General features: G+C 29.5%; 5 protein-coding genes and 1 long non-coding RNA gene across 11 annotated transcripts; 3 read left to right on the forward strand and 3 right to left on the reverse strand.

Moving 5' to 3' along the window:
- Nucleotides 1-19,266: 19,266 nt before the first annotated feature.
- LOC122505405 lies at nt 19,267-24,180 on the reverse strand. Its single transcript, XM_043617000.1, has 2 exons — nt 22,541-24,180; nt 19,267-22,445 (listed from the first exon to the last, which is right to left on the reverse strand). The coding sequence occupies exon 1, from the start codon at nt 24,178-24,180 to the stop codon at nt 22,783-22,785; it is 1,398 nt and encodes a 465-aa protein (XP_043472935.1). The 3' UTR covers nt 19,267-22,445; nt 22,541-22,782.
- An 874-nt stretch (nt 24,181-25,054) lies between these two features.
- Nucleotides 25,055-30,647, forward strand: LOC122505404. Of its 4 annotated transcripts, XM_043616996.1 has the most exons (4): nt 25,073-25,282; nt 25,319-27,354; nt 27,450-30,389; nt 30,485-30,647. In XM_043616996.1, the coding sequence occupies exon 2, from the start codon at nt 25,714-25,716 to the stop codon at nt 27,109-27,111; it is 1,398 nt and encodes a 465-aa protein (XP_043472931.1). In that variant the 5' UTR covers nt 25,073-25,282; nt 25,319-25,713; the 3' UTR covers nt 27,112-27,354; nt 27,450-30,389; nt 30,485-30,647. The 4 variants fall into 4 exon arrangements, with proteins under 4 accessions (XP_043472933.1, XP_043472932.1, XP_043472931.1 ...); XM_043616998.1 differs by having other exon boundaries at nt 25,055-27,354; XM_043616997.1 differs by having other exon boundaries at nt 25,072-27,354.
- Nucleotides 30,648-32,771: 2,124 nt separating this feature from the next.
- Nucleotides 32,772-37,374, forward strand: LOC122505409. The gene is made up of 3 exons (XR_006301918.1): nt 32,772-33,776; nt 36,751-36,888; nt 37,269-37,374. It is a non-coding gene; the product is annotated as an uncharacterized LOC122505409 (long non-coding RNA).
- Nucleotides 37,375-38,526: 1,152 nt separating this feature from the next.
- On the reverse strand, nt 38,527-44,527 carry LOC122505406 (zinc finger CCHC domain-containing protein 7-like). The gene is made up of 4 exons (XM_043617001.1): nt 44,014-44,527; nt 43,618-43,901; nt 42,399-42,888; nt 38,527-38,746 (listed from the first exon to the last, which is right to left on the reverse strand). Exons 1-3 carry the CDS (start codon nt 44,285-44,287, stop codon nt 42,427-42,429), a joined length of 1,020 nt encoding a protein of 339 aa, XP_043472936.1. The 5' UTR covers nt 44,288-44,527; the 3' UTR covers nt 38,527-38,746; nt 42,399-42,426.
- On the reverse strand, nt 38,862-39,482 carry LOC122505402 (secreted RxLR effector protein 161-like). Its single transcript, XM_043616993.1, has one exon. The coding sequence runs from the start codon at nt 39,480-39,482 to the stop codon at nt 38,862-38,864; it is 621 nt and encodes a 206-aa protein (XP_043472928.1).
- Nucleotides 44,528-50,375: 5,848 nt separating the features above from the next.
- LOC122505408 lies at nt 50,376-52,351 on the forward strand. Of its 3 annotated transcripts, none has more exons than XM_043617004.1 (3): nt 50,376-50,656; nt 51,334-51,580; nt 51,657-52,351. In XM_043617004.1, exons 2-3 carry the CDS (start codon nt 51,394-51,396, stop codon nt 51,833-51,835), a joined length of 366 nt encoding a protein of 121 aa, XP_043472939.1. In that variant the 5' UTR covers nt 50,376-50,656; nt 51,334-51,393; the 3' UTR covers nt 51,836-52,351. The 3 variants fall into 3 exon arrangements, with proteins under 3 accessions (XP_043472939.1, XP_043472938.1, XP_043472937.1); XM_043617003.1 differs by having other exon boundaries at nt 50,377-50,656; nt 51,337-51,580; XM_043617002.1 differs by having other exon boundaries at nt 50,377-50,656; nt 51,343-51,580.
- Nucleotides 52,352-72,089: the final 19,738 nt, after the last annotated feature.

A 72,089-nucleotide genomic window follows, 5' to 3' on the forward strand; every position in this document is an offset into this window, starting at 1 on the left:
AAGCTTGACGGCAGTTCCGCCAGGGGAGATATGTCTCAAAAGGGAGTGGTTTTTAGTGGGTCGGCCAGAACAAGAGCGGTCATCCCCACATAACCTAGGAGTACGGGCTCCAGGTATCTGACTTGGAAGTAGGCCTCCAAGGTTATAGCAGATTTTCCACTTCCCACGCAAAAAAAAAAAAAAAAAAAAATTATTATTATTATTATTATTATTATTATTATTGTTATTATAAACTAGCTGTCGTACCCGTCTTCGACGGGTTTTAGTTTCTTCTAATACATTAAATAGCGTGTGTCTACCAGTCTCGAAAAATGGGAAATAGCGGAGAATTTAAATTGACCGGAAAAAATAATAATTAGCTACCATTAACTATTTCATTAGATAAATATTACTATTTTAAATCAGTGATTGACTTTTTATCATCAAATAATTTATTTTTAATTAATTAAAATGCAGAGAACAATGTTTGTCAATTATTTGTAGAAATTTAATTATTGTATTATAAGTTAATCCAAAATTTCCACCAGTTTTTGGAGTTACAATGAAGTCAAATTCGAACTAATTGTATCAGCTGGGAGTATAATAAATTATGGATTTATAATAAACAAAATTTACAACATAACTACTTCTTAAATATCCAAACAAAATTTCCATCCACAATTAATTGTATCATAATTGCTAAAATCTAAAATAAGACCTATATTGCAGGCTGAATTCACAGTTTTTCCCAATTAAATTAAATTCCTGCATATTTCCCGTTTTTTCCAGTTGGTAGAACCCCTGTTAAAAGTATCAGTAAAAACAAAAACCCGTCGAAGAGTATTTTCATAAAATGAGTGAATTTTTGTAGCCATTTGTAGATTTATTTAATGTTAATTCTTCTCAAGAAAATTTATATTTGATGAGAAAAGATACACCTGTAAAAATTTGGACAAAGCTGGGAAAAACCGGATAGTTTGTTAAACAAAAATAATAATAGACACCTTGTTTAACTTTTGCCTTTACATAATGCTCAAAACATCCCTAAAAGTTAAATCAAGAATTAAAATAACAAAACTTTTTACTATTTAAGTTTTTTCCCAGTAGCATAATGCAAGTATCTTATCACAGAGGTATTCTTGAATTTCTGCAATATCAATTTTATCATAAAAAATCTCCATTTTTAATATTTTCGAAATTTTTGCAATTGAAAATTGTTGATTAATTGGATAAACAAATAATTCTAAATTCCATTATTTTGAAGTCAAAAGTTTATCAGAGACCCCAAAAATACTCCTGAATTAAGCTTGATAGTAATTGGTCTCTCAATTATAATTTTTCAATTTTTTTATATTAAAAACATTTTTATACTTATACTTTCATCTTATAGTTACAGGACAGTATTTTTTTCAAAATTATGTTAAAATATGACAAAATAACATGTAATATTTAATTACTGAAAGTTTAAAAGATATACAATAAAAAATATAAAATTTGGAAATTTTCAATTTTTTTAATTTTTTGAAAAAATTGAATACCTCCCGTTCTAATTAATATGTTTAAAATCTGTAAATTTATTGTTTATATATATCTTATAAAAGTTAAACTGATTAATTTACAGCAATATGTCAAAATTAAAAAAAAAATTCGAATTTTTTGGAAAATTTATAATTTTTTTTCATATTAATATTATTTTTTAATTTAATTTATTGTTATATATCTTTATAATCATTGGAATTATTAATAAATTAAAAAATGTATGCCAATCTGCAAAAATTAAAAAAAAAATGTTTTTTTGAATTTTTTGAAAAATTCATAACTTTTGTTTAGCTCAATATTTTTTCATCAAATATAGCTAATATTTTAAGTTAGACCAATATCTAAAAGATTGCCAAATTTTACTTCAATCGGTCAAGACGTTTTCAAGTTATACGCGTACAAAATTTTGCGGACATACATACATACATACATACAGACATGAAATTTTCTATTACCATTTTTGGATTCTTCGTTGTTCAAATAAATAAATTATGCTATTAAAAATTAATTTCGTGCAATGTACAGACAAAAGTCTGATTTTATTAATATAGATTCGAAATAAAATCACATTTTATATTAAACAAAATTATATTTTTATTTATAATTGTAGAACTACATACATTTTATTTTATAATCGTGAATAAATCTTTGAAACATTAAAAGTTGTTATACTTTTTTTATAAAATTTACATTACTATAAAAGTTTAGTGTGAGTGACTGAAGAAAACGGTGATTTTTAGGAATTTTTTTCAGGGAAATTATTGCATCTAATTTTTTATACAGTTTTGTACATGTATACATATTTGTATAAATAGTCAACATTTTGTAATTTTTTCAAAGAAAAATATTCTTTTTTAATTAAGAGTTATTCGCTATATAAAAAAAAATCCAGTTTTCCCACTGCGCTGCAGTGATTGCGGCCTTCTGAGGGACTGAAATAAAAAAAACAAAAAGTTTATTTAAGTCGAAGATATTTGCCGTACAATGACTCTCGGATGTCAAAAAATATTGAATTGCAACAAAATGGTGGAGTTTTGAAAAAGCTTTTCATTTTCGCCAAAAAAAATCCGATGGTTCGGATTTTATTTTACTTTTATTTTAAAATTTTATTTTTCATGCATTAAAAAAACTGAAACCTCATTGTACGGCAAATATCTTCGACTTAAATAAACTTTTTGTTTTTTTTATTTCAGTCCCTCAGAAGGCCGCAATCACTACAGCGCAGTGGGAAAACTGGATTTTTTTTTATATAGCGAATAACTCTTAATTAAAAAAGAATATTTTTCTTTGAAAAAATTACAAAATGTTGACTATTTATACAAATATGTATACATGTACAAAACTGTATAAAAAATTAGATGCAATAATTTCCCTGAAAAAAATTCCTAAAAATCACCGTTTTTTTCAGTCACTCACACTAAACTTTTATAGTAATGTAAATTTTATAAAAAAAGTATAACAACTTTTAATGTTTCAAAGATTTATTCACGATTATAAAATAAAATGTATGTAGTTCTACAATTATAAATAAAAATATAATTTTGTTTAATATAAAATGTGATTTTATTTCGAATTTATAATAACAATAATAATAATAATAATAATAATAATAATAATAATAATAATAATAATAATAATAATAATAATAATAATAAAAAACAAAACAAAACTCCGCTTTGAACCGGTCCCAAGCCCGGATCTCCATCTCTCACACTGGTTCTTCAGACCGTGAATCTGAAGACAAAATGGAGACAGAGACTGCAGAAACATCTGCAGCGAAGCATCAGTTTCCTTCCACAAGCGAGGAAGAGAAATGCACTGCTGCAATTGGATCGAAACAGGGTGGTCTCTCGGTTCCTCCATGGGCCGAAGTATGGAAAATCATGCTTGGTATCATGGCGGAGCAGAGACTTCAAAATGAAGCTCTGGAAAAAACTCTTCTCGCTATGGAGAATTCATTTAGGAAGAATACTCCAACTGAAGTGAGAGAGTTCATGGCCGAAGCAAAGGAAATCTTTGGCGGAGTTAGGAGTGCGGGTCTCGCTCTCCGCTCATCAGCAGATCGGCTCCAAAAATCAATGGAGCCATCTATTAGGTACCGAGGAGTTGGTCAAGTGGCACGTCCTAAAACGCCATTGACCACTCCGAAACAAAAGAAAGGGGATAAAGCCCCCTCTTCTACCAAAAGCACGAAGAGAGGCGCCTCAACATCCCCAGAGGACCGGCAGACAAAAAAACCGGCCTCTATGTTAACACAGAAGGAGGAAAAAACTAAATCCACTACGCCGTCAGAGAAAGAAGAAAAAAATCCTGACGGCTGGAACGAAGTTGTTTCCAGGAAAGACAAGAAAAATACGGAGAAGAAGAAGAAAGAGAAAAAACAATCGTCCAGTGGACAAGGTCAGAAAAAGAAACGAAATACCGACGCCATCAGAGTATCAATGAAGGACGGAAAAGTTCCTCCAAAGATACTTATTGAAGAGCTTTTCGCCAAGGTCAACCCTGCTGAAACAAAAACAGAGGTTCTGTCCATTAGAAGAACGAAAAGGCAAGATCTGCTTTTCGTTCTTAAAAGGGGGCAGGAGTTCTCAACGTTCAGCAGCAAATTGACCGAGGCCCTCAAAGGCAAAGCAATGGTCTCACCTCTGGTGACAAAGAGATCACTAGAGATTAGAGATTTGGATGAGACAACCAGTATTGAAGATGTCACTAAGGCCTTAAAAGAAGCTTTGGGCAGGACCGATTTAGAGGTGTCCTGCAGACTCTTCACCCTGCATGGAGGAGTAAAGATGTCAGTTATCCAACTACCAGAAGCAGACGCGGATGCTCTGCTTACCGCTGGTAAAGTTAAGGTAGGTTGGATAAACTGCAGGATCCGCAGCAGGGTGGAAGTGGAAAGATGCCATAAATGCCTTAGTTATGGGCATATCGCAAGGGTCTGCAAAGGACCCGATAGGAGCAAAGCTTGCTGGAAGTGTGGCTCCTTAGACCATTCCCACAAGAACTGTGCAGGGGAATCCCATTGCACAACTTGTGAGGACAAAGGGATGAAGGAGACAAAGCACGCTCCAGGAAGCGGGTCCTGCCCCGTCTATAGGGAAGAACTAAAGAAGCTTAAGCAGAAGAGGTAAGATTTCTCCAGGTCAACCTCAGAAAGGGTAGTGTTGCCCAAAATCTCCTGATGCAGTCTGCCAGAGAGAGAGGAGTGGATATACTGCTCATTAGTGAGCAGTATAAGAAGCAAGGATTCTCAAACTGGTTTCAAGACTCATCAGGTAGATCAGCAATACATATATGTAATCCGGATATCACCGCCGGTTCATTCCTAGGTACGGACAAGGGGTATGTTTGGGTGGAGATGGCGGGTATTCGCATATACAGCTGCTACTTCTCGCCCAACGACCCACTTGGAAAATTCGACACCGAGATTCACTCGCTTGAAGAGAGCCTGAGAGCTTTCGACGGGGATGTCCTCATTGCGGGAGATTTCAATAGTAAGTCGCCGGAATGGGGGGAGACTCGTCTGGACAGGAGAGGAATCTTGGTTTCCGATATGCTGGCGACGAATGGGCTGGTGGTGTTAAACCGGGGCCACGAGTTCACGTTCAGGAGGGGAGAATCAGGATCTATCCTTGATTTAACAATCGCATCTCCTCGCCTAGCCCGCAGAATAAGAGAATGGAGGGTACTGGATGAGGAAACATTGAGTGACCACCAGTACATAGAGTTTTTAGTCTCTAAGGGAAAACTTCGAGGACGAACCGCACCAAAAAATGGTAGCAAGGGAGCCTCTTGGAACCTCAGGAGACTAAACAGGGAGAAGCTGGCGGAGTCCCTAGAAGAGTCGCGACTTATTCGCAAGTCAAACTGGGTGAGGAAACCAGCTTCTTTAAAGGGTGTAGTGCGAGAGGCGAGGCGGGTGATTGTTCGAGCTTGCAATCACTCTATGCCTCGCCGGCAGAAAATAAAAACGGGAAAGGGATCTATGTACTGGTGGAATGAAGAACTGGCCTGCCTTAAGAGAGAGTGCCACGCAGCAAGGAGGCATTTTACTCACTCGAAGAGAAACCTCCAGCTGCGGGAAACATGGCATAAAGCCAGACGTACTTTTAAGCAGGCCGTGAAAAGTAGCCAACGCCGTTGCTGGAGGGACCTAATCGGAGATTCCGAGAAGGATCCGTGGGGTTTGGCTTTTAAGATTGTCGTTAAGAAATTAGTGACAAGGCATAAAACCCCTGGTTTGGATGATCCGATTTGGGTCCTGAAAATCATAAAGGCACTGTTTCCCTATGCGGAACCTAGCCCTCTCTCTGGAGAGGACTACACTCACTGCGTAGTACGAGACGAGGAGTTCTTCACGATTGAGGAATTGAAAAAGGTGGCAAAGACGTTAAGAAACGGTAAAGCGCCGGGCAATGATGGGATACCGAGCGAAATCTTAAAAGAGATTGTCGCAGTGGATCCTGAGTTGCTTCTTGACGTCTTTAATACGTGCTTAACAGCCGGAGAGTTCTTCGGTGACTGGAAAACGCAGAAGTTGGTCCTTCTCAGGAAAGGCGATAAACCTCTGAATAAGGTCACATCGTTCAGACCAATTTGTTTATTGGATACGATGGGCAAATTTCTAGAGGGAATGGTTCTGCAGAGACTTCAGGAAATTCTGATAGGCGAAAATAGCCTATCGGAGAATCAATTTGGCTTTCGTAAAGGCCGGTCAACAGTCGACGCAATACTCACTGTTGTAAACCATGCGAAGAAAGTCAAAGAGGACAAGAAGAAGGGATTCTGCGCGCTTATTTCCATCGACATACGTAATGCATTTAACTCCGCAAAGTGGGACAATTGCATCAAGGCGATGCGTCGTAAAGGGGTACCAACCTATCTGTTGCGAATGATAGACAACTATCTCAGCGACAGATGGGTTGAATACAAGAGCGATGCATGTCATCTCAAACATGAAATGACATGCGGAGCTCCCCAAGGATCAAAGGTGGGTCCATTTATATGGAACGTCATGTACGATGACTTCCTTAGAATTGACTTACCTGAAGATACGATAATGGTTGGCTTTGCGGATGACGTCATTATAGTGTGTGGCGCGCGGACTTCTCGGATTCTAGAAATAAGGGTCAACGAAAGCTTGAGACGAGCAAAGCTCTGGTTAGATCTCAACGGCCTACAAATGGCTACAGAGAAGACAGAAGCTTTGCTTGTCACAAGTAAAAGATCCTTTGAGGTCCCGAAGATTCGAATAGGACAGACTGAAGTCTCCTGGGGAAACAGTTTAAAGTACCTGGAAGTGACGTTGGATCGAAAATTAAAGTTCGACCAACATTCTAAGATCACGTCACTGAATGCCGCCGACTGTATGGGAAACCTATCTAGGATGATGCCCAATGTCGGTGGCCCCAGGGAAAAGAAACGCCGATTAGTGGCGACCGTGGTTCAAGCAAAGCAGCTCTACGCTGCCCCTGCATGGGCTGAGTCCCTAAAGAACCGCGGCATCTCTGACGAGCTACTCTCCGCACAGGGTGGTTGTGCGCGGAGAGTGGTTTCAGCCTACAGAACAGTTTCAACGAGCGCTGCTCTAGTTCTTGCGAGTCTCCCGCCAGTGGACTTACTGGCGAGGGAAAGACAGGAAGTCTTTCAGCGTAACAAAGATCTAGTTACCTCGCAAGAGCAGAGTAGAAATCTCGCCAAAGCGGCTATCCGCAAAGAGGCGAGATGTAGACTCCTTGAACAATGGCAAGAGAGATGGGATGGGGATCTTAAAGGAAGGTGGACATATCGCCTGATCCCCAACCTCGCCACTTGGCTAGGAAGAAAGCACGGTGAAGTTGGCTACTACCTGACACAAGTGTTGTCAGGTCACGGATGTTTCCGACAGTACCTTCACAGGTTTAAGATTAAGAGAGTAGCAAAATGCGCCTACTGTGACGCTGCAGTAGATGACGCGGAGCATACTCTCTTTTATTGCGGGCACTGGAGCCATGATAGAATGGCCATGTTTACGGCAGTTGGCTTTGAAATCAACGCCGATAACATGGTGTCTACCATGGTTCAGAACGTGGACTCGTGGAGGCATATTGAATCCTTCATTATTAAAGTAATGAAAGAAAAACATAGAGACGGAAGACGAGGTTGACCGAAGGAATCCAGTGCTCAGCTGTGTGTGAGCATGGGGGGGAGGAAATCACTTAGTTTTCCTCCCACCCACGCTTCCGCATTGTATGGGCGGATTAAGGCCCAGTTAAGGAGTAGGACAAGGGGACCACCATTTGCGAAGTTGAAGGCCTGACGGTAGTTCCGCAGGTGGATCAAGTGTCCCAAATTAAGACGGGAGTGGTTTTTAGTGGGTAGACCGGAACAAGAGCGGTCACCCCCACATAACCTGGAATTCATTACCCAGGTATCTGAATTCGCAGATTTTCCACTTCCGACTACAAAAAAAAAAAAAAAAATAATAATAATAATAATAATAATAATAATAATAATAATAATAATAATAATAAGTCAAGACTATTTAATAAGTAAACTGTTTTCGAAGAGCCCAAAAATAATGAAGCTAAATCCCATAAAAAAAGAGGAAAAAATGTTGAATTTTAAGCAATTCGGATATTTGAATTTTTGATAATATTAGATAATTTTAAATTTTTTATCAAAGAGTCGAGGCTATTCAATAAGTAAACTATTTTCGAAGAGCCCAAAAGTAATGAAATTATATTTAAAATTGCACTGGAATGTCGTAAAAGTTTGACCTATAAATCATGGAAAAGGTATGGAATTTTAATTTCGGATTTCTGTAGGAATCTTGTTATTTATTTACAATAAAAATTTAAGTATTACTTACATATAGAATCTATTTCTTATTTAAAGTAGAGAGTAATGCAATTTAATATTCACTATATAAAGAAATAACAAAATAATAACAATACACAATATTTTATTTAATTTGAAAATAATTTTAATTTATGCACAATAATTAAGTAATTCATTCATTCATTCATTCAATCATTCATTATAAATAGATAAAAGAAACTTGAACTCTTCATTTAGAAGCGAAATATTTAGACAAATAAGAAATATTCACTACTTTTTTTTAACGATCATCTTACTGACTTCTAAATAAATCAATATTACATTAAATATACATAATAAATTCACAATTACACAATAATAAGAATAACAATATTAATAATTATACTAAAAATAGATTAATATTTATAAAAATTTGTAAAACACATATTCATATTACTAGAGCCATCTATGATTGTAATAGATAACCACAATTTAATTTAATTACCTTATAATAAAAACTATCATATAAATTAAAATAATCATAATAATAGTGATACTTATATAACAAAATAATAAACATTTACTGACAAGTAATTAGTAAACAAACAAAAAAGATTTACTCAATAAAAAAAATTGTCACTTACCATAACGATTTCAAATCTCGCGCACTTTCAAAATTCCCTAGGAAGAACATATTACATAGATAGTAAACTCAGATGTTAAATTCTCTTCGATAAAATGAACATTCGAAGTTTTAAAAATTCGATCAAATTAACATTCGAAGTTTTAAAAATTCTATCAAATTAACATTCGAAGTTTTGAAAATTCGATCTAATGAGCATTCGAAGTTTTGAAAATTCGAACAAATGAACATTCGAAGATTTTAAAATTCGATGAAATGAGCATTCGAAGTTTTGAAAATTCGATCTAATGAGCATTCGACGTTTTGAAAATTGGATCAAATGAACATTCGAAGATTTGAAAATTCGATCAAATGAACATTCGAAGATTTGAAAATTCGATGAAATGAGCTTTCGACGTTTTAAAAATTCGATCAAATTAACATTCGAAGTTTTAAAAATTCGATCAAATTAACATTCGACGTTTTGAATATTCGACGAAATACGCATTCGATGTTTTGAAAATTCGATCTAATGAGCATTCGAAGTTTTGAAAATTCGATGACATGAACATTCGACTTTTTAAAAATTCGATCTAATTAACATTCGATGTTTTAAAAATTCGATGAAATAAGCATTCGAAGTTTTGGAAATTCGATGAAATGAGCATTCGAAGTTCTGGAAATTCGATGAAATGAGCATTCGACGTTTTGAAAATTCTATGAAATAAGCATTCGGAGTTTTGAAAATTGATGTTATAAGCATTCGAAGTTTTGAAAATTCTATCAAATTAACATTCGAAGTTTTGAAAATTCGATCTAATGAGCATTCGACGTTTTGAAAATTCGATGAAATGAGCATTCGAAGTTTTGAAAATTCGATGAACTGAGCATTCGACGTTTTGAAAATTCGATCAAATTAACATTCGACGTTTTAAAAATTCGATCAAATTAACATTCGATGATTTAAAAATTCGATGTAATGAGCATTCGAAGTTTTGAAAATTCGATGAAATGAGCATTCGAAGTTTTGAAAATTCGATGTATTGAGCATTCGTTGTTTTGAAATTCGATGTAATGGATATTCGATCGATTTGATTTTTGGGAGATTTCATACGACCGGTTATTTATAACCGGCCGGTTGCATAGATATTGCCCGCGTCCGTCTCAAATATCGGTGGCCCACGAGCACGATCAAAACTAATTATCGAATTATCGGTTGCATAGATATTGCCCGGACTAATTCGGTAAAAAGTAGATACGCAGTGAGTTTTACACAGTTGTGTGAGACGGCCGGTTGCATAGATATTGCTCGCGTCCACTTACCACAAGTGCAATCTCGCAAACAAAAGAAAATTGCGCGAATCTAACGTCGCGATCTTCCGAAAAACAAAAGCAAAGGTTAATTTTCGCCCGACCGAGTTTTCTGTGAATCGAAAGAGGATCAGCTCTGCCGGTAGTTGTAATTAACATATATCGTTTCAATCATAAGTAAATTTCTTAAAATCACACTACACTTTTCTACACCTTTTGTACAAGTATTAATTTGGGAAATAAACTAATGAGCATTCGACGTTTTGAAAATTCGATCAAATGAACATTCGAAGATTTGAAAATTCGATCAAATGAACATTCGAAGATTTGAAAATTCGATGAAATGAGCTTTCGACGTTTTAAAAATTCGATCAAATTAACATTCGAAGTTTTAAAAATTCGATCAAATTAACATTCGACGTTTTGAATATTCGACGAAATACGCATTCGATGTTTTGAAAATTCGATCTAATGAGCATTCGAAGTTTTGAAAATTCGATGACATGAACATTCGACTTTTTAAAAATTCGATCTAATTAACATTGGATGTTTTAAAAATTCGATGAAATAAGCATTCGAAGTTTTGGAAATTCGATGAAATGAGCATTCGAAGTTCTGGAAATTCGATGAAATGAGCATTCGACGTTTTGAAAATTCTATGAAATAAGCATTCGGAGTTTTGAAAATTCGATGTAATAAGCATTCGAAGTTTTGAAAATTCTATCAAATTAACATTCGAAGTTTTGAAAATTCGATCTAATGAGCATTCGAAGTTTTGGAAATTCGATGAAATGAGCATTCGAAGTTTTGAAAATTCGATGAAATGAGCATTCGATGTTTTAAAAATTCGATGTAATGAGCATTCGACGTTTTGAAATTTCGATCAAATTATAATTTGATGTTTTAAAAATTCGATGTATTGAGCATTCGAAGTTTTTAAAATTCGATGTAATAAGCATTCGATGTTTTAAAAATTCGATGAAATGAGCATTCGAAGTTTTGGAAATTCGATGAAATGAGCATTCGAAGTTTTGGAAATTCGACGAAATGAGCATTCGACGTTTTGAAAATTCGATAAAATAAGCATTCGAAGTTTTGAAAATTCGATCTAATGAGCATTCGATGTTTTAAAAATTCGATGAACTGAGCATTCGACGTTTTGAAAATTCGATCAAATTAACATTCGACGTTTTAAAAATTCGATCAAATTAACATTCGATGATTAAAAAATTCGATGTAATGAGCATTCGAAGTTTTGAAAATTCGATGAAATGAGCATTCGAAGTTTTGAAAATTCGATGTATTGAGCATTCGTTGTTTTGAAATTCGATGTAATGGATATTCGATCGATTTGATTTTTGGGAGATTTCATACGACCGGTTATTTATAACCGGCCGGTTGCATAGATATTGCCCGCGTCCGTCTCAAATATCGGTGGCCCACGAGCACGATCAAAACTAATTATCGAATTATCGGTTGCATAGATATTGCCCGGACTAATTCGGTAAAAAGTAGATACGCAGTGAGTTTTACACAGTTGTGTGAGACGGCCGGTTGCATAGATATTGCTCGCGTCCACTTACCACAAGTGCAATCTCGCAAACAAAAGAAAATTGCGCGAATCTAACGTCGCGATCTTCCGAAAAACAAAAGCAAAGGTTAATTTTCGCCCGACCGAGTTTTCTGTGAATCGAAAGAGGAACAGCTCTGCCGGTAGTTGTAATTAACATATATCGTTTCAATCATAAGTAAATTTCTTAAAATCACACTACACTTTTCTACACCTTTTGTACAAGTATTAATTTGGGAAATAAACTAAAACAAGTTGAAGTGAATTGCATCCTAATTTTCTTACATACCTGTCTAAATTATATTTCTTTCATCTTGATTAAAAATAAACGTAGCAGAAAAGTAACTTTTAAAAGTAGGATAACGGTCCCGCAAATTAAACAAGGTCCTTCAGACCTTGGCAGCTTTGAGCCTCCCCAAATAAGAATTTAAAGCCATCTCAAAAGCTCAATATTTAAAACAATAAATTCTCGTTTGTAACAGCAGCAATCGACAAAATTGACAAAAAAATGAAAAAAATAAATTTTTTTTAAAAATTATTTCAACCCTTGCATATTCTTTAACAATTGTAGAAAAAATTTGAAACTTACATAGGTGTGATCATTTAATCATCATTTTTTCCTTTTTTTTTATCATTTTTTCCTCATCTTTAATTTAAGACCAAAAGAGTTAAAAAATTTTATTCGGTTCGTGAGATATTTTTCTAAACGTCCGAGCATGTTTTTTGACAAATGCATTGGATTAGTCGATTTTTAACGGTTTTTAGCTGAAAATGCTTGGAAGATTATAATGATATCTCACTAATTAAATAAGATTTTTTAACTCTTTTACTCTTAAATTAAAGATGAGACTTGAATGATTACACACGGAGAGACCCACATCTGTAAAAATTACTAAAAATGGTTGCAATGACCGGAAATAAAGGGACTTTTATCAAAATGTACTACAGAAATAGATAAATTTACAAAAGAAATAGATAAATTTGCTACATTGAAATAGCAAGTTTTAATATTTTGTGTAAGAGTTGTAAACTAACTTTGTCAATCTCCGTAAATGAGCCGATGCCATCCGATCATTGACAGTGACTATGTTTCGCGTATGTAAAATAAATGTGGATATTATCTACAATAATTAAATATAAAGTGAAACGTAGGTCGTTCGTTATCTCAGAAATTGACCATTATAAATTAATAAATTTTGCATTTATTCCTGTCCCAAGAACTATGTCTTATAATAAGTTGTTAAAAGTAAACTGCTTTCTCGTAAGTGCTGTAAATTTTCATCATTTAATATATAAGGAAACAAAGATGTATACTTTCAGTGAAATTCGTTGTCGTGCGTGCAGTTGTGTATTAGTGTATTAATAAACCGCGTCTATACATATAAGTGAAATAAACATGTGTGTGTCTTCAAATATTTATCCAACAAATATATAAGTGTGTGTCTGTGTATGTGTATGTAAAAATGCTTCCAGTTTGTCTCCATTAGTCAAGAATTGACGGGAAACCGGAAATAAAAGTGCGTATTTTTTCTTTCACTCTTTCTTTCTGCATTTACAAACGACTATAGTAATTTTACGTACACAATATTTCTGATTTTACTACAGTTGTTTGGAACTATTGGACGAAATAGTAAGAAACTTTACTAATTTGGTAAACATTTGTCGGATTAGTGACTTAGTGTAGAAAATAGTAAAGAATACAAAAAGTCCCCTTATTTCCGGTGGTTGCAATGTGAAAATAGTAATTAAAAAAAAATATTATTAAATATTATTAAAATAGTAATTGACATTCTAGTGTGATTTTATACAAAAAATACACATCCCGGTCTCTCCGTGCACCTGTGTAAGTTTTAAATTTTTCCTACAATTTTTAAAAAATATGCAAAAGTTAAAATAATTTCAAAAAAAAATTTATTTAAAAATTTTTTTTGTCAACTTTATCGATTGCTACAAGTCGATTGCCCAACAAGTGACTCGGAGCGAAAAGAGGATTAAGCGAAAGGATGCTCCACCGCTTAATTCTGAGTCGCTAGTTGGAGCAAAAGAGGCGTCCTCAAGTAGTCCTAGCCAGACGTATGCTGAGACCGTCTTAAAAGACGGAGCGGACAATGAGGACGGCTTTAAGGTTGTTGGAAAAAGAAGGGAACGGGCTCCAAGAAAGAAGCCCCCAGGCGAGAAAAAAGAGCTCTTAAAACGCCCTTTGAAGCTTAGAACCACGGAAGCGGTAAAGATCACGGCAAGAGACCCAAAATCTTATGAGGGTATCTTGCCGCTGATAAAATGAAAGGTTAAACCAGAAGACACTGGTACTGTGATTCATAAAATCAGGAGAACCTTTAAACAGGAGGTTCTTGTGATAGTGAAAAAGGGTGGAGATACCTTGAAGTTTGCGGAAGCACTGTCCTCGGCTCTGCATGGCGCCTTGCCATGCGAGGTCACTGCTCTCGTAAATAAAAGGTCTCCTGAGATCAAGGAGCTGGATGAAACCACGACGGAGGATGAGGTGATTTTAGTTCTAAGAGAAAAGCTGGGCAAACCTGATCTGAAGATAGAGTGCCACCTTTTGACGCGCTTCAGAAGTACTAAGGTGGCTCTAATCCGCTTTGCAGAAGCAGAAAGTGACATTCTGCTTAAACTTGGCCGAATCAAAATCGGCTGGATAAATGCTCAAATTCGCGAGCATGTTGAAGTAGCTAGGTGCCAAAAGTGCCTAGGTTAAGTACACAGAACCCTATCTTGCAAAGGCCCCGACAGAAGTAAAAACTGTCGAAGATGCGGCGGAGAGAGAAACCTCGCGAAGAGCTGTAACGTTAAGCCGAAGTGCCTTACTTGCTTGGACCTGGGAAAGCCGGAAACGGATCATGAGTCCGGAAAGAGAGCCTGTCCGGTTTACAGGAAAGAACTGCAAAAGATTAAAACGGCAAATCCTTAAAATTTTTGCAGGTCAACCTGCATACAAGTAAGGATGCACAGTTGCTCCTAATGCAAACAGCAAGGGAAAATGAGGTCGATATCCTGTTCTGCAGTGAGCAGTATCAAGGAAGCGACCTCGTCCCTTGGTATCAGGATAAGGCGAAGAGAGCCGCCATTAAGCTGTGTAACCCAGAATTGCGGGTTAACTAGTTTCTGGAGACGGTCAGTGGGTTCGTGTGGGTAGAGGTAGCTAATATACGTATGTATAGCTGCTACTTCTCACCCAACGACCCACTGACAAACTTCGAAGCCAATATCGAAGACCTAGAAGCGAGCCTCACAGAATCCAGGCTGGATGTCATCATCACTGGCGATTTTAACGCAAAGTCGACAGAGCGGGGTGAGACGAGACTCAACAAGAGAGGAATTCGTATTGGAGAAATGATCTCCAGAAACGACTTATTGGCTGTAAACCGAGGCAATACATGGACTTTTAGACGAGGTGCGATCGGATCAATTATAGATCTAACGATCGCATCGTCTAAACTATTTAGCCGCATAAGCGACTGGCGGGTCTCTGAGGAATATACCGCAAGTGACCACCAGTACATTGAGTTCTCAGTCTCGATGGGAGACACACGAGGAGGAAAAAGACAGGATGCTCCTAGTCGCAAAACCTCCTCGTGGAATATGAAGAGACACGACAAGGAAAAGTTCGGCCAGTCCCTAAGAGAAGCCCTTTTAATTGAGGACTTGGGCTGGGTGAAGAGGCCGAGCAGCCTGGATAGAGAGGTGCGAGCGGTGAGAAACATGATAGTCACCGCTTGCAATGCGTCAATGCCACGCAAAGGCGCTATTCCCGTAAGAAAATCCTTGCATTGGTGGTCAGAGAAGCTAGCCTCCTTGAGGAAGGAATGCCTCAAAGCAAGAAGGACATATACCCGATCTAAGGGAGATCCCTTGCTGAAAGAGGTTTTCAAGGAGGCAAAAAAGAACCTCAAGAAAGAGATCCGCAAGTCGCGACGCCGTAGCTGGAAGGACCTAATCGAGGAAGTCGATAAGGACCCATGGGGTCTGGCTTTTAAAATCGTTACTAAGAAATTAGCGACGAGGCAAAAGACCCCCGGCCTGGACAATCCCGATTGGGTCAGAAAGATAATAAATTCTTTGTTTCCTCCTGCAGAGCCATACCTTAGAAGGGACTGGAGTTTTTGCAAAGTCGAAGAAAAAGAACTCTTCACACTTAGTGAACTACAAAAAGCAGGCAAAAGATTGAAAACAGGCAAGGCGCCTGGAATCGATGGGATAAGTAACGAGATCCTAAAGTTGGTAATCGACACTTCACCCCAGATTCTGCTTCGATGCTTCAATCTTTGCCTTGAGAGAGGAGAGTTCTTCCGCGACTGGAAGCGACAGAGGTTAGTCCTCCTAAGGAAAGGTGAAAAACCTTTAGATAAGGTTTCATCGTACAGGCCTATATGCCTGTTGGATACGATGGGTAAACTTCTAGAGGATATGGTTCTGCAGAGAATGCAAAGCCACTTGACCGGAGAGAATAGTCTATCGGATCACCAATTTGGCTTCCGTAAAGGCAAGTCCACAGTTGATGCCATCCAGGCAGTTGTGGACATAGCCAAAGCAGGAAAAAACAAGTTGGGACCCGGAAAAAAGAAGAGCTTTTGCGCGTTGGTAGCAATTGACATACGCAACGCGTTTAATTCCGCAAGATGAAAAGATCTCATCGAGTCGATGGAAAAGAAAAACATGCCACCCTAATTGTTGCGAATAATGGATAATTATATTAGCGACAGGTGGGTTATATATGAGGGAGACACCTGCACTCTCAAGGAAGAGATGCAGCGTGGGGCTCCTCAAGGCTCGAGGGTGGGTCCATTTGTATGGAATGTATCTTATGATGATTTTCTGCGAATGGATCTGCTCGAAGGTGCGGTGATTATCGGCTTTGCGGACGACGCGTTGTTCGTGTGCACTGCCGAAAGTGAGGAGGCTCTTGGGACATTGGTGAACGAATGTCTGCGACTAGCAAAAAGCTGGCTGGATACCAGAGGTCTTGAAATGGCCCTGGAAAAGACCGAGGCACTGCTGGTCACAGACAGACGTGGTTATAAGCTCCCACGAATCGTGATAGACGGATTCGAGGTCAAGTGGAGTAAGCAAATTAAATATCTTGGTGTGGAGTTGGATGGAAGGTTAAACTTCCACCACCACATGGCTACTGCCGAACGTATGCGGAACCCGTGAACAAAAACGGAGACTGGTGGCGAGTGTCGCCCACGCTAAAATTCTCTATGCAGCACCAGCGTGGGCCCCATCCCTGAGAAGTAAAAGATGTGTGACCATCTGTGAAAAGGTACTGTCGGCGCAGAGATCGATAACAACGCGTATCATCTCTGCATATAAGACGGTATCTACGAGTGCTGTGCAGGTCCTTGTAAGTGTCCCGCCAGCAGATCTTTTGGCGAGGGAAAGGGAAGAAATGTTTCTCTTTTCTAAAGAAAGCAGTTCCTTGGATGAGGAATTAAGACCAAGCAAGGGCCTGATCCGCAAAGAAGCGAGGCACAGGCTCATAGAAAAATGGCAAGAAAGATAGGATGGTGAGGAAAAAGGTCGATGGACTTATCGCCTTATCCCGGCACTTGCCACCTGGATAAATAGGAAACATGGTCAGGTTTCCTATTATCTGACTCAGGCGCTCACAAGTCACGGGTGTTTTAACTCGTACCTGTGTCGCTTTAAATTACGCCAGGACGAGGTGTGTGCATATTGCCAGTTCCCTGAGGACAACGCGGAGCACACCCTCTTTTCATGCAAGAAATGGGACTTGGAGAGGCGGGCCATGTTCGAGGGTGTAAACAGACAAGTTACACCGGAGAACATGGTATCGCTGATGACCCAGTCAGAAGAAAATTGGCGGCATGTCGAGAACTTTATACTCTCGGTTATGTCGAGGAAGGATCTCGACGGTCGCCAAAAAGCGTAATTTAAACAGCTTTTAATTTGTTTTGTTTGTTTTTTATTAATTTATTTTGTGATTTATTTGTCCTTATACATTTTTTAATTGTTTTGTGTTTTTTATTCATCTTTGTACAGTTTTGTCTTTTCAACATTATATACGTGTTTACTTTTTTTTTCTTTTCTTTTTTATATCCGTTTGCGATTTTATCTTTTGACTTTTTAAACTTCTTAAAAAAATTTTGTTTTTTTAAAATTATTGTTGTGCTGTAAATTCCGCTTAGACTATGAAATAGTTTTAATCATTTTTTTTAACTACGGACGCAGGAAAACCGCAGAGAGAAGAAGAAGGTCGCATCAGCGACAGAGTTGGAGCGCCAACCTCGAAGGCTAAAGTCTTACGACAGTTCCGAGAGAGGGTAAAGGGCTCCGGAAGAAGGGTTACGGGTTTTAGTGGGTCGGGCTGGTAGTAGGTCGCCAGTTTATTAAATTTACTATTTTATATATTTATTTTTCTTTTATTTGTATTTCCTTTTGTTTTATCATACCAACCCCACATAACCTTGGAGTGCGGAATCCAAAATATCTGTAGGCAGATTTCCCAAAATTCCCTAAGCAAAAAAAAAATTTCAGTTATGTATCATGAATCGTAGAATTTAATTACCTTTTAATTGGTATTTTTATTAATTTTCTGACATTTGTATTTACAAAGAAATCGTGATTTAAAGATTGGTATGTTTTCAGGCCCTGCGCGTTAGGGTGTCCCAAAAAAAAACTTTTTTTTATTGGGTCTCATCCCCTAAAATTCTTTCAAATTGTGTAAAAATAAAAACACAATATTTGGAAATAAAAAATTTTAATATTAACCCGTGGTTCAGAGCCTTTGAACCATAAAAACGCTAAAAATGTAGTGTTTTTTCATTTTTAACATAAATATAAATGTCAAAATATGATAAATAGGGTGTCATTGTAAAGATAATTAAATTACCTTTTGATCCATATGTCATAGTATAAGATTCAATGAAAATTAAGAGTGTTACAGTCGATTAAAGATCAAATTTCATGAAAATTTTGATGATTTTTATTTTTTAGACACTCAAGTAACTTGTACTTTTTTTACATTAAACAGTAAAAAATATTTAGGTTTTAATTTTTTTATTGATAGTCTGTAACATTACGAAAATTTTTAGCCTTTGTGGACCTCGATTTGATTGAAAATGACAATTATACACTAGATTTAGTGAACGAAACTATTTTTTTTATTCTTATCATTCCTTCAACATTTGGAGCAAAAATTGAAACAATAAATTTAGATATAACCACTAAACTTACTAAAATCAGTGATAAAAAAATACTGAAGTCGCTGATTTAGAGTCCAATGTCAGTTTTTCAAATTTCAAAATGGCGGAGAACTTCATAAAAGTCGATCGAATTCGTCTCAAAATTGGGTAACGGATTTTGAGACGAATTTAATCGACGATTAAATTACGGATTTTTGTAATAGTAGTTTTTGTTTGTTTGACCGTATTATATATTTTGTAGGATAATGAAAAGGCCTAGATACGGTTATTTTATATGATGTTTATTTTATAATCCCGACTAGTTTTGAACCATATGGTTCCTCATCAGGGGATGAACAATTTTACAGAAAATTATCCAAATATTGGACACATCATAAAAAGATTTCAAAAAGGATTAAAATATCTGAAAAAAATAATTAAAATTGTTTTAATTTTAATTTAAAAAGATTTTATGAGGTTATGTTTTAATTTGTGAAAAAAAATGAAAAAGTTTCTTACCCTTTAGAAGAACATTACAAGTATAGAAAAGGAAAAAAAATTTTTTATTGTAAAAAAAAAATTTTTTAAAAAAAAAACATTTTATATTAAACAATTTAATTAATTTTATAAATTTTGTAGAAACACATTTTTTGCAAAAAATGTGCTTCTATGAACAGAGAGTTATGACAGAGAGGTTGGGTTGTGTATTAGGGTCCAGGTATGATAGGTAAAGTAGATTTCTATGTTATTAAACTTTTTAAATTATGTTTTAAAATAAGTAATTAAATTATAGTATATTTTATCTAGATTGTCAATATCTGTTCTATAATTAATACTATTAGTATTATTTTTTATATAGAACATTTCCAAATTTTTTCTTTTCCAGTTATTTATTTCAATTTGTAAAATATTTGTATTGTCAAAATCAAAAGAATGTTTATTATCAAAAGTATGATTAGTTAAAGCATTAATATTTTGGTTGTGAGTGACATATCGTTTATGTTCTTTTATTCTAGTTTTAAGATGTCTTAAGGTTTCTCCGATATAACAACTATCACAATCTTTGCATTGAATTTTATATACACATCCAACTCTCTGAAATTTCTCTGTTGGATCTTTAAATTTTGGAAAAATACAGTTTTTTAAATTATTAGAGTTAGTGAAAACTAATTTAAATTTATGTTGTTTAAATATATTAAAAAATATTTCATCAAAATTTTGAATATAAGGTATACTTATAATTTTTTCAATTGGAAAATTGTTGTTATTTATTTTTCTATGTAAGTTATTGGTAAGAGCATTATACCTCTGTGAAATCTTTCTATTTAACAGATCTATTGGGTATCCATTAAGTAGCAATGTTTTTTTAACAATGTTAAGATTTTCAAGATGAAATTGTTGATCTGACAATTTAATAGCCCTATCAACTAGAGTGTATATAATACCTATTTTATAACTTAGAGGGTGGTGTGAATAGAAATTCATATATCTGCCCGTCCATATAGATTTACGAAACCAATTTGTTTCAATAAAATTATTACTGTCAATTGAAAGGGAAAGATCTAGAAAGTTAATTTTATTATTGTTAGATAACTCTAAAGTAAATTTTAAATGTTTATCGATAGAATTGAATCTACATAATATATCGTCCACCTTATTTGAAGGTGCACAAATTAATATATCATCAATATATCGAAAATAAAAAATAATTTTATATTTGATTTTGTTTAAAATTTTATCCTCAATACCCTCCATGACAATATTAGCCGCACTTGAGGATATTGGAGAACCCATTGGTAAACCAAATATTTGTTTATAAAATTCTCCTTGGAATTGACAGTATGCCGAATTTAAACATAAATTTAAAGCTTCAAGAAAATCATCCTGCGAGAAGTTTGTGTGTTTTTCAATTTCTGACCATTTGCTTTTAATAGTGTTGTTGATTAGTGTCCAAGATATGTTTGTATACATGGAAACAACATCAAGTGAAAAGATTGTAAAATTTGGAGGAATAAAAATATTATTAAGTTTATTTTTAAAATCCCAGCTGTCTTTAATATAGTGATTATTTTCGGTATTTAGGGATTTTTTTAAAATGTTAGCTATAAGTTTTGATAGATTATATATTGGATTACCTATGAAAGATGTAATTGGTCTCATAGGGATGTTATTTTTATGTAATTTTGGTAATCCATAAAATTTTGGAGCAACACCATTTGTGCAATTGAGAAATTTATATGTGTTTTTTTCAAAGTATTTTTTATTTAAAAAAGATTTTAAAAGATTTCGTAAACAATTTTGAATGGAGATTGTAGGATCAGAATTCAATTTTTTATAAGTAGTCGTATCAGTTAAAAGATTAAGTGTTTTCGAAATATAATCATTTTTTGTTATAATAACAGTTTTGTTACATTTATCGGCAGTGGTTACAACAATATTTTTATTAGAGTTTAAAAATTTTTTTGTTTCGTTAATTTTATTAATTAGATTTACTTGAGTACAATTAAAAGTAGTTTTATTAAGTATTAAATTTTGCAACCAGTAAGATATATTCCCTCTGATAGTATTTTTAGTATCAGAGGGAATATTCCTTATGCCATATTCTACATTTGAAATTATAGTGGGGATTGGTATTTGCTTTGAAGAATATGGAAAACCAAAATTACCTCCTAGAGCTAAAATGTCAGAGACATTTTTAGGAATGTTTAATGGAGTTAAATTTTCAATCCAATTTTGATTAGTTTTTATTTTAATAATTTGTTGACTTTTTAATTTTTCGATTTTAAGTTTTGAAGAATTCTTTAGTTTAATTTGATATTTATTAAGATTTAAGTAAACTTGTTTTTTTTAAAATGTAAAAAAATCATTATTAGTTAATTGTAAAATTTTAATGTTAAAAAAATGTAAATTTTTATATAAATATTTAATCTCACTTGATATGTCAGAAAGTTCTAATTTTAAAATTTTCCTTCCGAAAAATTGAGTATTAGTTTCTAAACCATCGCAGCATGATTTTGAGAAAAAACGAAAATTCAAAAACGTGTTATTAACAATATGATCTGGCAAGATACATAAATTTTTACATACATAGAGAAATTTCCTTTGGTTCTTCCTTCGAGCGATCCTATAATTAAGTTTAATCCAATTTTTAATTTCATTCAGAGTGTGTTGTCCAAATTGATGGAGAATTCGTTCGTAAAATTCTTTATTCATGTTGATTGATGTAGAGTCTTATTGGTTTTAAGGCCAGTGTATAATAGTAGTTTTTGTTTGTTTGACCGTATTATATATTTTGTAGGATAATGAAAAGGCCTAGATACGGTTATTTTATATGATGTTTATTTTATAATCCCGACTAGTTTCGAACCATATGGTTCCTCATCAGGGGATGAACAATTTTACAGAAAATTATCCAAATATTGGACACATCATAAAAAGATTTCAAAAAGGATTAAAATATCTGAAAAAAATAATTAAAATTGTTTTAATTTTAATTTAAAAAGATTTTATGAGGTTATGTTTTAATTTGTGAAAAAAAATGAAAAAGTTTCTTACCCTTTAGAAGAACATTACAAGTATAGAAAAGGAAAAAAATTTTTTTATTGTAAAAAAAAATTTTTTTAAAAAAAAACATTTTATATTAAACAATTTAATTAATTTTATAAATTTTGTAGAAACACATTTTTTGCAAAAAATGTGCTTCTATGAACAGAGAGTTATGACAGAGAGGTTGGGTTGTGTATTAGGGTCCAGGTATGATAGGTAAAGTAGATTTCTATGTTATTAAACTTTTTAAATTATGTTTTAAAATAAGTAATTAAATTATAGTATATTTTATCTAGATTGTCAATATCTGTTCTATAATTAATACTATTAGTATTATTTTTTATATAGAACATTTCCAAATTTTTTCTTTTCCAGTTATTTATTTCAATTTGTAAAATATTTGTATTGTCAAAATCAAAAGAATGTTTATTATCAAAAGTATGATTAGTTAAAGCATTAATATTTTGGTTGTGAGTGACATATCGTTTATGTTCTTTTATTCTAGTTTTAAGATGTCTTAAGGTTTCTCCGATATAACAACTATCACAATCTTTGCATTGAATTTTATATACACATCCAACTCTCTGAAATTTCTCTGTTGGATCTTTAAATTTTGGAAAAATACAGTTTTTTAAATTATTAGAGTTAGTGAAAACTAATTTAAATTTATGTTGTTTAAATATATTAAAAAATATTTCATCAAAATTTTGAATATAAGGTATACTTATAATTTTTTCAATTGGAAAATTGTTGTTATTTATTTTTCTATGTAAGTTATTGGTAAGAGCATTATACCTCTGTGAAATCTTTCTATTTAACAGATCTATTGGGTATCCATTAAGTAGCAATGTTTTTTTAACAATGTTAAGATTTTCAAGATGAAATTGTTGATCTGACAATTTAATAGCCCTATCAACTAGAGTGTATATAATACCTATTTTATAACTTAGAGGGTGGTGTGAATAGAAATTCATATATCTGCCCGTCCATATAGATTTACGAAACCAATTTGTTTCAATAAAATTATTACTGTCAATTGAAAGGGAAAGATCTAGAAAGTTAATTTTATTATTGTTAGATAACTCTAAAGTAAATTTTAAATGTTTATCGATAGAATTGAATCTACATAATATATCGTCCACCTTATTTGAAGGTGCACAAATTAATATATCATCAATATATCGAAAATAAAAAATAATTTTATATTTGATTTTGTTTAAAATTTTATCCTCAATACCCTCCATGACAATATTAGCCGCACTTGAGGATATTGGAGAACCCATTGGTAAACCAAATATTTGTTTATAAAATTCTCCTTGGAATTGACAGTATGCCGAATTTAAACATAAATTTAAAGCTTCAAGAAAATCATCCTGCGAGAAGTTTGTGTGTTTTTCAATTTCTGACCATTTGCTTTTAATAGTGTTGTTGATTAGTGTCCAAGATATGTTTGTATACATGGAAACAACATCAAGTGAAAAGATTGTAAAATTTGGAGGAATAAAAATATTATTAAGTTTATTTTTAAAATCCCAGCTGTCTTTAATATAGTGATTATTTTCGGTATTTAGGGATTTTTTTAAAATGTTAGCTATAAGTTTTGATAGATTATATATTGGATTACCTATGAAAGATGTAATTGGTCTCATAGGGATGTTATTTTTATGTAATTTTGGTAATCCATAAAATTTTGGAGCAACACCATTTGTGCAATTGAGAAATTTATATGTGTTTTTTTCAAAGTATTTTTTATTTAAAAAAGATTTTAAAAGATTTCGTAAACAATTTTGAATGGAGATTGTAGGATCAGAATTCAATTTTTTATAAGTAGTCGTATCAGTTAAAAGATTAAGTGTTTTCGAAATATAATCATTTTTTGTTATAATAACAGTTTTGTTACATTTATCGGCAGTGGTTACAACAATATTTTTATTAGAGTTTAAAAATTTTTTTGTTTCGTTAATTTTATTAATTAGATTTACTTGAGTACAATTAAAAGTAGTTTTATTAAGTATTAAATTTTGCAACCAGTAAGATATATTCCCTCTGATAGTATTTTTAGTATCAAACAAACAAAAACTACTATTATACACTGGCCTTAAAACCAATAAGACTCTACATCAATCAACATGAATAAAGAATTTTACGAACGAATTCTCCATCAATTTGGACAACACACTCTGAATGAAATTAAAAATTGGATTAAACTTAATTATAGGATCGCTCGAAGGAAGAACCAAAGGAAATTTCTCTATGTATGTAAAAATTTATGTATCTTGCCAGATCATATTGTTAATAACACGTTTTTGAATTTTCGTTTTTTCTCAAAATCATGCTGCGATGGTTTAGAAACTAATACTCAATTTTTCGGAAGGAAAATTTTAAAATTAGAACTTTCTGACATATCAAGTGAGATTAAATATTTATATAAAAATTTACATTTTTTTAACATTAAAATTTTACAATTAACTAATAATGATTTTTTTACATTTTAAAAAAAACAAGTTTACTTAAATCTTAATAAATATCAAATTAAACTAAAGAATTCTTCAAAACTTAAAATCGAAAAATTAAAAAGTCAACAAATTATTAAAATAAAAACTAATCAAAATTGGATTGAAAATTTAACTCCATTAAACATTCCTAAAAATGTCTCTGACATTTTAGCTCTAGGAGGTAATTTTGGTTTTCCATATTCTTCAAAGCAAATACCAATCCCCACTATAATTTCAAATGTAGAATATGGCATAAGGAATATTCCCTCTGATACTAAAAATACTATCAGAGGGAATATATCTTACTGGTTGCAAAATTTAATACTTAATAAAACTACTTTTAATTGTACTCAAGTAAATCTAATTAATAAAATTAACGAAACAAAAAAATTTTTAAACTCTAATAAAAATATTGTTGTAACCACTGCCGATAAATGTAACAAAACTGTTATTATAACAAAAAATGATTATATTTCGAAAACACTTAATCTTTTAACTGATACGACTACTTATAAAAAATTGAATTCTGATCCTACAATCTCCATTCAAAATTGTTTACGAAATCTTTTAAAATCTTTTTTAAATAAAAAATACTTTGAAAAAAACACATATAAATTTCTCAATTGCACAAATGGTGTTGCTCCAAAATTTTATGGATTACCAAAATTACATAAAAATAACATCCCTATGAGACCAATTACATCTTTCATAGGTAATCCAATATATAATCTATCAAAACTTATAGCTAACATTTTAAAAAAATCCCTAAATACCGAAAATAATCACTATATTAAAGACAGCTGGGATTTTAAAAATAAACTTAATAATATTTTTATTCCTCCAAATTTTACAATCTTTTCACTTGATGTTGTTTCCATGTATACAAACATATCTTGGACACTAATCAACAACACTATTAAAAGCAAATGGTCAGAAATTGAAAAACACACAAACTTCTCGCAGGATGATTTTCTTGAAGCTTTAAATTTATGTTTAAATTCGGCATACTGTCAATTCCAAGGAGAATTTTATAAACAAATATTTGGTTTACCAATGGGTTCTCCAATATCCTCAAGTGCGGCTAATATTGTCATGGAGGGTATTGAGGATAAAATTTTAAACAAAATCAAATATAAAATTATTTTTTATTTTCGATATATTGATGATATATTAATTTGTGCACCTTCAAATAAGGTGGACGATATATTATGTAGATTCAATTCTATCGATAAACATTTAAAATTTACTTTAGAGTTATCTAACAATAATAAAATTAACTTTCTAGATCTTTCCCTTTCAATTGACAGTAATAATTTTATTGAAACAAATTGGTTTCGTAAATCTATATGGACGGGCAGATATATGAATTTCTATTCACACCACCCTCTAAGTTATAAAATAGGTATTATATACACTCTAGTTGATAGGGCTATTAAATTGTCAGATCAACAATTTCATCTTGAAAATCTTAACATTGTTAAAAAAACATTGCTACTTAATGGATACCCAATAGATCTGTTAAATAGAAAGATTTCACAGAGGTATAATGCTCTTACCAATAACTTACATAGAAAAATAAATAACAACAATTTTCCAATTGAAAAAATTATAAGTATACCTTATATTCAAAATTTTGATGAAATATTTTTTAATATATTTAAACAACATAAATTTAAATTAGTTTTCACTAACTCTAATAATTTAAAAAACTGTATTTTTCCAAAATTTAAAGATCCAACAGAGAAATTTCAGAGAGTTGGATGTGTATATAAAATTCAATGCAAAGATTGTGATAGTTGTTATATCGGAGAAACCTTAAGACATCTTAAAACTAGAATAAAAGAACATAAACGATATGTCACTCACAACCAAAATATTAATGCTTTAACTAATCATACTTTTGATAATAAACATTCTTTTGATTTTGACAATACAAATATTTTACAAATTGAAATAAATAACTGGAAAAGAAAAAATTTGGAAATGTTCTATATAAAAAATAATACTAATAGTATTAATTATAGAACAGATATTGACAATCTAGATAAAATATACTATAATTTAATTACTTATTTTAAAACATAATTTAAAAAGTTTAATAACATAGAAATCTACTTTACCTATCATACCTGGACCCTAATACACAACCCAACCTCTCTGTCATAACTCTCTGTTCATAGAAGCACATTTTTTGCAAAAAATGTGTTTCTACAAAATTTATAAAATTAATTAAATTGTTTAATATAAAATGTTTTTTTTTTAAAAAATTTTTTTTTTACAATAAAAAAATTTTTTTCCTTTTCTATACTTGTAATGTTCTTCTAAAGGGTAAGAAACTTTTTCATTTTTTTTCACAAATTAAAACATAACCTCATAAAATCTTTTTAAATTAAAATTAAAACAATTTTAATTATTTTTTTCAGATATTTTAATCCTTTTTGAAATCTTTTTATGATGTGTCCAATATTTGGATAATTTTCTGTAAAATTGTTCATCCCCTGATGAGGAACCATATGGTTCGAAACTAGTCGGGATTATAAAATAAACATCATATAAAATAACCGTATCTAGGCCTTTTCATTATCCTACAAAATATATAATACGGTCAAACAAACAAAAACTACTATTATACACTGGCCTTAAAACCAATAAGACTCTACATCAATCAACATGAATAAAGAATTTTACGAACGAATTCTCCATCAATTTGGACAACACACTCTGAATGAAATTAAAAATTGGATTAAACTTAATTATAGGATCGCTCGAAGGAAGAACCAAAGGAAATTTCTCTATGTATGTAAAAATTTATGTATCTTGCCAGATCATATTGTTAATAACACGTTTTTGAATTTTCGTTTTTTCTCAAAATCATGCTGCGATGGTTTAGAAACTAATACTCAATTTTTCGGAAGGAAAATTTTAAAATTAGAACTTTCTGACATATCAAGTGAGATTAAATATTTATATAAAAATTTACATTTTTTTAACATTAAAATTTTACAATTAACTAATAATGATTTTTTTACATTTTTAAAAAAACAAGTTTACTTAAATCTTAATAAATATCAAATTAAACTAAAGAATTCTTCAAAACTTAAAATCGAAAAATTAAAAAGTCAACAAATTATTAAAATAAAAACTAATCAAAATTGGATTGAAAATTTAACTCCATTAAACATTCCTAAAAATGTCTCTGACATTTTAGCTCTAGGAGGTAATTTTGGTTTTCCATATTCTTCAAAGCAAATACCAATCCCCACTATAATTTCAAATGTAGAATATGGCATAAGGAATATTCCCTCTGATACTAAAAATACTATCAGAGGGAATATATCTTACTGGTTGCAAAATTTAATACTTAATAAAACTACTTTTAATTGTACTCAAGTAAATCTAATTAATAAAATTAACGAAACAAAAAAATTTTTAAACTCTAATAAAAATATTGTTGTAACCACTGCCGATAAATGTAACAAAACTGTTATTATAACAAAAAATGATTATATTTCGAAAACACTTAATCTTTTAACTGATACGACTACTTATAAAAAATTGAATTCTGATCCTACAATCTCCATTCAAAATTGTTTACGAAATCTTTCAAATCTTTTTTAAATAAAAAATACTTTGAAAAAAACACATATAAATTTCTCAATTGCACAAATGGTGTTGCTCCAAAATTTTATGGATTACCAAAATTACATAAAAATAACATCCCTATGAGACCAATTACATCTTTCATAGGTAATCCAATATATAATCTATCAAAACTTATAGCTAACATTTTAAAAAAATCCCTAAATACCGAAAATAATCACTATATTAAAGACAGCTGGGATTTTAAAAATAAACTTAATAATATTTTTATTCCTCCAAATTTTACAATCTTTTCACTTGATGTTGTTTCCATGTATACAAACATATCTTGGACACTAATCAACAACACTATTAAAAGCAAATGGTCAGAAATTGAAAAACACACAAACTTCTCGCAGGATGATTTTCTTGAAGCTTTAAATTTATGTTTAAATTCGGCATACTGTCAATTCCAAGGAGAATTTTATAAACAAATATTTGGTTTACCAATGGGTTCTCCAATATCCTCAAGTGCGGCTAATATTGTCATGGAGGGTATTGAGGATAAAATTTTAAACAAAATCAAATATAAAATTATTTTTTATTTTCGATATATTGATGATATATTAATTTGTGCACCTTCAAATAAGGTGGACGATATATTATGTAGATTCAATTCTATCGATAAACATTTAAAATTTACTTTAGAGTTATCTAACAATAATAAAATTAACTTTCTAGATCTTTTCCTTTCAATTGACAGTAATAATTTTATTGAAACAAATTGGTTTCGTAAATCTATATGGACGGGCAGATATATGAATTTCTATTCACACCACCCTCTAAGTTATAAAATAGGTATTATATACACTCTAGTTGATAGGGCTATTAAATTGTCAGATCAACAATTTCATCTTGAAAATCTTAACATTGTTAAAAAAACATTGCTACTTAATGGATACCCAATAGATCTGTTAAATAGAAAGATTTCACAGAGGTATAATGCTCTTACCAATAACTTACATAGAAAAATAAATAACAACAATTTTCCAATTGAAAAAATTATAAGTATACCTTATATTCAAAATTTTGATGAAATATTTTTTAATATATTTAAACAACATAAATTTAAATTAGTTTTCACTAACTCTAATAATTTAAAAAACTGTATTTTTCCAAAATTTAAAGATCCAACAGAGAAATTTCAGAGAGTTGGATGTGTATATAAAATTCAATGCAAAGATTGTGATAGTTGTTATATCGGAGAAACCTTAAGACATCTTAAAACTAGAATAAAAGAACATAAACGATATGTCACTCACAACCAAAATATTAATGCTTTAACTAATCATACTTTTGATAATAAACATTCTTTTGATTTTGACAATACAAATATTTTACAAATTGAAATAAATAACTGGAAAAGAAAAAATTTGGAAATGTTCTATATAAAAAATAATACTAATAGTATTAATTATAGAACAGATATTGACAATCTAGATAAAATATACTATAATTTAATTACTTATTTTAAAACATAATTTAAAAAGTTTAATAACATAGAAATCTACTTTACCTATCATACCTGGACCCTAATACACAACCCAACCTCTCTGTCATAACTCTCTGTTCATAGAAGCACATTTTTTGCAAAAAATGTGTTTCTACAAAATTTATAAAATTAATTAAATTGTTTAATATAAAATGTTTTTTTTTTAAAAAATTTTTTTTTTACAATAAAAAAATTTTTTTCCTTTTCTATACTTGTAATGTTCTTCTAAAGGGTAAGAAACTTTTTCATTTTTTTTCACAAATTAAAACATAACCTCATAAAATCTTTTTAAATTAAAATTAAAACAATTTTAATTATTTTTTTCAGATATTTTAATCCTTTTTGAAATCTTTTTATGATGTGTCCAATATTTGGATAATTTTCTGTAAAATTGTTCATCCCCTGATGAGGAACCATATGGTTCGAAACTAGTCGGGATTATAAAATAAACATCATATAAAATAACCGTATCTAGGCCTTTTCATTATCCTACAAAAAAGGATTTTTGTAATGTTACAGACTCTCAATAAAAAAATTAAAATCTAAATATTTTTTACTGTTTAATGTGAAGAAAGTACTAGTTACTTAAGTGTCTAAAAATCATCAAAATTTTCATGAAATTTGATCTTTAATCAACTGTAACACTCTTAATTTTTATTGAATCTTATACTATGACATATGGATCGATAGGTAATTTAATTATCTTTACAATGACACCCTAGTCATTATATTTTTACATTTATATTTATGTTAAAAATGAAAAAACACTTAATTTTTAACGTTTTTATGGTCCAAAGGCTCTGAACCAGGGGTTAATATTAAAAATTTTTATTTCCAAATATTGTGTTCTTATTTTTACACAAATTGAAAGATTTTTAGGGGATGAAAACCATATAAAAAAACTTTTTATTTTTTTGGGTCACCCTACTGCGCGTGCAGCCGTACCGACAATTCCCGACGGTAGTGTATGTCCGCCAATTTGGATCCACCATTTTGAATTTTTAAAAATGATGGTCAAATTCGAATTCAGCGACCCGAAAACCCTTAGATACTGAAATTGATAGAAATCCAAATGAATTTCAAAAATTATGTCCGCCATTTTGAATCCGCCATTTTGAATTTTTTAAAATTAAGGTCAAATTCGAATTCACCGACCCCAAAAACCCTTATACACTAAATGTGACTTAAATTAAAAAAATATTCATGAATTTTACTTGTTTTTAAATTGTTATATTATTTCAAAATAATAAATAATCATTTATTTATTACTCATTCTAAGATCATTGCAATCTATAGTGTGTTAATAATGATATAAAAGAATTTATTTTATAATTTACATAAGAAATTGCATTTATTCTGCGCTGAGGGCAAAAAGGACATCTTTTTTCACGACCCAATAACAGGCAACGGGTTAACAGAAAAATAATTTTTAAAATTCAAACCTATTTTTTTACTAAATTCTCTTGAAAAATATACATCATATAATGTTTTATATATTTTGTAGAATAGTTTTTTGTCCAAAAAAATTATTTCAAATTTAATTTTTTGTGTATAACTTTGAGTGATGCACGTCGGACGAGACGATCGGGAAACAACGATTACGATAAAAACGATCGTCTTTTTAAACATTATTATCGTTCGGTTCGTCATCGGATCGACAATCTCGACAAACTGTCGATCAAATGAAGTATGTGTCGAAACTGTCATTCGACTGCATAAAATTGTTAGAAAATTTTAATTTTTATAAATAACTAATGATAAAAAAATCAATAAATTTGTTGTTAACATTATAGATTTATTAAACAGTAAGTAAATGTTACTCTTGAAGTAAATGAATTCATGGATTAAAAGTTTTTAAATTTATGTAAAGGTTAATACTTGTAATTTAAATAGGTTAAAACTTAAACAAAAAAATACATTTTACAAAATAAATTATTTTATATTATACTATTATTGTAAATAGATAACTAATTTTTTGATTTTCACATAATCAAGTTAAAAGTAAATTTTAGTAATGAAAATTTTCAAATCTGGACATTACAATAGTTTGCATGTAAATTTTGTATTAATTTTAAATTACTATTGCTTAAAAAATATTTAAAATAATTAATGAATTTTTATTACGTTTAATTTGATATATTTCTTTTAATAGATAACGAGATACTAAGCCATTAAGGACCAATAATTTTATAAATTACGTTTTTAATAAATAACATACAACAGAAAAAATTTTTAATACATTTTATTTATATAATAAAGCAGTTTTTAATATTTAATCCAGACAATTATTAGTAAACTTTAAAATAAGTGAGGGGTCTTCCATAAGCAACGTGATCCCATTTTTTTGAAGTCTTTCAGCATGAACCGATGTTGCCTGTACACTGAACAAATCGCGAGTTATTTTAGCTAGAGTCGGATATAATGATTGATTTTTCTGACACCATTTTTACGTAGAATTTCAAAAACTTTTTTCATTTCCGCATATCTCTTCGCAGTCAAATTTCCAAGTTCGTTTCTCAAGGGTACATTAGCATTCGGATTTAAGTAATGAAATAGTTTTTGTGTATCAGAGTCAGAGAGAAAAGAAAATTGCAAATATTTCTTCGCAATTAAATCTACGATTTTTTCATTGCACGTTCCGTGCACAAAAACCTATAGTAAATATTGTGACGTGGCACAATTTTGCACGTTATTTATAATTGAGTTTTGTTATAAACAAAATAAACATCCTTGCGCCAATGTTGATGGCTGCAGCAATTACTCAATTCTAGTCAATTTGTTTATTTATAGAATTTATTTGTTTATATTATTGTATTCCCTTTCACGAAAACACTTCCCTTTGAATTCGAATTTGAGATATTTCCCGGCTATCGTCTTGCAAGCAGAAAGGATGATCATCACGTCTGCGCAGATTCGACTTTCCGTTCACTCACAGCAGAAAACTACAACGTCAACCAAAATAAAAATCGAATTGACTCGATATACCTGTCACTTTTAAATTCAACCTACACAAAAGTCATCTCACAAATAACCCTTTGAGTAAATTAGAATTATTTTCTACATTTACCAGATTTTACTGGAATCTCAAAAATGTTAAGAGATTGACTATTGAACAGGATGGTCCCTGTCATTTCTCTATTTCGTAAAGAGACACCTTTTGCCCAGGCCCGAATTCTCATGTCACTAACCTCAACTTTTCCCCTTTTTGATTTTGATTAATTTTGACTAATTACCTTTCCCTTTACGAGTGACAATAAGAGAATTTTGGAGGTTGACGATAAGGAAGATAAGAATTAAAAAGTAAAAATCTCAGGAAGCGAGAAATTACTAACTTAAATTATACCCCGGTGTCACTATTTTCGAAAGTAATTACGCTCCTGTTTTCGGCGGAGTAATACAAGTTTTGGGACCATGGTAACCGGCGGGGTGAACGGAGGGGAGGAATCACGGCAGCATGCTCGCAAGGAAAATCCTAATCGCTCTCTCTGGATCTGACCGCCTTCGAAGGAAGCTATTTTCAAAGAAGTTCTCATCCAAATTTTCCAGTTTTCCTTTTTGTTATAATTTGTGTGTGTGCTGACGCTGGAAATCTCTCGAGTGGAGCGTCGCATAGCAAAATGTAAGTCAGGTCACAGTATTTTCTTAACTTCTTTTATTTTGTATAAAAATGTAAATTTTCCTTTTTCTTTTAAAATGTAACAAGTGGTTCAGCCGGCCTCATGGCCAAGCGAGAAAATGTTACTAGTTTGATGGTTTTCAAATAGATAATGTGTAAATTTGCAGTTATTCGTTTTATAAAATTTTTCTTATTCTCGCTTGACCATGCTGCCAGTATTTCTCAGCCTTTTTGTCTATTCTTAATTTCAGTTATGTTATAAAATTTCAATTAATTGTGTAATTGGTGTTAAGTTTGTGAAAATTGTAAATGAAGTTGTCTCATTTTCAATTATTTCGTCCCATTTACAAATTTTACCTTTCTGATTAAATGGAATTGTCCCTTTTTATTAGTTTGTCCCTTATATCCGATTTTATTGAGAAAATCCTTAATTAATAAATAGAGTTGTTCTATTTATAATTGTTAATTAATTTTCGTGTCCCTTATACCCGAATTTATTGAGAAAATCCCTAATAAATAATTAGAGTTGTTCTAATTATAATTACTAATTAATTTTCGTGTCCCTTATACCCGAATTTATTGAGAAAATCCCTAATAAATAATTAGAGTTGTTTTATTTATAATTGTTAATTAATTATCGTGTCCCTTATATCCGATTTTATTGAGAAATTCCGTAATTAATAAATAGAGTTGTTCTATTTATAATTGTTAATTAATTATCGTGTCCCTTACATCCGATTTTATTGATAAATTCCTTAATTAATAAATAGAGTTGTTCTATTTATAATTGTTAATTAATTATCGTGTCCCTTACATCCGATTTTATTGATAAATTCCTTAATTAATAAATAGAGTTGTTTTATTTATAATTGTTAATTAATTATCGTGTCCCTTATATCCGATTTTATTGAGAAATTCCCTAATTAATAAGTAGAGTTGTTCCATTTATAATTGCTAATTAATTATTTTGTCCCTTATGTTTGACTCTATTGAGAGATTCCTATTTTTAATAAATGGAATTTGTCCCATTTACAACCAAATTTGTCCCTTATTTTGTGAAATTTAATGATTTTGACAAACTGTTTATCCCGTTTTCCCCAATTTTATGTGTAATATTTTTAGATATAAGTTGTAATTTTGTTATAATAATTTTTGGCTGACCACATATTAATTCATTGACCTAGCGATATTAAGAATGTTGTTTTATAATTGTAAATTTGTTGTACGATTTTCCATTAATTTTATTGTTAAAATAAATTGTTATTTAATTGTAAAATTACTGAATATGATTTTCTCGAATCCCCCCTCCTCCGTCTTTTGCTAGTCGACCGGCATCGAAATTAATATTGAATTGAGATTTATAAATTCAAGGAATTTAATAATAAATTTTCTTTTTGTCTTTTATAGAATTTAGTTCTATTATTTTGCCTTTGCTTTTATTTATATAATTTTTGGTATTTAGTACCTATTATTGCGTTTATTTTGGATATTTAGTATCCGCTTCTTTTGAAACTGTCCCAAGAAAGGACTGGCGCTCAACAATTTCGTTTATTTAAAAATTCCTTTATTTATTATTTTGTCAATATATTATTATTAATTTCAAAATTATTGTTCGGACCAGAAATCTTTGGCTTATCGTAAGTATTTATTTTTGTTGTTTGTTTATTTATTTCAGAGTTTATGATTCTGTTTATAAAATTTCATTTGTTTATAAATACTCCCGTGTTTGGCAAATTATACCTATTTGTTTTTGATATTTACTATTGTTGAAAAAGGTCTGGTTACAATATATAATATATAATTTACTTTTTAAATTTTTATTTACTTTATAATTACTTTTTAAATAAATTAGAAATTTTTAATTATTAGAATTCTATTAATTATTACATTTTTTCAAATTAAATAATCAAAAATAAATATATAAAAAAAACTTTCTTCATTGATTGACTTTTGGCTATTTCATTCCACGATTCATTAAATAATATTAAAATGCATTTTATTTTTACTTTTTTTAATTAAAAAAAATTGTTTCTGTGTTTGTAAAGTAGTTTTAAATATGAACGAATCTGTCAACAAATAAATTTTTTTTTATTTAAATGATAGATTTTGATTTTCGTTTTCAGTACTGTACAAAATAAAAAATTAGTAAACATTTTTTTATTGTACAGTTACTTCTTAAATTAATTTTTTTTCTTTTTAACGATTTATTTTTTTTAAAAAAATTTTATTTTTAAATAAATAAATTATTTATAAAAAATATTATTAATTTTTTAACCTTATATAATAAAAAAAATTTTTTTTTTAAATTAACCTCAACTGATTGTTATTTTTCGCTTTTTTATTGCCAGACGAATTTCTTCTTCAATGTTCGTCTTCAGACATGTCAAAATTCAGAAATACTTAAATATTATATTTTTCTAATTAATGATAATAAATTTAATAATTTGTAAACACATTGTCACTCAAGACATTTACAGCCGATTTTTTTCGAACGAACCAAGACGATAAAATAATGATTTTTTAAAAATATCTTACACAGAAATAGAATTGTTAAATCTCAATACTCAATAATCTAATTCTTTTCACTTACATTACAATTCAACACTTTTTATTTTGGAAATTTCATATTTTGGTTAATTTATATTCTGGACATTTCGGGCCTTGAAAATTTTGTATTGTAGAAAAATAATTTTTGGATCGTTTGATTTTGGAACTGTTTTCTGTTTTTGAATTCCGTTTGGAACTTTTGTACCCCAATCATTTTATTTTACATTTTTTTCATTTACCTGAAAATGGTCGGTCTCTGAATTTTGACCAATATAGTATATCAAATATTCAATTAATTAAGGGGTAAGGCCACTGGAGAATTTTCAAAACATACATTTTTTTTATTATCTGAAAAAATTCTTTGAACCTTGTAGAATATAGAGCAAAAGGTTTTATACGTGTCTGAAATCGATTTAATTGAAATTTTAAGCCCTTTTACCGAGCGCGCCGGTCCGTTCCGCAACGACTACCTGCGTCTGATGGCTACCTGTTTGGGCAGAAACTGCTTAGATGATGATGATACTTATACAGAAGGATGTCTATATGATGCTTCAATTACAGATTAACGGTAAAAAATTTTTTAAAGTAAAATTTTTCAATTCTTCATAGGTATGTTGCATATAATCTCAAAACTTTAAACGCGTATTTCTCAAAACACGTTTTTTGAAATTGGCACGCAGCATAACTCAAACAATTTCCAATATTTTTAATCGGATTTTTTCTTACATCTTTATAATAACATTTCAAAGAGAATGACGTACGGGATTTTTAATAACTACTTAATTTATACATTTGTTATGAACAATTTAGTGCCGTTTTTTTGGTCGAAAAATGAATTTTTTTTTCATATGCTGGCCAATTTCACAAAAATCAATAATTTTTAAATCACCTACGTCATTCTGTAGCTATTGACATGTAGATAAAGAAATTTTTTTTATTTTGTTCCAGATTAAATTTTTCACCCTATGTGCTACGTGCCGCGGAGCTCTTTAAAAAAAGCATCTTATTAAAATGTCCGTAATTCCGCCATTTTGTATTTTTTGTTGTTGAAAATTTACATTTTTTTAGTTGAATGTATGATTAATAACATACTACATTATTATAATTGTATTCGCTTTCCTTCCAACAAAAAAAAATTCTTGAAAACTGGAATTTTTTTGGCGTTTACAGTGGCCTTACCCCTTAAGTGAAATAAATAAATTATGTTTCAAATAACTCATTATTTGGGTTTCAAAAAGTTATTTATTTGATCCAAATATTTTTTATTTGTTTCCATTAAATAATATATTTGCATTCAAAAATGCATTATTTGAATTAAATAGTTTAGTTTACGTGAAGCGATGAAATAATTATGTTGTCAAATAATGTTTATTTGTATAAAAAAATATCCAATTAGTTGAATAAAATAAATAAATTGATTGTTCTAAATAACTCATATATATTTGTATTTAATAAATATATTTATTAGAGTCAATTAATTATTTTGTTGACCCAATTAAAATTTATTTGACTCAAATAAATGTGATTTAAATAATTTAAATTATTTTAGTCAAATAAATATTTATTAGATACAAATAAAAATTATATAAATCAAATAAATGTTTTTCAAATAACTTGAATTATTAAATCAAATAATTTTTTTCTCAGTACAAGGCGACTGCACCAGAGGTAGATCTTAAGTACCTTAAGTTTCTTATTTTGTTTATAAATTATTACTGAATGCGGAGTTTCGCTTGAGCTTTCGATGGGAAAGGTTGTGTTTATTTGAGCTCTTAAACACGACTGTTTATCTCTGTTAAAGTGATTTATTTTAACATGAACAATAAAGTACTGCAATTTTTGCTTCTTTTATTCTTTTATAACAATACAAAAGTGATTAATTCAAACTAAAGTTTGTTCTGTATCAGTGAAATAAGTGCATATCCGGACCGTTTTTAAAGTTTAAACACTATCTTCCAAATGTGATTTTTGTTTGTTATGTCAAAACTGCAAATTTTCAATACAAATTTTCTATACAAAAATTTTATTATAATTTAATTCATTGTTAGTCAATCACGATGAGTTCCAACGAGGAAGAGAGATGGAATAGTTTATTTACCCGCATCAATGACATTGCAAATTCACAATTAGTAATTAATTTTTAGATTTATTGTAGGTTAACACAAGTAAAACACACAATGTCTTTATTAGAACTTAGTTTATTCGAACAGTCTAACTTATACACACATTTATCTTGAGATCATGAAATTATAGTAATGTATTTTAAAGAACGTAATATAGTAATACTTGAGGTGGCGCGCAACACAGCAGCGCATAGTTCACGAACTATTTCAAATGAGCTCAGGGGCGGACACACCAAATTTCCAATACTCCCTCCTGTTTGCATCTTGACTCATCTCTCATCTGGATCTCAGCTTAATTAGTTCCTGAAAAATAAAAGTATTAAACATCTAAATTCATTATCTTATCTACTAGGTTTTTGTGTATGCTAAATGACAAGGGTTTTGTAAATATATCTGCCAATTGGTCCTTTGATTTTATCTATCTAATCTTAATTAAATTTCTTTTCACGCATTCTTTTATGTGGTGTTCTTTTATTTCTATAATATGCCGTAGTTTGTTACCACCATTTGTTTCCGCACCTATACCTGCTGCTTTATTATCGCACCATAAAATCATCGGGGTTAATGTTTCTTTTAAAATTGTTTTCAATGAATCATATAGCGACAGTAATTCTTGACTCGTCTCACTCATCGCAACGTATTCAGCTTGACATGTGGACAATGCTACATATGATTGTTTGTGAGTTTTCCAAGCTATTGGATCTCCATATAATTTGATCAAAAATCCACTTGTTGTGAGAGAATTTTTACAATCAACAAAGCTCGCGCCTGAAAAAGCTTGAATGTCGTTTGTCTCACCTAAATATCGTAATTCTAATGTTTTTGTCCCTTTAAGATATCTGAATACTCGTTTTACCATTATCCAATCTTCTTCCGTTGGATTGATTTGATGTCTACTTAAAATGTTGACTGCGTATATAATGTCTGGTCTCGTCGTAGTCGCTAGGTGTAACAAACTTCCCACGGCTTCTCTATATGGAATGTTATTCTTATTTTCAGTTTGATTTAAATTATTAGTATCATTTTCAGATTCTCTCATCTTTCTATTTTTGTTTATTACTTGTGAAGTATTCATTGGTGTTCTTTGAGGATATGACTCTTCAAATCCAAATTTCTTTAAAATGTTGTCAATGAATTTTTCTTGATCTAATTCAATGATTTTCTTATCTCTTTTTCTTTTCATTTGAATTCCTAGAAATTCTTTTGGCTCACCTAAAATATTCATTTCGAATTCTTTACTTACATTATTTTCAACTTTACGCATCTTGTTTTTGTCATTGCTCGCCATAATTATATCGTCAACATACACCAATAAAATTAGTAATTTTTCACCTTCTCGCCAGTTGAATAGGCATGGTTCTAAATTTGTATTTTTCAAACCCATCTTTAAATACTGCTTTTGTGAATTTTTCATTCCAACGTTTTGAACTTATTCGTAGTCCATACATTGCTTTTTCTAGTTTACACACCTTTTCTTTACTTTCTTTTTCTGAAAATGACGCACCTTCTGGAATTTCCATATAGATTTTCTCTTCTAAAGCACCATTTAAGAATGCCGTTTTCACATCTAATTGGCTCATTTCAAGATTGTATTTGTTTGTAATCGCTAATACTGCTCTTACTAAAGGTAATCTTGAAATGGGGGCATATGTTTCTTTGAGTTTGTAAATGTTTTGATCTTTAAATCCTCTGATAACTAATCGCGCCTTAAATTTAGTTTTCCCTTCTGAATCTATTTTTTGTTTAAAGATCCATTTCGAATCAATTATTGTTGCTTTTTGACCATCTTTCATCTTAATTGGTCTATCAACTATTTTCCATACTTTATTTTTCTTCATGGAAACTAATTCTTCTTCAATGGAATTTTTCCATTCCTTTTATTTGTCATTTGCATCGCATTTTTGAAATTTATTGGATCCAAATTTATTTTTGCCAATAGAGCATGTGTTTCTTCCTCGGTTATTAACTTTGACTCATCTTGAACAACATCTTTTAAGGAATTTTCTATAGATGTATTTGTGACCTTTTTACTTTCTTTTTCAGGTTCAATCTGTACTTTATTTTTCCTAAGTCTCCCTCTTTTTCTTTTAATTTCTCCCTCCGGTTTTAATTGTTCCTCTGAATTGTTCTCATATTTATCGAATTTTGTAAACCACACATCTTTGTTTGATTCTTGAAACTCAGGGAAGTCTTGGATACTATTTTTCTTGTATTTATCGCCATAAGCTATTTTTTCATTAAACCTTACATCTCGTCTTTCATAATATTTTTCATCTTCGGGTCTTAGAAATAGATATCCTGTGGGTGTGTATCTAATTAGGATAACTCGTCTTCCAATCGCTCTGAATTTTGGTCCTGTTTTTCTTTGAAACTTTAATGCAGGCTACGCATCCAAATCTTTTTATTTTATTTATATTAAAATTGTGTTCAGGAGCAAATTTTTCTAATGGGGTCATATCATTCGATTTATGTAGGGTACGATTGTACGCATAAACTGCTGCCGTTAGCGCTAAATCCCACAAGTTTTCCGGTAACAACGCGTCATAAATGTAGCATCTCACCTTTTTCTGAATTGTTTGATTGCAACGTTCTGACACGCCATTATGCTGTGGTGTATCAGGACTGGCTAATTGTAATTCCACGCCTAATTTGTTTAAAACCTCAATGGTATATCCCTCTGTGAATTCTGTACCTTGATCGGTTCTTAAATAGCACACTTTTGCGTCGTGACCTAATAAATTTTTAGCACTTCTTATAAACATTTCGAAACAATGTCCGGTTTCGCTTTTTGTCTTCATGGGATGTGCCATTGCAAATATCGAGAAATCATCTATAAATACGGATATATATTTATATCTTTTCGGATAGGATGTTGGGGTAATCGGTCCCATTAAATCAGCATGTACAATTTGTAATGGTTTTGTGGCACGTCTTCTAGTTGATTTAAATGGTAATTTATTAAATTTCGAAATCAAGCAAATTTCACAATTTTCTAATTAATCGTTAAAGTTAATTTCGTTTAATTCTTTATTTTCAGGGAATTTAAATCGTAGTGCTTTTAAATACGCGACCGATGCGTGCCAAAATCTCACATGCCAAATCATTGCTTTGTTTTCTTTGAGTATTCCTGTTTTGGATATCCCGTTTTTGTCAATTAAATAAATTTCCTTGTCTAGTATGTCTACATAAGATTATTATATTATTATCTATACATAAGAACTTATTATTTTGAGTCAATTTTTTATTTGTTTCGTTTTGTTCTGTATTATTGATCGCTTCTTTCTCGTCATTTTTAAATTGAATTATCTCATGATCATCTTGTTTTTGTTCAATTTCTTTTAGTTGTTTTTGTATCTCATCATTTGCATTTTTAATTTTTCTTTTTCTTCGTTCGCTACGCTTCTGGTAATATATTTTCTAATCAAAGTCTCGTTTTCTGTTAAATTTGCGAAAATTTGTTTATTATTGAATTTTGATTGTTTCCTGTCATTAAACTCGTCATTAAAAATTTGTAATTCAATGATCCAATATGGTTTGTTATAAATTCCCGTAATGAATAACTCTTTTGATTTAGGATTGAAAATATTAATTTCTTTATTATCTAGATAAATGCCTAAACCCATATCTGCAAATTTTCTTAACGACAACAAATTTTCCTTTAAAGATTCTGCGAAAATAACTTTATCTACTGTAAAAATATTTCCGTTTTCTGGTTTTATATTAACTTTTCCTACTCCTTCAGTTTGTAAATCTGCAGAGCTATTTTTATTCGCACTTTTGATCACGCCTTTATTAAATTTATCTAATTCTTTGAATATTAATTTTGAGTTTGATAAATGTTCAGTCGAGCCTGAATCTGCTATAAATTTTGAAAAGGATTCCGAATTTATTAATTCAAAATTCTCATCATTCGAATTTACAAAGTAATTTTTAATTTTTTGTACATTGTACTCACCTTTTTTATTTTTCACTTCTTGTTGTTTTTATGGTTTATCCTTTCCTTTTTGTTTGTTTTGTAAATTTTGTTTGTTATAATTGTAGTTATTACCAAAATTTGAGAAACCACTTCTACTTCTACCACTTCTACCTCTAGGACTAAAACGACTTCTTTTTGCTATTAAGGGGGGTTGTTCATTTGCTCGTCTTTTATGTGCTCTCTTTTGCACATCATAATTATTATTAAATTGTTTGTTCCTTAAATTTCCTCGTCCTCTTGAACCATAAGATGTTGACGGTGTCGGATCATATGGACATGACGTCGCAATATGGTCTCCAAACCTGTTACATTTGTAACATAGAATGCCCTTGCTTTTGTTTGGACAGTTTGATGCTATGTGGCCGGAACTCTGACACTTGTAGCATCTAACGGACTCTTTCTTCGCGTAATTTACTGCCCTCACGTCTTTGGTTTCGGTACTCATCGTTTGTTTTCTCGTTGCCTCATCCTGCATAACAAGCATTTTTAACTCGTCATATGTTGTGCTTTTACCTTTGGTATTTTTAGATATAAATTCAATTGTTTGCACTGTTGGTACTGAGACCATCACTGCATTGAAAAACGCATCTCGTTTTTCCTCGTCTGATAGTGGAACGACCCCGGGTGAATTTTTATAGCTTCTAACCACGTCTTTAAATTTTTCGCAAAACTCAACAGCAGACATTTTACCAATAATGTATTTCATGTTATATAATTGTTTTCTTACTGCATGTGATGTTACATTTGTTTCGCATCTTTTAATTTCTTTCAATTTTACTAAAATTTCGATTGGATTTTGTAAATGTATGACTATTCCATGATAAGTTGAGTCTAAATGATTAATTAATATATCGCGTACTTTAAATCTTTGTTCGTCTAAAGTTTTCTCGTCTGTAATGTTTGTTGTAATTTTCTCGTCTATTATATGTAGTAAATCGTTTGATCTCAATTAAGAAGTTAAATAGTCAAAAAAATGTTCAAATTTAATATTGTTCGTTAATTTATAATCTCTTTTGATTCCCGCGCCTTTATTTATAATTTCAAATTTTACTGTTTCTTGTTTAGTTTTATTTGCATTGTTATTATTTGAATCATTTATTTTTATATTTTCAAATTGTTTCTTAATCATTTCTGCTATCTCATCTTTAAAATTTCCCTGTGTCATTGCACCATCAGACGATGACAAACCTATATTTACCTGATTGTAATCACTATACACTTGTTTTTGTAATTCTGTCATAGAATAAATAATTTTGCTCATCTTAAAATCGTTGAGTAGGTAGTCATCTCTCACCATATTGATTATAGTTTCAATTGATTTACCATTTTTTCTTTCTTCTTGAAATGATATCAATTGTTGTTTCATTAAGTTTGTAGTTTCTGCCAATTGGTCTATTGATTGAATTGACAGCTGGCACAACTTTGTTACTGATTTCATCAGTTCTCCCATCTTAAATTCCTGTTTTCGCATCTGATCTAAAACTGTTTTTACATTAAAATTAACAGGGTTATTGTTTTTATTTTTTCGACCTAGAGGTAGAGGGATTTAAATGGATTTTCTCATTCTTAATAATTTTGGGTTTAAAATTGTTACCTTCACGATTTTGCTGGGTCATCTGATTCCATTCTCTCATTCTCAACTCTTCTTTTCGTCTTTGCTCTTCTTCGCACCTTCTTTTGTTCTCATCTTTTTCAATTTTCTCTTCTTTCTCTTCTTTTTCCTTTTCCAAAATTTGTGAATTGTCCACATCTAAATTATCAACCGCACTCTCTATTGACTCGTCTAAATCTGAATTTGTCTCATCGTTATTTTCACTCATCTTTTCAGTGGAATCAGTATCTGCAATTTCGGGAAGTTTTCTTGGCATACGTAGATGATGATCATCAATTAGTCGTTTTTCGTACCATTCAATAAGTTTTTCCCATTAGTCGTCGTTGAACATTCTTTTCTCTGTGGAAGAATTTTCTTTAATTAGTAATGTTCAATTTGCCAATAATTTATTTCAGGTCAATCAACTGAACACACGTATGACTGATCTGAATAAAGTAAACTTGTAGGCAACTCGCAACTCGCAGTCGTCCGCGGAGATTGTGCATAACTTGCGTTCTTGATCCATTTTCCTATTATATGTTTTATAAAACTTTTTTTTCTTTTTCCTAGTATATGTTTTATCAAACTTTTTTTCTTAAAGTTACTACGACTTTAAGGATAACATTCTCATCACCTATTTTTGTTTGCTGATGATTGTAAGATTAAGTACACTGTTAAGAAAATTTTTAGTCCTGCTAATTAAAACTGTGAAATTATTCTTAATTACTTACTTTCTTCGCAGAAACATGGTTTGCTGAATTTTCGTCTATAATAGATTTACATGAAAAAAAAACTTTAATTTTTAGAAAAGTTTCAGGCTAAACATTCAATAAAGTGGGACATGTAAACCTTTACACAATTAATTTTAATATTGGATAGTAAATAATACTACGAAGTTTGCATGTAAATCTTTAAATATTTTTTAGGAAGTATTCAGCATCGGGTTCGTCACCTTGTCATCTTCACAACTAAACACGTCAATTACACCCTCACAGCACCGGGATATTCAAGATATCCCAGAGACGTCCTGGGGATATCGATTTGTTTTCGGAAGTTTGGATATCTCTGGGATATCCTAGGGACGTCCATGGATATCCAGAGGATATTCCAGGGATATCCAAACTTCCGAAAACAAATCGATATCCCCAGGACGTCTCTGGAATATCCTGAATATCCCGATGCTGTGAGGGCTTTAACTCCAGCCAAAAAAATTTTATTTTTCTAATAAAGAAACCAATATTGTCTGAATATTGACAAAACATGTTGTGATATTTTGTTGATGCAAAAGAAAATAATTTAAAAAAACGGTTAAAAGTGTTCTCTTTATTTTGCTGTAAACTACAGATTTTTAGAAAGGTTTTAACATTTCAGAAAATAAATTAAACTTTATAAAACAGTTAAGTTGGTATGGCCCAAAAACTTAAAAAAAAATTATGAAAAAATGTTATAGAGAAAAGTTGTTTGTATTTTCCTAATATAAAATAATATAAAGTTAAAAATTTGAAAAAATTGAGTTTTAAAAATTTTGAAACTACTGTAGTTTCTGTAGTTTTCAACAAAAATGGCTGGTTACTCTCGTGAACTTGAAATCATCAGCTCTTCTAATTTGCTTATATCAAACCACAACTAAACAAATCAAATTCAGCCAAAAATATAATATCTAATGATACCAATTAAATCTAATAACCAAGTACTAATCAACTATGAACTTCTTTATTTATTGAACCAATCCAAGAATTCATCTATTCATCTACAATTTTTACAAACCATTTTATTACCAGTATTCAATAAAACAATTTAAACTTTATAACCAAAAACCAATAGAACTTCCTTATAAACCAAATTTCCTTGATGGGGACCTGGAAAAAAAATAAAGAATTAATAATACCTGTACATCTGTATATCTAAGATAGCTTAAGAGCATTTGATCCATTATCACGTCAAAGATTTATAATAAAAATGTTTCCGGTTATCTGGTTAATAGAGTTTTAAATAGTTTTTAATAAAAGTTTTTAAAAAATATTATAAACGTTTAAATGCCCTTAATACAGGTGTATAAATATAAACAAATAAATAGATAGGAATATCCATAAATATGTTATAATTATAAATCAGACAAAAATCAGACAAATACATCTTATAAATCATTTAAATATAATTTTCGACTTTTTATCGTTCTCGCCCCTCATTTTGTTACAAATAAAAAATAAATAGACACGTATTTTTTTATTTTTATTTTAATTAATATTTAAAGGTACCTCAAAGCTGATAAATTTTTACATGTAGTTTAAATTGAAAAAACACTGTTTCATAGATTTATTATAAAATTGTCAATTGACTATTTGAATAGAAATATGAATTTTTTCTAACAAAAAAATGTGTAGATTTTTTGAATGTGTTTCAAAGGTAAACAATAAATAAACTTTGTTCCTTTGTGTTAAAATAAATAGAATTCTTTAAGAAAATAATGAGACTTGATAAATTGTGAATATTTAATATTCTTCAAGTTGCTTATTTTTTTTAAAATACATAATAAAGTTAATATTATTGTTCCATAGTTTAGGCAAAAAAAATCGTTTTTGATTTTTCGGCCTAAGAAATATAAATATACCGTAAACTGGAGTTATTTTGTGCACTAAATAATTTGCAATAAAAAGAATCTTTCATACATTAACATAATAATAATAAATAAAAATAAAAAAAGAATCTTTCATATATTAACATAATAATAATAAATAAAAATAAAAAATTACAAAAATCTTACCTCTTAACACTAGGGTAAGAATTCCTGAAGTGGGCCCCTATTTTTCATTGGGTCGGTGGATTTTTCTCATTCTTATATGTTTCGATAGCCTATGATGGCATAATAAAAACTTGTAAATAGTTTTCCGAAATTCGAATATTTGCCAAAGTTATTCAAGGTCAAAGTTATTTGTAGCGTTTTAGTAAATAGTTAATTACTCGCGATCGGATGAACCGATTTTAATAAAAATTGGAGGAGAGTTTACCTAAAGAATTGTACTTTAGATAAATGATCAAAATTTTAATTAAAAAATATAATTTGTTTAAATAAATTAACTTTTCAATTTTTGGGGTTAAAAAAAAATTTGTTCTCCATCTTTTTTTTGGATTTTTTTTTAATAATCAAATAGAGAATACTTTTAAGATTTTATTTCAACAATAAAAAAGTGGGATTCTCTATCACTTTAGAAAATATAATATTTTTAGTTACAAAATTTTTTGAAAAGTTAAAGAAATTTGAAGCAAAACAAATGAATGAACTAAACTTGGTTGGTTAAAATTGTCGAGTTTAGTTCATTCATTTGTTTTGCTTCAAATTTCTTTAACTTTTCAAAAAAATTTGTAACTAAAATATTATATTTTCTAAAGTGATAGAGAATCCCACTTTTTTATTGTTAAAATAAAATCTTAAAAGTATTCTCTATTTGATTATTAAAAAAAAATCCAAAAAAAAGATGGAGAACAAATTTTTTTTTAACCCCAAAAATTGAAAAGTTAATTTATTTAAACAAATTTTATTTTTTAATTAAAATTTTGATCATTTATCTAAAGTACAATTCTTTAGGTAAACTCTTCTCCAATTTTTATTACAATCGGTTCATCCAATCGCGAGTAATTAGCTATTTACTAAAACGCTACAAATTACTTTGACCTTGAATAACTTTGGTAAATATTCGAATTTCGGAAAACTATTTACAGGTTTTTATTATACCATCATAGGCTATCGAAACATATAAGAATGAGAAAAATCCACCGACCCAATGAAAAATAGGGGCCCACTTCAGGAATTCTTACCCACTATAAAAATTCACTTTGCGTGTAATTCTTTTTTTTAATTTTTACAATTTCTTTAATTCACATTCATCACAGCACTACGAACACTATCAAGAAGGGAACAAAAACGGCGTAGCATGACTGCGCGCGCACAAAGATGTATTTTCGTGTCAATTATTATTTTTAATTTAAAAATAAAAAAAATTTATCAATAAACAAAAACTTTTTTTAATTAAGCTGTATTTCGATGTTTTTTCTCCAACTTTAAATTAACATTTATTTTCTAATCTAATTTATTTATTTAATTAAATTATATATAAATTAATACAACAAAACAATGCACCAATAGAAAGCGTTGTCGCCAATACTTTTAGCCATAAGCAAGCGTTGTCGCCGATACTTTTAGCCAATAGCGAGCGTTATCATCGAATTCTAGCCAATAGCGACCGTTATCATCGTATTCTAACCAATGACGAGCGTTATCATCTTAGCAAGAACAAATATTAAGCATTTTTATCGAATTTAAGCCAATGGCAAGCGTTATCATCTTATCTTGACCAACTTGACCAATAGCAAGCGTTATCATGTCATAAAATAGCAGATTTCTTATATAGGATCATTCCTAAACTTTTTATGATTGAAATCTAAAATTTAATATTCCTCCCTACGATAATAGAAATTACTCAAATGATTTTATATTCAGTCCGAAATCTGAATTTTCATTTTTCTCCGTGGTATAAACATACTCCTCCCCCTCTACGCAATTCCCTATATTTACAAAAAATATAGTAGTTATTAAGTTCTACTAAATTGCAAGTAACTGTTGGTGATTACCAGGTCTCAGAAACAACAATAATATTATAGAATTCGTTGTTGATAAAAATCCTTAAATTCAATAAAATGTTCCTGAACTGATTGGGCGTTGACATGGCAAATATTCAAGAACTCGAATACAATTTAAAAAAGTAAAAACAATCTACACGATTCAAAGAATTAATTCCAAACATAGTAATGATCTCATTGTTACGAACCGGAAAATATTTAAATAATTAATATAGTTAAATTAACTATATAGATTATTTTGGGCCTTTGAGATGGCCTTATTTCAAGTCAGTCGGAGGAATTCAAACTGCCAGAGCGTGAGCTCTGTTTATCTTACTGGGATTCGTTATTCCTGTTACTTGTAAAATTCAGAATTTAATTAGAGAAGGGGGGGGGGTAAGGAAGATGTAGAAAAATTAATAGAAAGAAATAGAAAGAGAATTAAGAATAATAATTATAATTTATTATAAAGTAGAAAAGAATTCATCCGTCCCTCAAACAATAAAAAGAGGGGGGGATGGGGTAAAACCAAACCAGAACGATACAGTGACTTACCAGTTCTGGAACTTAGAATCTACCGCCTTGAAGTCTTCTTCAGGCGGGCGAAAATTCACAATTTTTATTCACACACGCACAAAATAGTTTTTTTTTTAAATTTACTATATTCCTAATTTCTTTCCAAACCTTCGAATACAGGGCGGACGCGGTAACTTTTCGAAACCGGCCGGTCTTTCAACAAGAAAATATTACTTTAAATAAATTTACTTCACTGTCTCAAATTTTGAAAAACGGCCTCCGTGGACTTCGGAGTAAGTTGGTATTTTAGTTTTCGTCCGACCAAATTGTTCGTGTAAGCCCACAACCAATTTGGGCCCTTGGTACCGGACGGGAACGTTATAGGTTAAGAATATTTCTTTTATTCCTATAACAGAGTTTTAGCCTCTGTGGTTGCGGAAACCGAACTGAACGATTATTATGTCTAATTAATGTGCTTTTATAGTTTTACTTCTTTAAGAAATATGGAAAGGTGGGGACAGGGCGTTGGACCTGTTGCCATGCCAAAACTGCTGGACTTGCTTTTTTTGCAAGTGTAAGTTCAGTGCACTATGTGGAAATGCATTCCTTTTCTTTTATTCTTAGAAAGAACATTTTTAATATTCTTTTAATTTTGGAAACAAATATTAATTTGTTTATTTATTTTTCAAATTAATTCTTATTTTTCATTGTTTTTGTAAATCGGATTAATGGACATTTCGAAAATAAAAATTCCATTCTATTTTGTAACCCTTAAAATATTGTTACAAATCCAATCAGTTGTACTAGGAATCATTTCAGTATTGCATCGAATCTTTCTGCAAGTATGCAATTTTATGGCGGGCAAGGTTTGTAAGTTAAGTTTTTATTGGAAGGTAAAGGATAAATTTTTAAAAAGAAAATAATAATAATAACCCAATACGTTCCGTCCATATAAATAATAAAGAATTGTTAATTATGAATAAAATTTTAAATTAAGACCGGGACATTATTCACCCCATTTCTAAGGTCCAGGAAACTAAGAAAATACATCATAATGTATTGCCGTTGGTTCGAGAGAGAAGCATAATGGGAGAGAATGAGTGCGACATAGTGCAATATGTTCGAGAGAGAACACTTTTTTGATGTACACTCCATTGCTACACATTATCTTCTTTCTCTCTCGCACAATGTCAAGGGGAGCGCGGAGAGCCTTCACTCAACGCGTTGAGTGAAGCCTCTCGTCTATTCTTCGTACATGTACGTAGAACGAACGAATGCCTTCCCCCTGAAGTTGCTGCAGAAAAATGAAAATTTGTTGTGAGACTTGAGATTCCTTATCCCATGCCTAAAAATTTGACATGTGTTTTGATGTCATCGATGGTCATCGTTATAAACATTAAACAGTTTGTCTAACTATTACATTAAAGTGGAAAATACATTCAAAGTTTAAAAAAATTGCTTGGGAGGTAAAAAAATTAGTGCTTAATGTGCGGTGGAAAATACTTTCATATTGGTAAGTAGAAAAAAATGTTGATAATAAAAAAAATAAATTTAAAAAATGGTTGAGTTTAAAAAAAAGTAAATAACAATTTTAACATAAATAAAGTTTTTTTTTAATTAATTGATTTAATAAATAATTTAAATATCGAAATAAATTAAATAATTAGTTAATTAAAAAAATAAATAAATTTAAAGTAGGAAATTTGTTTTTCAATTCATAACCTTTAAAATTAATAAAATAAAAAGGTTAAAATATTTTTATTGCATATTGTTAAAATGTAATGATTTATTTCGTTCATTATTATAAATTAATGTAATTAATTAATCATAACAAATTTTATTAAATATTGGTAATTTATTAACAAAAAATTAACAATTTAAAATTAATTAATCTTTAAAAACAATTGTCTGTAATAAAAAAAATTATTCATTAATTAATTACAAACATTTCAAATAATTTTTTTTAATAATTATAATTTTTATAATTATTATTAGTTATCATTAAATTAGCTTTCACTATTTCAAAAAAAATGTCTTTAATAAAAATTCGAAAATTTTGCCTCAGAAGTAATAAAATTTAATCTCTAAAGAATAATTTTTTAATAATAAATTGTAGTAAGCCGGAATTTGGTTTTATTTTCTTTAAATATTCTTTTTTTTATTCAAATAATTGAAAATTTTCTGCTTCTGTGGGTGGAGGCCATACAAAAGTTTTAAGAAGCGGCCGAATTAATTGATGCGGAAAATCGTATGAAGAAAACAATGTGGGGACAATTTTGGTTAATGCCACATCAATTTTCCAAAAATAAAGCACTACATATCCGTGGCCCGCGAGGATGTCAAATGCGGAAAATGCGTTGTCATTGGCCTTCAATCCACGAAGCACGTATCGTGGAACAATTGGAACGAGATGGTGGCGAATTGTCTCTACTGCAAAGTAAGCTTTTCATAATTTTTTCTCATGTATTTACATTTTTAATTTTTCTTATCGGATCTTACATTTATCCTGTCAGATTTTCAAATTTCATGGAGAAACATTTCCCCGCACTACATCGTAACTGAATTCGTCATATGTGATTTGACACAGTCTCACAGTGTAGAGGAAGTTGAATGGATCTCGCGGTGGTTCGAGCCTTGTCATCGGAGGATGAGATTTCAGAGAAGGGACGAAATGGAGGGAAGAGGAATTTGAGTGGATCTTGCGATGGTTCGAGCCTTGTCATCGGAGAATGAGATTTCAGAGAAGGGACGAAATGGAGGAACACAGTTTAGGCTCTGAATTTAAATTGTCACAAAGCAGGATTCAATGAAGCTTTGTGAATTTTTTAAAATTTATATCAATTAGTTTTTGTTTACTGGGTCGTACCTAAAATTTGAAAATTTTTATTTTTTCTTAATTTTAATTTTCCTTTGTCACTTTATACGAAAAATCAATATGTAAAAAGATTTTGCAAAAAAGAGAATTTTTAACTCTTGTTATTAACAAATTAAAAATTTCTATTACTTTTCAATTTAAAAAAAATTTATTGACTGATTTCAATGATTTAACCGATATTATTTTTGTCTTGAATGCAAATTTAAAATACAAATTTTTCTGTTTGAATACATTTTATTTTATAAATTTTATCCATGAAATTTTAAGTTGAAAAAAATTTGAATTATTCTTTAAACGTTTCTAATTTATATTCTGAAGTGAAAAGTAATACAAAATTTCAATAGTTAACAACAAGAGTTATAATTCAGAAATTCTTAATTTAATTCTAAAAATTTGGAAAATTATAAAAAATATAAATAAATCGAAAGTGCAAAAAGTCCTGTTTATTAAAGTTCACTTTTCTTAGAAAAAAAATTATTAAAACAATTCTTAGTAAAGTTTCTTTAAAATTTATTACATTTTTATAGGCTAAGCATTTTTCAAAGAAGAATTTTCTACTAAAAATATTTTACGACTATTCGGATCAAAAAATGCGGAAATTTCTTGTCTTTCAAGTCGACTATTCTCAGGAAAAAAGAAATATAATTATTAAAACAATTCATAGCAAAGCTTTTAAAAAAATTTATTACATTTTTATAGGCTAAGCATTTTTCCAACAAGATTTTTCTACTGAAAATATTTTACGACTATTTCGAGCAGAAAGTGCAGAAGTTGACTTTTCAAGTTGACTTTTCTCAGGAAAAAAAATTATGCAAATAATTCTTTGCAAAGCTTTTTAAAAATTTATTACATTTTTATAGGCGAAGTATTTTTCAAAGAAGATTTTTCTCCTGAAAATATTTTACGACTTTTCTGAGCAGAAAGTGTAGAAGTTCCTTGTCCTTCAAGTTGACTATTCTCAGGAAACAAGAAATATAATTATTAAAACAATTCTTTGCAAAGCTTTTAAAAAAATTATTACATTTTTATAGGATAAACATTTTTCCAACAAGATTTTTCTATTGAAAATATTTTACGACTATTCGGATCAGAAAATGCGGATGCTCCTTGTCCTTCAAGTTGACTAATATCAGAAAAAAAGAAATACAATTATTAAAACAATTCTTTGCAAAGCTATTTTGAAATTTATTAGATTTTTATATTTTTATAGGTTAAGTACTCTTCAAAGAGAATTTTTCTCCTAAAAATATTTTACGACTATTTCGAGCAGAAAGTGCAGAAGTTGACTTTTCTCAGGAAAAAAAATTATGGAAAAAAATTATGAAAATAATTCTTTGCAAAGCTTTTTAAAAATTTATTACATTTTTATAGGCGAAGTATTTTTCAAAGAAGATTTTTCTCCTGAAAATATTTTACGACTATTCTGAGCAGAAATTGTAGAAGTTCCTTGTGCTTCAAGTTGACTATTCTCAGAAAACAAGAAATATAATTATTAAAACAATTCTTTGCAAAGCTTTTAAAAAAAATTATTACATTTTTATAGGCTAAACATTTTTCCAACAAGATTTTTCTATTGAAAATATTTTACGACTATTCGGATCAGAAAATGCGGATGCTCCTTGTCCTTCAAGTTGACTAATATCAGAAAAAAAGAAATACAATTGAGGGCGTGGATCGGATAACTGCCCGTAGCGCATGGCCGAAAGGGACTATACCAGTCAGACAGCAGTGAGAGGCCTAGAGGCGCTCACTGTTGTCTGACTGTTATAGTCCCTTTCGGCCATGCGCTACAGGCAGTTATCCGATCCACGCCCTCAATTATTAAAACAATTCTTTGCAAAGCTATTTTGAAATTTATTAGATTTTTATATTTTTATAGGTTAAGTACTCTTCAAAGAGAATTTTTCTCCTAAAAATATTTTACGACTATTCCAAGCAGAAAGTGCAGAAGTTCCTTTTCCTTTAAGTTGACTTTCCTCAGGAATAAAAATTATGAAAATAATTCTTTGCAAAGCCTTTTTAACATTTATTACATTTTTATAGGCGAAGTATTTTTCAAAGAAGACTTTTCTCCTGAAAATATTTATTGATTATTCCGCGCAGAATGTGCAGAAGTTCCTTGTCCTTCAAGTTGACTTTTCTCAGAAAAACGAAATATAATTATTATTAAAACAATTTTTTGCAAAGCTATTTTTAAATTTATTAGATTTTTATAGACTAAGTACTCTTCAAAGAAAATTTTTTTCCTGAAAATATTTTACGACTATTCCGAGCAGAAAAGTTTAGTAGGATTTCACTAATTAAAAGTCACTTATTTCACTAAATGAATTAGTAAAACTGTTTTATCGACTATTAATAAAACAGTACTACTAATTGTTAGTAAAATTCTACTAATCAATTAGTAATTGATCAATTAGTAATTTGTTTATATTTTCTCTCATTTATTCATTTATTCATAAATTTATTTATTTATCCACATAGTCCCGTCATAAACTATGCACCATTATATCTCGTTTTTATTTACAATTCATTTATACACCCAATCATCGTTGCTGATAGTCAGTTTAACATATCGTTGAAAAATTCAGTCATTTATTCATCAATTTAACCAATCATACATTCTTCGACTGATCCATTCAATCATTGAAAATTACAACTATTCCTTACTTATCAAATAATCTATTCATTCAATCATCCATTCGTCTAATTATACATTTAACAGTCGTTCTCTCATCACTTTATCCAATCATTTATTCGTCCAGAGATTCATTTAACCATTCATCAGAACATCCAGACACTGATTCATCCATTCAACGAGTCGTCAATACATTCAATAATTGGCTTATTATTTTATTTACTCATCAAGCCACTTTGTCATATATTATTAATTTATTTAGTTTTCCATTCATTTTAACCATTTTTTATTTCTTTTTAATTCAATTTTTCGGATTAAAAAATTTTGTTTTTTAATGTGATGCTTATTATATAAATATATAATTTAAAACAATTATTTTTACAGTATATATTCTAGGAAAGAAAGAAAGTGAAGAACAACGGACAAGAGATAACTTAATCTCGATCATCAGAGCCATGTGTGGAACACTGCGCCATAAAAAAATTAGAAAATACCTAAACAAGTTGATGAAGTTCAGTAAAATGTTAATAGTTTATCTTGTTATTATTTAAAATAAATAATCCAAAATTAAATAATGATACTTTTAATAAAAATTATCTTATAGAAATATCCAATATTATAGAATTATACTGTAATATAATTTAAAATATTTTAAACATTTAATATTGTAAATATAATATTTGATAAATAAAAATATGAATATAAGTAACACTTGAAAATATGAACACTTAAATTTTAAAAATTACACTAACAGAATAAAAAAATAAGATTAATCATGATTTATAGTTTTATGAACTAGTTGACGTTTTTAATAAGGTATAATAATTTACAAATTTTGTGTTTTATTCCCACCTTTTTTTTAAAAACCCCTTAGTATCAAAATATTAATGTGACCAAATCACTCCTGTTTCGTCTACAATCAACAGAAATGCAAATTTTATTTATAAAAAATTACATTTCAATTATTAAAATTAAGATCCCAAATGTCCAGAATATAGGCCTTAGTTATGGGACACTCATGACATTTTGCTCGTTTTTGCTGATATCTATGGACAGGTTATATTTATATCGACAAGTCTTGTATCATTCGAAAGAGGATCCAAAATTATTATTAATTTTATACAAATCTTTTTTTCTGCCACAACGTAAAACTGTCACATTTGGAAACACTACATTTATTTCACAGGTTTACAAATTAAAAACTTTTTTTTGCCAATCGAACAAAACAATTTTTTTTCGAATAGTAGGTGTTTTTTAAGTAAGAAAATCATAGTTTTAATTTTTTTCCCTCGTGCAGTTTTTCTGTAGCTTCAAATTTTGCATTTTCGAGGTGCGACGTCACTTAAACTTACCTGTAGGAAAATTAGCTTGTCAAAATATAATAAATGAGGTATCATTGGAAAGGTTATTAAATTACCTTTCGATACATAGGTCACAGAATAAAGTTCAACAAAAAACGAGAGAGTTACAGTCGATTAAAGATGAAATTTCATGACAATTTTGATGATTTTTAGACATTTGAGTAACTTCTACTATTTTTTTCTACATCAAACAGGAAAGAATGTTTAGGTTTTAATTTTTTTATTGATAGACTATATCATTACACAAATTTTGAGCCCTTGTGGACCTCGATTGGATTAAAAATGACAATTCTACACTAAATTTAGTGAACGAAACTACATTCTTCATTTTTAGTATCCCTTAAACATTTGCAGCAAAAATTGAAGTAATAAAATTTAGTTAAGCTCTAAAGTTAGTAAAATCACTAATAAAGGATTTCTGAAATCGTAGATTTCGAATCCAATGTTAGTTTTCTAAATTTCAAAATGGCGGATCCAATATGGCGTCACGTTTTTAAAAATCGATTAAATTCGTCTTAAATTCGTTACTCGGGGGTTTTCGGGGTCGCTGATTACGAATCTGATGTCAGATTTTAAAAATTAAAAATGGCGGATCCAATAGGTGCAAATTCGATGGATTTTAAAAAACTCGTTCACCATTATGAATCCATCCTTTTCAATTTTCGAAATCCGACATCAGATTCGTAATCAGCGACCCCGAAAACCCCCGAGTAACGAATTTAAGACGAATTTAATCGATTTTTAAAAACTTGTCCGCCATATTGGATCCGCCATTTTGAAATTTAGAAAACTAACATTGGATTCGAAATCTACGATTTCAGAAATCCTTTATTAGTGATTTTAGTAACTTTAGCACTTAACCAAATTTTATTACTTCAATTTTTGCTGCAAATGTTTAAGGGATACTAAAAATGAAGAATGTAGTTTCGTGCACTAAATTTAGTGTAGAATTGTCATTTTTAATCCAATCGAGGTCCACAAGGGCTCAAAATTTGTGTAATGATATAGTCCATCAATAAAAAAATTAAAACCTAAACATTCTTTCCTGTTTGATGTAGAAAAAAATAGTAGAAGTTACTCAAATGTCTAAAAATCATCAAAATTGTCATGAAATTTCATCTTTAATCGACTGTAACTCTCTCGTTTTTTGTTGAATTTTATTCTGTGACCTATGGATCGAAAGGTAATTTAATAACCTTTCCAATGATACCTCATTTATTATATTTTGACAAGCTAATTTTTCTACAGGTAAGTTTAAGTGGCGTCGCACCTCGAAAATGCAAAATTTGAAGCTACAGAAAAACTGCACGAGGGAAAAAAATTAAAACTATGATTTTCTTACTCAAAAAACACCTACTATTCGAAAAAAAATTGTTTTGTTCGATTGACAATTTCACTGTAAACCAGTGTTTTTTCAGTTGATTATTGTTATCTTCTGCTGCGGATTCATTTGTAAAATATTTTTTTTGATCAATGGATAAATGTTGAAAAAATATTTAAAAAGATTGTATTTCACGATATTAAAAAATAAATTTTACCAAAAACTATACCAAAAAGTTTTTATTGTCAAAGGACACAATTATAACAATTTAAATGAAATGACCTATATATACACAATCATCCAATCATTGATTTTCGTTACTCTAAGTAAAATTTGTTTAAGTTTAAAAGTATTAAGTTTATTTAAATAAATTCTTGGTTACCTTTATTAAATAAATATTTCTCATTTTATATTAAAAATGTAAACTGAATATCACTGCATTTATTTGGTTAGTTTAATGAACATTTTTTTAAAGAGAATGTTTTTGGGTTAGTCATTATTAAACAATATAATTAAATTAGTGTTAAACTTACGGCTTAAATATGAAAAAATATGCCTGTCCATATTTCGTTTTTAATGAAAATTGCCTCTTATTATTAAAAAAATTGTTTGAAATGTTTCTAAAAAGGAAAAATCTGTACTATAAAGTGTTTCTGTAATATTTTCTTTTTTTTGATAAAAAATTGGTAAATAATTTTTAAACTTGAAAAGGGATCTAAATAAAGAATTCACTTAGATCCTTCTTCCACGATGCAAACTTTTTCTATTGCTTCCTCATAAAAGAAGGATTGTATTAGCAAAATTTTCGATTGTGATTTTTTGACATATTTATAAACTTTTTTTCATTATACCTAATCTTTTAGTACTTAATGCACATATGGGCATTGCCCGTATAAATGTTATAAATAAATAAAAAAAAAATGTTGATGTAATTTTATCTGTGAAGTCCAAAAATTAACTAAATTTCCCAGACACACAGTAATTCGACTAAATTTTGTGGAATAATTATTGTTGAAAATGTTGATAAGCAATATAGTAATTAATGCAAGTAACTGAAAATAAAACTAATATTATTTCACTAACTTTGAACTTGATTTTCCCATAGAACTCTATTGAACTCCCTTAACTTTCAGTAATTCCAAATAAAATTTTCTTGAATTTAAATCACAAATTTTTAATTATTGTGGTAAATGTCGTTAATCAGTATAATAATTAATGCAAATAATTTAGTAATTCTAAATAAATTTTCCTTAATTTAGATGACAATTATTATAAATAATGCAAGTTTTTTGATTATCTCATAAACTATGAAATTATTTTCTGACAATGATTTCTTTTTAAATAAGTTAATACTTTAAAAAATATTCTAAAATTATTACTTAAAAACTACCTAATAATTACTTAAATACTAGGAAAATTTTTGTATTTAAAACAAAATTTATGTAAAAAATCAAAATATTAAAAAAAACAACGTCAGCTTCACGTTAAATGTCTCAATATTAATCTGACAGTTGACCGACGTACGTTTTATTAATTAATAAACAGAAATGTTTTATTTAATACTATTTACAATAGATAAAAAAATAAGTATAGTGAAGGAGAATCAAATAAAAAGTTTCAAAAATGACAACATAGTTGCTGTGAAATGGGGAAGAAAAGTATTTGACGCGAAAGTAATTGCCGAACATGGTAAATATGATTATGTATAGCTTTTTATTTATGAATTTTTAATAAACATTCAATATTTATACATAAATGTATATTTAAAACTGTTTTTATTATATATTATATAAAATTTTATAAATTTGGATTTAAAGACTAAAATAATTTATCAATATTAGAATCTGAAGAATGGTTAAATAAATTGACAGTGAGTTCGGAAGGAGTTATCTTAGGACAATGTTCAGAACCCAGAGAAACTGGTGAATTTTAATTTTTGTATGCAATTCATATTTACAATTAATTGGTATATGAATATTTAATTTTTCAATGACAAATTTATTTTTTTCTACGATGTTAATACGCTTCATCAATTCTATTTGAATATTATTTTATCATCCTGTCATTTCAGAAAATTTCAGTAGATTTATTTATTTACTTTTTATTTGTAATTGTTACACTATTTATATATATGTATATTTTTTTTATTTCATATTTATGTATTATTATTTATAATTATTTATATTATTATCATAGACAGACATAGACAGAATGAGGAAACAGAGTCGTTAGTGGATAATTTGAAAAACGTTTCTTTGGAAAATCCACCTACCCTTATTCGCGAAATTGAGGTCGATGCTGTTAACAAAGTGGACATTGGAAGCGGCATTTACATAACGAAACTGGAAGATGTCAATTTAAGAAAATTTATTGATAGGCCAAAGAAAATGACCACGACACTTCTGACGTACATTTTTGGAAAGGACAAGCTAAAGAATATGTCGCGAACAGGGACGGGTGAACATGAATCCATTCCAGTAAACGTTTTGGACGCTGTTGAAAGTAATTAATAATTTTAAATCATAATTGTCATTTTTTAAAATATTTTAAATGTGTCGTATTTATTGAAGGGGTTATATGACTCTCTGACTATTTTAACCTTCGCGCTACCAACGAATTTTTTTATACGCGGACTCCGATGCGGTCACCCGGGGTGACCAAAAGTTTTTTATTTTATGTTCTAAAAACGATTAAAATTCATCAGTTTCTTCATAGAATTTAGTGTTAATACAAACAATGTATTTTAATAATTTTTTATGCATATTGCAGATAAAAATTGACTTAAAATAGCGAATTAAGTCGAGCAGATTTTTAACGTTATTCATTGTGTGGTCACCCCGGGTGACCGCTCCAAAGCGCGAAGGTTAAGAGAATGCAAAAAACTATTATTTGTAATGTTTACTTTTCTAATATATTTATTCTACTACATTGTATTTCTATTGCAGAATTTGTATTCGATAGATCCACTGAAAAATTATCTACATTTGAATTTAACAAATGCATTACAAAATTTTGCAATAATTTAAGATAAAATAAAAATTTAAGAGCTTCTTTTTCGTTTTATATTGCGCAAATTTGTATAAATTTTAATTATGGTTTAATAAAATAGTTATTCAGAGTAAAAATTCTTTATAAAAAACATTTTAGATTTTTTCATAGATTAATTGAAAAGTCTATTGTAATCATTTCTACGTCTTCTTCTGCGTAAACGGATTTATATCTCATTGTTTCTTTCCTTATCTATGTTATTCTCATATGATCATCACTGTCCTTTTGTCGCTAATGAGTGTTTGCATATTTGAGAAGTGGCATCAAACGTTGAAACTAATAATTTCACATAATATGTCAAAATAAATTTTTGAAAATTGGTCAGAGTTGCATACATTTTGTTTTCTTATCGGTTTGCGCAGTCTCTGATTACAAATATGTCATAATTAATATTAATATTTACTTATGTTATAATATATTAATTTACTTTCTTAAATAAAAGATTTTTATTTAATACAATTATTTTATTGAGATTTTTTATCTATGCGGGATTATTAAAAATGAAACAATAATAGATATGAATTATTTTAATTTTTTTACAATAAAGTTATTATCTACGAACATGATTTTTTAAAATTTATGTTCTCCTTTTCGACTAGGTTTTAAAAACTTTACCTTTGTAAATCGAAAAAATTTGTTTGATTTTATAAATTTTGAAGTTTGAATGCTGTACAGTTGTCTTTTCCGTTGAAAAAAACACCTGCGACAAAGTTTAACCTCGAATGTTTTTCATTAAATTTTAATATTAAATATTTCTATTAATGCTTATAAAACTACATGATCATAATATAGAGTCAACTGTTTTTTTATGGTTTTAAATAAAAGTCTATAAAAATGGAGGATAAAAAACTGATTCAATTACTTGCAAGTGAAATCCAAAAATTAAAAATTATTTTTGATAAAAACTGTGACAATATTCCCCGTTATGGGAATAAAAAGCGACTTGTTAACGAAGTTTTCGAGAAAATCGCTAGTAATATTAAAGAAAAAGAAGAGTTATACTTTTGGTTAAGAGGTTAGTTGTATATTATTTACTACATATTACTTTTTTATTGTTATTCAAGTAATTAAAATAAAAATTAATTAATTAAAATATAATTTTATTATTAAAAATTAATAATTCAATGAGAATAAATAATAATTTAATTATTTTATTTTTTTATTTATTTATTTTTTATTTTTATTTTATAATAGTTATATTTATAAATTTAAATAAAATTCTGCAGAAAATCAATAAAAAGATTTTTGATTTCCAAAAGGAGAGAGAAATTTATTATAAAACATTTTTATAAAAATCATAGCACAATTACAAGTTTTCTACAAGTCTATATTTTCTTACTTACACTTGTATAGCTAGATAAGCTTAATACGGGTGTATAAACAAATAAATAAATATTTTCTTACTTAAACATAATTAATTATAAATTATTACTTTTCTCTATTTACAATTCAAATAAGAATTATTTATGAATAAATATGATTTAAGGTACAGTAGAAGAGCTGTGGCTAAAAATAAGAAATAATTACACTAAAATTTCAAGAAAGGCAATAAAATCAACTGATGATGCAGAATTCATACAATCATTTTCATTTCTTAAGAATCATATAGAAAGTAGAAAAAACAAAAGGGGTTTGTATGATTTTAATCTGTAATATAAATATTGAAAGTAAATATTAAAAACTGATATAAGAGAAGAAAATGGACAGTTTGTAGGTTACATTTTAATCTAGTTTTTTTCTTTGTACAGGTGAGGTGCTCGCAGTTGTCGACGATTGATTTGATAGCTTGATAGGTTTAAATAGGTTATCATTCAAAAGTTTTATTTAAAAATTGTCGATATTAAATTAATTAAATTAAATCTTATTTATCCAGAGAAAGCGAGTAACATTGGATATAGAAAAAATGTCAAAGATCAATTTGGTCTTTTTGTATTTTTATCTCTAGTATAAATTTTTTACTAATAAGTTAAATAAAAATTAATTGAATAATTAAAATTAATCTAAGAAAAAAATTAATAATTAATAAATTAATTGTTTTATCTATTGGACATGAAATATAGTAATACATTTTTTCTGTTGAATTCAAAAGTATTCGAAATAAAATTTGTAAAAAAAATTATTCTAATTTTTATTTAATATATTAAATCTTTAATTAAATTTCCAAAGTAGGAACTATGAAAAAAATATTTATTAAATTACTAAATTTAAAAATAAAATTAAACAAGTTGTAAACTTACTTCCTTACTTGAACATTTTACTTTATCTTTATGCGATTAGCAAAAAATTGTATTCCTAGTGAAGGAAACACCCGTGTGGAAGGGTTTCCCGAAATTTTGCGGAAGAGACTTCCGGAAATTGATTTTTTACGGAAATCATTTTTTTACAGAATTCTTCCGGAAATTTAACTTTTTTTACGGAAATCATCTGGAAATCTTCCGTAAATTAATTTTTTTACGGAAATCTTCTGGAAATTATTTGGAAATATTTCGGAAATTGATTTTTTTTACGGAAATCTTCTGTTAATTGATTTTTTTACGAAATTCTTCCGCAAATTGATTTTTTTAACGAAAATCATCTGGAAATTATCCGGAAATCTTTCTGAAATTAATTTTTTCACAGAATTCTTCCGGAAATTTATTTTTTTACGGAAATCATCCGGAAAATCATTTTCTCTTTACTAAAATCATTTCGGAAATCTTTCAAAAATTGATTTTTTTACGGAAATCTTCCGGAAATTATTTTTCTTTACCCAAATCACTTTGGAAACTTTCCGGAAATTGATTTTTTACGGAAATCACTTCAGAATTGAACTCCGCACAAAATGCACTTAAAAAATCTTCCAGTGAAATTTTCTGACACTTCGTGGGAAAGAAGTTTTAAGAATGCTAAACAAAATACTGAAGTCAAAACTGCCCTACTTAAGGTCAAAAATAGGACTAAGAGAGGTTAAAATCAATTTGTAAATTGCCATAAATTTAATAAATAAACAAAATCTGTTTGGAAATTTATTGTGACTATTTTAGTACTGAAGTCCGCTTGTTTACAATTCAATTTTTCGTAATTCAAATAATTTAAATTTAATTTATTATGTTCAGAAACATTAAATGTAAGTAAAATTTAATATATTTATTGGAGTTGTTCCATATTATATATTATTATTATATTATATTATTATATTATATACCAGGGGGGCTTCGCCCCCCTGCGCACTTCGCGCGTTAACCCCCTAACTGTTATTATATTTTTTTTAATTTTTCAAATCATGTTCTCTTAATATGACGGCATAGTAATGAGTTAGAGTAAATTATAACAGGATATATTAAAAAAGAGCACTAATGGAGCATTCTATTTTACGGACACGATTATAGTGTCAACTTTTTCAAGTTTGACACTTCTCATAGTAAATTTGATCATTCTTTTTTCTCAGTGTCAAAGGTATTATTTTGCCTCTTTTTACCTGCAGTTTTAAAACTACGTTAAATCTGATATAAATGTTGACGTAATGTAAAGGTCATTATTTAGCCGTTTATGATCAGTAAGTAAAAGAGAATGTCAAATTACCTAAAGATTTCGACGTAATGTAATAGACGCTTGTAGGCCTCATTTTTACCCGTAGGTCAAAACTGACCTAAAATTGACCTAAATTTGAGGGAAGACTGACTCAGAGGGGAATTTCTTGTCAATTTTTGACGTGTAGGTCAAAACAGAACTTAAAATTGAACAACCTCTTGAAGGATCCTAATTAATTTGCTTTTTTGATGTGTAGGTTAAGAAATATGTCAAATTTGACCTAAATTTTAAGGGAAGATCAGGTAAGAGGGAGTTTTCTCGGCAATTTTTGTCGATCAGATTGAGGACTTGGTTGAGGACTAGTTTTAGGATTAGATTGAGGACTTGTTCCAGGACATGTTTCACGATCAGATTTAGGACTTGTTTGAGGACTAGTTTTAGGATCAAATTTAGGACTTATTCAAGGACTAGTTTTAGGATCAGATTTAGGACTTGGTTGAGGACTAGTTTTAGGATCAGATATAGGACTTATTTAATGACTAGTTTTAGGATCAGATTGAGAACTTGTTCGAGGACTAGTTTTAGGATCAGATTTATGACTTGATTGAGGACTAGTTTTAGGATTAGATTTAGATCTTTTACGAGGACTAGTTTTATGATCAAATTTAGGACTTGTTTGAGGACTAGTTTTAGGATCAAATTTAGGACTTGTTTAAGGACTAGTATTAGATCAAATTTAGGACTTATTTAAGGACTAGTTTTAGGATCAGATTTAGGAGTTGCTTAAGGACTAGTTTTATGATCATTAGGATCAGATTAGGGACTTGGTTGAGGACTAGTTTTAGGATCAGATTGAGGACTTGTTCAAAGACTAGTTTTAGGATCAGATTGAGGACTTGGTTGAGGACTAGTTTTAGGATCAAATTTAGGACTTATTTAACGACTAGTTTTAGGATCAGATTGAGTACTTGGTTGAGGACTAGATTAGGATCATTCTTAGACTTAATTCAGGACTATTTTTAGGATCAGATTGAGGACTTGGTTGATGACTAGTTTTAGGATCAAATTTAGGACTTGTTCGAGCACTAGTTTTAGGATCAAATTTATGACTTGTTTAAGGACTAGTTTCAGAATCAAGTTTAGGACTTGTTCGAGCACTAGTTTTAGGATCAAATTTATGACTTGTTTAAGGACTAGTTTTAGAATCAAGTTTAGGACTTGTTTAAGGACTAGTTTTAGGATCAAATTTAGGACTTGTTTTAGGACTAGTTTTAGGATCAAATTTAGGACTTGTTTAAGGACTAGTATTAGGATCAAATTTAGGACTTATTTAAGGACTAGTTTTAGGATCAGATTGAGTACTTGGTTGAGGACTAGATTAGGATCATTCTTAGACTTAATTCAGGACTATTTTTAGGATCAGATTGAGGACTTGGTTGAGGACTAGTTTTAGGATCAAATTTAGGACTTATTTAAGGACTAGTTTTAGGATTAGATTGAGGACTTGTTCGAGGACTAGTTTCAGGTTCAGATTTAGGACTTGTTTGAGGACTAGTTTTAGGATCAAATTTAAGACTTTTTTAAGAACTAGTTTTAGGATCAAATTCAGGACTTGTGTGAGGACTAGTTTTAGGATCAAATTTAGGACTTGTTTGAGGACTAGTTTTAGGATCAAATTTAGGACTTGTTTAAGGACTAGTATTAGGATCAAATTTAGGACTTATTTAAGGACTAGTTTTAGGATCAGATTGAGTACTTGGTTGAGGACTAGATTAGGATCATTCTTAGACTTAATTCAGGACTATTTTTAGGATCAGATTGAGGACTTGGTTGAGGACTAGTTTTAGGATCAAATTTAGGACTTATTTAAGGACTAGTTTTAGGATCAGATTGAGTACTTGGTTGAGGACTAGATTAGGATCATTCTTAGACTTAATTCAGGACTATTTTTAGGATCAGATTGAGGACTTGGTTGAGGACTAGTTTTAGGATCAAATTTAGGACTTATTTAAGGACTAGTTTTAGGATTAGATTGAGGACTTGTTCGAGGACTAGTTTCAGGTTCAGATTTAGGACTTGTTTGAGGACTAGTTTTAGGATCAAATTTAAGACTTTTTTAAGAACTAGTTTTAGGATCAAATTCAGGACTTGTGTGAGGACTAGTTTTAGGATCAAATTTAGGACTTGTTTGAGGACTAGTTTTAGGATGAAATTTAGGACTTATTTAAGGACTAGTTTAAGGATCAGATTGAGTACTCGGTTGAGGACTAGTTTTAGGATCAAATTTAAGACTTATTTAAGGACTAGTTTTAGAATCAAGTTTAGGACTTGTTTAAGGACTAGTTTTAGAATCAAGTTTACGACTTATTTAAGGACTAGTTTTAGGATCAGATTGAGGACTTGTTCAAAGACTAGTTTTAGGAACAGATTGAGGACTTGGTTGAGGACTAGTTTTAGGATCAGATTTAGGACTTGTTTGAGGACTAGTTATAGAATCAGATTTAGGACTTGTTTGAGGACTAGTTTTAGGATCAAATTTAGGTCTGACTGATCTTTAGTAATATAATTTTTGAAGCGAATTAGTTAATATCAACTACTAGATGTATCAGTTAAACACAGATTAAAAACAGAGAAAGTTTTTACTGAATGATAAAATAAATAAATATATGGTTGACACAACCATGCAGTTTTTTCCATGCGAGTTAAAATAAGAATAGTGCCTTTTTTAAAACGTATGGCACTATTATGGGAATATTAGACGAACCTTCTACTGGAAAATTCAGAAAATATTTCTAGAATAAAATGTAACTTTCTATTAACTAATGGGTAAGACTCCGTCAGAAAAAAAGCGATTTGCAAGTGGTCTTCCGATTTCTTCGAAACCTTGGGAAATAGAAGTCTTATATGTATTAAATTTAACCCTAAAAGGATTTTGAAAAATTTTCAAAATGGCGGCCGCTACGCCATATTGAAAATGAGTGTTGCGTTTTTTTCAAAAATTAATAACTCTGAAACTTTTTGATCGATTTTAATAAAATTTACAGGCGATATAGTTAAAAATACGTAGTTTAATTTGATATTATGAACAAAAAAAAATTTCCAAAATTTGTCAAAAAAAAAGTCAAAAAAATTTTTTGAATTAATTTTTAGTTCAGTTGGCCTAATTTTTGAATTTTCTAATAAGTAAATATCGATTCCTTGTAATTTCACCTTTCATTTCATAAAAAAAAATTTATGGAGACTCTAATAGTTCTCGAGATATTGCGACTTTAGTGGGAGCGCGCACCGCGGAATTAAACTCCGTAGCGAGGCGGAATATGAAGCGAGCGTACAAACGTGCACAATAGGGTGTCCGTAACAATGCGACTTTCGAATTTTGTTTACGCCACCCCCCAGTTTAGTTCCAATAAAATAAAAAAAAATTTCCCAAAATTTGAAGCCGATTGATTAATATTAACACGTGCCAGAGATCCATCGATATTTCCCATTAAAAATACATAGGAAAAATGCACTTTTTAAAAAAAATTTATAACTTTTTTAATTTTCATGCAAAAAATTCTCCAGGTCACATTTGCCTTCATTTTTAGCTGCACTATAAGATAGCACTTTGCCAAAAATTTAATTTTGAAAAAATTTTAAAATGGCGGATGATTAAAGTGGGTCATAAAAATGCACCACAATATATCCAAGGTTTTAACACATAAGTGTTGTCAAAAATTCAAAAAAATTACTTACTCGGGGCTATTTTCGATCGTTCATCATGAATCTGATATCAGAAATTAATTTTTCCAAATTTTCGATCCAATATGGCGGGTTCAAAATTTTGATTTTCTACATTTTTAAAGTAAAAATTCTAAAACAACGTCAAGGGCGATTTTTGAAAGCGCTATTTACACTCAGAGAAAAAGTTTATTTCACTTAACCAAACTGTTTAATTAACCTATTTTATTTGTCACGATAAAACAATTTTGTTGATTTAAATAAAAATTTGGTTTATTTTAATAATTATACGTAAAATTTGTTTGGTTATTGGAAAGAAATTTTTTATTTGAAGTTGTTTGTTTCATTTAACCAAATTCGTGTTTTGAATAGAGAATATTGTTTAGTTAAATACAGTTTGTTCGACACAACACACAAATTTGTTTGATTCAACCAAATCATTTTATTTGAGTCAAACAAACATATTTGCTTGTCTCAAAAAGTACATGTGTGAATTTAAAAATGGCGATCTCACTTGTCTACAGTCCGCGTTCGCGGCAAATTTATTTGTTAAATCGGTAAATCAAAGAAAAAAAATTATAAGTGTCGGTTAAATAAATATTAAATACATTGTGTTCATTGACTTACTGCATATTTAATTTGTACCAGTGAGAAGAATATTTACAAAAAGGTTTTGTGAAGTTTTCAGTTTGTTGTTTCGAATAAACTTTTTTCTGAGTGCACGTATAAAAATCATAATTATAATATGTTTAATGTAATATTTCAAATGTTTTTTTATAATTAAGTAATTTTGTTTATATGAAGAAATACATATATAATATTTGACTTAATTGTTATTTATTTTCCTCTAATAATGTTTGAGTTTCCTAATTTAATATTTTCTAGTATACATATTATTGGTTAATTTATAATTTATTATATGTATAATTTTAAAATATCAATAATTATATAATAAATTATAAATTAACCAATAATACGTACTAGAAAATATTAAATTAGGAAATTCAAATATTATTAGAGGAAAATAAATAACAAAATTAAGTAAAAAAAAATATTTATTTAAATGAACCAAATACGTTTACTAAAACTATTTATTTGAATCAAACAAATCTTTTCTCTTGAAATAAACAAATTTTTTAGTTATATTAAATAAAATTTTTTGGTTAAGTGTAATAAGCATTTGGTTAATACAAATAAACGTATTGGAAGAAATTTTTTGGTTGAATCAAACAAACGTTTGGTTGACTGTATAGCAATGCATTTATTTGGTTGATTCAACCAAAATTTGGTTGATTCAACCAAAATTTGGTTGATTCGAACAAATTTTTTTCTGAGTGTACGAATCTAATGTTAAAATTTTATTTTTCAAATTATTCGATCCACTATGACGGATTCAAAATTATGATTTTCTACATTTTTAAGTAAATAGTCTAAATATTAATTTATAGATTAATATTTACAAAAAATAATTATTGGGATGTTTTAGAAACTCTTTTATAGAAATTTAACTTTTTATACCTCTGCTCTTAAAAATCGATTATTAAAGGAATATTTAAAAAAAAAATTTGAATCCGCCATGCCATATTAGATTCGGTAATTTAAAAAATAAATTTTTAACATTAGATTCGTAAATAGCGCTTCCAAATATCGCCCTTGACGTTGTTTTAGAATATGTGACGCGACACGAGAAAAGGGACCTATCGCCGCAAAAGAGAATTTTACAGGGAGAGCGTTTAAAGCGACGCCATGCGCAGAAAACCCGTGTATTTACGCGTACATGCTTAACTTTCGGGCTTTATATTATTAACACTATTTAAGTTTTTCAACTTTTGATTTTTTCACGTGAAAGAGCAAAGAATAATCTGTCGAATAGCACCATAATCTCAAAATCGATTTTTTTAACGATAGGTCCCTTTTCTCGTGTCGCGACACATATTTACTTCGAAAATGTAGAAAATTAAAATTTTGAACCTGCCATATTGGATCCAAAATTTTGAAAATTAATTGTTACGGACACCCTATTGTGCACGTTTGTACGCTCGCTTCATATTCCGCCTCGCTACGGAGTTTAATTCCGCGGTACGCGCTCTAACTAAAATCGCAATATCTCGAGAACTATTAGAGTCTCCATAAATTTTTTTTTATGAAATGAAAGGTGAAATTACAAGGAATCGATATTTACTTATTAGAAAATTCAAAAATTAGGCCAACTGAACTAAAAATTAATTCAAAAAATTTTTTTGACTTTTTTTTTGACAAATTTTGGAAATTTTTTTTTGTTCATAATATCAAATTAAACTACGTATTTTTAACTATATCGCCTGTAAATTTTATTAAAATCGATCAAAAAGTTTCAGAGTTATTAATTTTTGAAAAAAACGCAACACTCATTTTCAATATGGCGTAGCGGCCGCCATTTTGAAAATTTTTCAAAATCCTTTTAGGGTTAAATTTAATTCATATAAGACTTCTATTTCCCAAGGTTTCGAAGAAATCGGAAGACCACTTGCAAATCGCTTTTTTTCTGACGGAGTCTTACCCTAATAAATTTATTATTTATATACAAAGAACAAGAATAATAATATTTTCAATTAAAATAACAAACAAAACTAAAAAAACTAATAATAAAATAAATATTCACTTAAAATTTTTTCCATTTATTGTAACGGTCTCTCTGATCCGAAAGTAATTCTACTGATGTTTTTCTCTTCTTTATTGTTTTTACAGCTTCTATTTCTATTTCTGAAATGTGCGACCAAAAACTTTGAAATTTTTACTTTCTCATAAATGTTAATTTTCATTTACAATTTTATATCAAAAATGATTTTAGATGTTTTTATAATTTTAACTAACAATTTTATTTTTGATTACATTTTATATTTTGATAATTTAGTTTACTTAGCTTTATTAGTTACTTAGTTAATTAGTCCGTATTGTTACTCAATGAATTAGTTACTTAATTTACTCAGTTATTTACTCAGTTCAGTTAGTTAGTTTAATCTATTTAGTTAGTTAGTTAGTTAGTTATAGATAGTTAGTAAAATTTTATTTTGTCGTAAATGGCATAAACATGGATTATTTTTATCTTTTAAAATAAAAGTAATAATAATAATACATAAGTATATTATACTAAAAATTATTTAGCAATTCACTTTCGCCACGGTTAGGAAAAATATTGCTAACTCTTGTTAACAATTGAGGCTCCCAATTCAAGAACCTGTCGGAATATCGGATGGCACACTTTAATACCAGTCGGGTAGCAGTGACAGGCCCAAAGGCGTGTGCCGTCTGAGCGTCTGACTGGTTCTTTTGCCATTATTTTTTTATTGACTCCATATTTCGAATAAAAAATTTTTTTGTTTAAAGATATTAAATTTTAATAATAAACCGTCACATAAACTTTTTCGATTTTTCAAGATATCAGGTATTATAATGAAATAAAAATTTCTCTTATTCTTAAAGATATTGCAAATAAAAATAATTATAACGAATAATTTAAATAGTTTTAACCATTGCTAATATGTTGAATTTCAACATTTTTTATTTCTTCACTTAAGTTTTCAAATTCATTATTTTCATAGGAACTTGATGATTGTGGGGAATAAGGCGCATCATCATAATGGTAATTTGATGGTTGTGGAGAATTAGGAGCGTCATCTTGATGAGAATTTGATGGTTGTGGAGAAGAAGGAGAATGAGAAGTACTTGCGACTAATATTATAAAGAAATATTATTAACAAATTATTATTATAACTTACGTAGTAATAATAGTTTATCACAGGAATGTTATAGAAAAAGATTATAAAATTATTTTTATATGAAATTTTGTAATTTTTCATTTTAATATTGCAGTAATATCACCGATCCATTACAGTAACGTTACAGTAATATTACCATGAAATGATTATACGCACTTGTATCATAAATAACTATTTTCTGTGTAGAAAAAGCGAAATTTTTACAATTTTTATCTCTATTATCACTAAAATCAGTCAGAGAAGCAGGCGCAATGCGCCTACATCATAAGGTTTCGTGGCCTGAAATGAAAAAAAAAATAAAAAAAACAAAAAAAATACCATTAACATAGCAACGGTTGAATTAAGACTTAACACATAAGATATAAGAACTTTTTATACCGAAGTCTCGCTATAAGACTTTAAACTTAATACATAAGACTTAAAACGTAAAAACTACGAACGGACATCGAAGTCTCGCTATAAGGGTTTTGGCCCTTAGCCACGAAACCCTAAAATTAAAAAAAAAGTTTTCTATGCTGAGCATCGATGCCAACTTCAGGAAGCTCAAAATCATACTAAGAAAAATTTTGTCTTTTTAGATTAGTTAAAATATAATAAATAATCTCATCTTTGTTTAAAAAATTTGATTAAATAGATATAAAAGACCAAGGCAAAAATTGACAACTGGTGCAGTGCTGGCTGCCATGGTTGAATCAGTACTGGCATTTGACCGAAATGA

This window comes from Leptopilina heterotoma, unplaced genomic scaffold, assembly GCF_015476425.1.
Source record: "Leptopilina heterotoma isolate Lh14 unplaced genomic scaffold, ASM1547642v1 Lhet_354, whole genome shotgun sequence".
Classification (NCBI taxonomy): Eukaryota; Metazoa; Arthropoda; class Insecta; order Hymenoptera; family Figitidae; genus Leptopilina; species Leptopilina heterotoma.

Coding starts and splice junctions, on each gene's coding strand:
- LOC122505405 (XM_043617000.1), bottom strand. CDS start 24,180: ATGAGACCAATTACATCTTTCATAGGTAATCCAATATATAATCTATCA.
- LOC122505404 (XM_043616997.1), top strand. CDS start 28,749: ATGAGACCAATTACATCTTTCATAGGTAATCCAATATATAATCTATCA.
- LOC122505402 (XM_043616993.1), bottom strand. CDS start 39,482: ATGAGAGAATCTGAAAATGATACTAATAATTTAAATCAAACTGAAAAT.
- LOC122505406 (XM_043617001.1), bottom strand. CDS start 44,287: ATGCCAAGAAAACTTCCCGAAATTGCAGATACTGATTCCACTGAAAAG. Junction 43,902..44,013: donor GACCCAGCAAAATCGTGAAG/GTAACAATTTTA, acceptor ATGTAAAAACAG/TTTTAGATCAGATGCGAAAA. Junction 42,889..43,617: donor TGTATAGTGATTACAATCAG/GTAAATATAGGT, acceptor CTTGTTATGCAG/GATGAGGCAACGAGAAAACA.
- LOC122505408 (XM_043617004.1), top strand. CDS start 51,394: ATGAAGAAAACAATGTGGGGACAATTTTGGTTAATGCCACATCAATTT. Junction 51,581..51,656: donor CGAATTGTCTCTACTGCAAA/GTAAGCTTTTCA, acceptor TTATCCTGTCAG/ATTTTCAAATTTCATGGAGA.